This window comes from Acartia tonsa, chromosome 2, assembly GCF_053477335.1.
Source record: "Acartia tonsa isolate MP-2025a chromosome 2, ASM5347733v1, whole genome shotgun sequence".
NCBI lineage: Eukaryota > Metazoa > Arthropoda > Copepoda > Calanoida > Acartiidae > Acartia > Acartia tonsa.
Window position 1 is genome coordinate 23263225 of NC_137261.1, and position 59464 is coordinate 23322688.

A 59464-nucleotide genomic window follows, 5' to 3' on the forward strand; every position below is an offset into this window, starting at 1 on the left:
TAGACAGAAAAAGTCACAAATCCTTTTTCCTGTATGTTGTGTGATGACAGTCAAAGTAAATTACATACTGGATGCTCGAAACAGCAAGAATTTTTTTTTTTTTTTAATCTTATAATCTACAAAAAAATTTATCGTACCATTAAAACCAAAGATATAAAGAACTATGTAAAAAATAAAAAAAATCACTTGTCCTTTCACCTACAGATATGAAAATCTCTTAGAAATATGGAAAACTTTGGGGTATAGTCTCTTTTGTGGCAACGCCTCTTAAGGGGCATTTCGTCGTATTTTCATAGTAGCTTTTAATATGTTATTCTAGGTTAAGTTAGGTCAGGTGATTTCCCCGCAGGGTTATGCAATTGGCACCGCAGGAGCTATAAATAGGTGAAAATACGACGAAATGCACCTTAAGAGGCAATGTCACAAAAGGGACTATACCCAAAATTTAAAAGATACAAAAATAGCCAAAAACATCCTGAAAAGCAGTCCGACCTCCATGAATTTTTAATAGTTAATTATACTCCATAATGATGGGAATGTTAACATTAAGTTTTAGCCTTCTATCTTTAATTGCAGTTGAAAAAATTACATTTCCCCCTTAGCATTATGTACTGACAGCCATAGTGAATTATAGAGAAGCTAAAAAGTTATATCAACATATCCTACCCTCTTTAAATGTCACTTTAGAACTCTGTTAATTTTTGATTAAGTGGTGTTTCCAATGATTTATAAGGGCGGTGCGTGAAGCGCACCTAAAAATATTTACTCCCCCTTTGAATTAAAATCAATTAAAGACAACAAGAGTGGCGTATTTTATCAAGTTAGGAATATAGAGTTTAGTTAGTTATAAGGGTTTTTAATGAAAATTGCCATAAAAAAACATGTCTTTTTGTAAGGGTATGTACACAAAAAAAATAATATGACATCATATATAGTTATTTATTTAGACAGACATACAGTGTTGAGAAAAAGTCTTAGATAAATATCAACGCTGTTTCTCTTTTATATAAAATAACTTTTTGATTAAATATTTGTTGTTTACACATGTTTTTATAGAAATAAAAACAAAATATACAATGTGATAAAAAGCAGAAACCATTTGGAAGGGCGCAAAGCGCAAATTTTTTTCTTCAAATATGCAGGGAGAGAGGGGTTTTTGGGCTATTCATTACACTAGTCCCCAATATTTCATATAAAATTTTCTTATTCATTGGCTCATCAACTTTGGGGACTTTAATGGAATTTTGATTGGTTGGTTAATTAAGTCGAGTTTCCATACATTTCATCCACTAATTGTAATCTATATAAAGGGTAATATTTTGTGTATCATCATTGGGGATGGTAAAATTTCTTTGGTAAAAAGTTTATATTATACAAAATAAAATACTTCCTATTACCTGGTTTGTTATGTTCAGTGAAAAAAGATTATAACCTAATTTCTACACTAATTTAAAAATTTGGTAAGGTTAAATGAATAGTAACTGTCTGTTTGGCGCGAAGCGCCAAAAATTTTTTTTTGGAGTATTTCTTGATCTTTTTTTTGGAAACTGGGATAGTTTTGCTTTTTGTAGGGTAGGGGGCAAAAAGGGGCATTTTTGTTGACCAGGGGGGGGCAAAATGGGGCATTTTTCAACATTTAGGGGGGGGGGGCAGGGGGGGCGTTGGCTAGGGGGGGGGCAGGGGGGGGCGTTTTGGTCGCTAGGGGGGGGCGATTGCCCCAAATGCCCCCTTCGGTTCGCACGCCACTGCCATAAAAACAGAGCTGTGAAACGGTAGGACAACATAAACACTTGTAGATTGTAGGCGCATATAAATTTGAAGGAGTTAATAATAGAGATGCTTCGCATCCAATATTGTATCTTGTTGTTAAAGGAATCAGATGAATAGGATGATTATATCATACAAAAATGGTAAAAAGTAAAAAAAATCATCAGTTTTTAAATGGACATACGGACATTCTGGTAACGATTATAGAATTGTTACGTTTTCTAAATCTGACTACAACAGGAATCACCATGCCAAGTTTGAAATTTAAAGGACAATTCTAACATGCCTAAAAGACGGACGGACGGACCGACCATTATCATAGAAACTCTCCGTTTAAAAATTGTGCGTAGTTTCTCTGGTTGTTTCTAACGCATTTATTTTTTCTATCAAACTAGATTTTTTCAAGGGTAAGACAAAAGATAATACAATAATCCTAGTTTCAATATTCATTCCTGGAATTACACCATGGAAGGTGGTGAATACTAGGGGGGAAATCAGGTATGTAGATTTTTGGGGAAAAAATCGTTCATTTCCCCTCCCTCCCTGATATTTTTATACGCCTTGTATACTATGAACCTATACAAAAATAGAAATTTAAAACAAGTTTTTTTTTAAATTTATAGCAATACTCTTTTATCTCTTAATCGGTAAGGGACTTTGAATTTTTAGGATAAAATTAAGCGAGTTATATTAATACTAGAGGCCTCGCCCCTAGCCTCTAGGGGCTTTGCCCCAAGAGGTGCTAAAAAAAATTTTTGGCGAAATTCGTAAAAGGACCAAGGAAATCTTAAGGAAAAAAAATGTAGGGGATTTTGCTTTTAGGGGGATTTGGTTTGTCCCACCCCCCAAGAAAATAGCCTAAAACCACCACAGGACCAGTAGGTATATTCCCTGAAGAGTAGAATCCGATCGGTTCAGTGGTTACCGAGATCTTAAGGGACGGACAGACGGACAGACAGACATCGTTCTACTTTGTATTATAGATATTCTTCTCCTATATAACCAAGGTATGGCCGTACGTCCTTAATACTTGTATCTGTTAATTTGTGTTTGTCTCTGTTAATTCAAATCCTATAGTAAATCCATTAAAAAGTCTTTAAATTCAGCACCTTATCAATCAATTACTACGACTGTTGCGTAGTTATAATTGTGCATCCGCTCAGTTTTAGTATCACAAGATATAATTAGGGTTGTCCGTCCGTTCGAGTACGTTAACAAAGATAAGATTTGCTCAGAGGCTGTAAATTTCTAGCTTAAATCCTTACTATGTGGATGAAAGTAAAAAGAAGATAGGAAAGGGGTTAAATAACTGTATGTCCCCACCCCGTAAAATCTGTGCCAACATTCAATTGGGTCATTGAATATCAGCCAATAGCGTCCTGAATATGAACCCAGCCAAATACCTAAAAAAGAGCAGAAAACAATTTGCTAGCAGACGAGATGGGTAGTTGCCTTGATTATACATATATACTTAATACATTTATTGTATGGGGCATATTTGACCATGTAATAACATTAGCGGCCAGATGGTTCCATTTTTTATACTGCTGCTGTGTCCGATGCGTGACAAGACAAGGGCCGGGCCGTGCAATTAAAGAGTTAGAAGGACGTTTGACCGCGTAATCATCCATGTCATTAGCAAGATTTGATTCTGAGCAGCAGCAAAACAAGACTTAAACTGTTTTTAACCTATTTTTGAATGGGGGGTCAAAAATATACTAGGACACCTATAGAATCAGACTGCAGAGCCCAAATTTGAATTAAGTCCCCAGTAAACTTTTTTGGGGGGATTTAAAAATTAATTTTTAGTGTTGCTGTAATCATTTTGACCGAAGCAAACGCTTTTTTTTACTTCGGGTAATATTGTGGCTTACAGAACATTTTTAAATAATTCACTTTATATTGATACAATAAAAAAACATTACTCTGTTCATTGGAAATAATTTTTTTTTCCAAAACAATTAATTTCATTGAAAAATCTAACATTTACAATAAAACAAATAATTCTGAAATCTAACCAATAAGAAGCCTTGTTTTATATAATTCTTTACAATTCAAAAAAAGAGTGTTTTCACAAAGTGACTTATTTCCAATGTAGTTAAATATTTTTTATTTAAATAAAATGAAAAGAATGAAAACCGTACACATAAAAGATACATACTTTTTAAAATTATTTTAAAAGATAAGTTTGAATAATCTTATTTAATAACACATTTGTATATGTGACAAAAATAAATTTGTTGTATTGCATAAACATTTGTTGTCATTTAACCCTTTACAGCCATTTTTTATGTTTTTAAAATAAGTGAGAGAACACAAACATGTTAATGTTAATTCGTTGATATATTATAAAGAATTAACTTTTTAGTGAATTTTTGTAGTAAAATCATAAGGCCTAATTTTACTCTATACCAGAATACAATATTTATGAAGCAAAACACTCTAAAAGCTACGAATTTTACCCAAATAAAAAAAAGACCTTTTGCTCGGATCAATATGATCACGGCAACAGTAAAAATTAATATTTAAATCCCCCCAAAAAAGTTTATTGGGGACTTAATTCAAATTTAGGCTCTGCAGTCTCATTCTACTGGTGTCATAGCATATTTTTTATATACGTTTTAAAAATAGGTTAAAAACAGTTTAGATATATTCCGTCATCTAGAGGTTATCCAGGTTATCATCCTATCAAGCCTATTAATACATCGACAAACATTTTTAATGCCATTCTAATAATGACGTTGTGGCTACAAACTTGTTGTAATACAATAACATCACATACATTTGACATTAAAATCCAGGGATCTCAAGGGATAAGACAATGGATGATGAAATAATATAGAATTAATAATATCCCTAATGATGATAAACTAGATTACAATATTACAATTATTTGGTGTAGATAGTTTGTAACTAACACATCAAAATTCAATAAAAGTACCCAAAGTTTTTGAGCTAACGATTACGATAGCGTTATTTTAAAACTATAGGTACCAGTTGTTTAACAGTGTAGTATCCCCTTCCTCCCTGATATTACATAAAGCAGAATTGTACATATTTTCATGTATACACCTTTAATCATTATATAAAGGTCAACTTTTGTATACAGCCCTTCTTTGTCACTATATCAAAATATTTATAGTGCTTAGTTTTTTTTGGCGTTTTCCTTCAAAATTCATGTTTACTACAAGAATACCCCTCCCCCCCAACTTAGTTTCCTTTTTTATTACTTTGAGTCAGGTTAGGATAGGTTATATTGGGTACTTTGTTGGTTCCTAAGGCAGGGCACAGAAGGTGTAAGTCCTTAGAGGATAGGGTTTTCCCTACTGCACAGGTATTTATAAATATTAGGGGGGGGGGGGGTTTGTTGCTTGAGAGGCACTTTTGGGTAAAACACCGTTTTTATGGTGTCAACATTCCTCCTCCTACTTTGACGTATGGAAAAATCTACAGGCAACTTTGATTGTTAATGAGTTTTATTCAGTGGCGTGCACAAAGTGGGTGGGGTAAATAATAGGGGAAGGTTGGCCTCCCAATTACAAGGTTTATTGGAGGTTTATTTAAATTTCAAAAAATTGATTCATAAAATGTCTTAGTAATGGTAAAAATGGATTAAAATGAATTGCATTAAAATCCAAAAATGAAAGCCAAAAAAGATATTTATCTGTTTAGTTTGGTTTACAAACTGTTTTATATAATGTATATTTAATCTTAGCCTAAAGGCAGAAAAAAATATGACGAAGAAATGTTGACCCGTAAACTATTAATGTTTTAAAACTATTAATCAAAATTTTAAGAACCCACCTCTGTACAGAAAAGTAGATAAATAAACCATTTAATAAATTTACAATATCTAAGGCTGAAATATATATTTCCACCCGTAAGTAATAAGATGATTAACTGATTATATGTCTCATAGACGTCCAAGGGGGGAGGGTAATGGGGTGATTACCCCCCTAAATGAATTTGGAAAATTTTGGATTTTCAATTTTTACCCCCTCCCCCCCCCCCCCAAATAAAAAAATGCCTCTATAAATAAATTTTTATTTTCAAAATTTTACCCTCCCCCCCCCCAAATAAAAAAGCTTGGACGTCCCTGATATGTCTATCTGTCTGTCCCATCTATCTAGCTAACCACAGGACCTATTTTGTATCGAAGTATCATGTTCTTCATTAGCAGGTTTTTGGCTAGGTTTTTTATCATAATAAATGTTCTAAATTAAATTTTTGTCTGCCTTGTAGGTGGGTGTTTTATACTGTTAACAATAAATATAGTAGATATAGATCTCTACTCAGTAAATAAGACCAATAAGAACACAGTAAAGGAACAATTCGGCCATATTATTGGTTACACCACATATAAGTCAGCTATGTAAATAATTACATGTCTTAGGATAAAGCCAGCTTTCGCGAAATTATACTGTCTAAAAACAAAATAAGTTCGTCTGCAAGAAACTCCTTTAGTTTGATATTCCATCTAGGATTATACATCTATTCTGTTAACGTATATTTATTATGGATTCTTAATCTATAAAAAATGTTTATAGGTTTGTGCGTGTGTGTAATCGTAAACATTTTTTTAAAATATATGTGTGTTTTTGTGTGTATGAGTTTGCTTTTTAATACGCCGTAAGTCGTTCTCAATCTTTCTCTCACTTTCTCTATCACCTCTCTCTCTCTATCTCTCTCTTTCTCTTTCTGATTTGAACCATGGGGGAAAGCAACTCTAAAACAACTTTGTGTTTTAACTGCTATCAGGGATGTAATAATAATAATTAATCTACAAACTTTTCTCCCCTCCAATATTTACAAGCAAAAAGGGCTAATATACATATATACACAAAACTTGAAGGAAAGTTAATCTATTTTCCATTAGCATATCCCTGCATTTCTGAGTGCTCTTGGCTTAGCTTATCATACCTTTTCTTACACTATATAGAGATACATAGGCGGAGTAGTATAGTAGTACAAGGCAGGGAGGGAGGGAAAGTGTTTCCACTTTTTTACCAAATTATCACGTGGCTAATTTCTCAATAATTTAATGCACATATAGAGATACTTGGGATAGAGGGGGAAAAGGGGGTCGACCTTCCAAATAAAATTCTAGTTATATAAAAAGAAAAGGCTTCATAGAAATGGAGAACCAAATCAGTTCAGCAGCAGGATCTTTTTTGGACAAACAGATAATCAATCAGAGAAAGATATATTGTTAGTTTTACATAAGGGTTTAACAATTTGTAAAATATTATTCTATAACTCTGTTTTAAATTGGTAAATCAAATTACCAAAGCAAAATGATTAATTACTGACTAAATTAAACTCTTTATTTACTTTTCAATAATCATAAAAAATCAATATTACAAAAAATATCTTATCTTACTACATCAATGTAAGAAGAATGTAATATCTAGTTTACAAGAGAAAAGACAGCTTTGAAATTGAAGAAAAACTTAAATTAATTCTCCTTTCTAAACAAAACAAAAAACTTATGACCCAAAAAAAATCAAGGAACTAATATATTAGCTATAATGTAGGCATAACTAAGAAAGACTTGAAATCCCTCTACACAGAAATTAACAACACACACACACACAGAGACAACCCAGCAACTCAGTTGCCACACAGCGCACAACCACCGTAGTCGTTCGTGCGGCCATCTTAGTGTGTGCTTAAACAACCAGTCAAGAGCAGTGTGTCCGTGTGTATAGAGGTTCTGCAGATTTCTTGTATATTATAACTACCCAACAAGAAATGGCGCCGCCCTAAAATTAACCCCAAAAAAGTTAATTACACCGACACAGGCTCTGAAAAAAAATATAAAAAGTGAATTTTTCATAATATATATATTTTTGATATTTTATACACAAAAATAATAGTGAACTGTGGTTTTTGATAAAAAAAAAAGAAATTAATAAGATAAATGCAAGATTTGAAGAATTGTATATTGATACATACAAGCTGTGAAATCATATTTTGAGTGAAATTTTAAAAATTGAAAATGCAAATTTTGGGAAGTCTTGGCTCAAACGTCCACTCCAGCTGGGGTCATGGGTAGGTCATTTTTATAGTAGCGCAGCTACCCTATGTTTACTTTTATAATCAGTCTGTACGTCTAGACATACTTGTAGAAAACATAAAAATTATGCAAGGTGCTCTGTAATTGTATAAAAAGGGAGATGGAAAAGCTTAGATTTAAAACCTAAACTAGCCTAATCTCATCCTGAGATCTAAATTAAGCTTCCCTCTAAGAGAACATAACCATATCAGTGGTGAGCAAGATTTTAATATTAGAGTGCAACATTAGAAGGGGAAGGGGTTAAATAACTGTGTGTCCCCAACCCAAGGACCCAGTGCCGACTTTCAATTAAGTCTTTAAAAATCAACCAATTGCGTCGGGAATATTGACACAGCTACAATAGAGCAAAAAAACAATTTGCTAATAGACGAAAAAGGAATACTAGATTCAGTATGTTATCTGGATTATTTATCTATACTTCTACATTTATTCCTAAGAATACAAATAATGAAATGCATTGTTAACAAAATAAACTCATATGAAGATTTAAAAATAAAACACAACAAAGTAGTCCACTAAGTCTAAAATATAATTCTTTATACTAGGCATCAAAACCGTCATAAAAAAAGATATAATGAGCTTGTTTAATGGTTGTAACTAATTACTATTATTCTATCATTTATATAATACTTTTCACAATTAATTATGAAAAAAAAGATTTTGCAGTATGGCTTTGAAACCGATTAATATCCACTGGATTAGAACCAGTTCTCAGATATACTAAAAAATCAAGTATAGCATCGTATTAAAGATAATTATCTACGAATATTAAAATAAAAAATCATTAAATTGATACTAGTTTTGTTATCCCGGCCCTTTCGCCCATCAGGGTCAACAAAACTGGTTTTAATTCTATATTTTTTTATTTTTATAGCCGAGGAAAGCTGTCTGTAATACGATGCGATAAATAACTATCATAGTTTGAATAATTCAGTTAACTGTAAAGCTTTGAAAGTTTTGGTTTTGGAGTAGCAAAAAGGCAACCTTTTTTGACCTTCAACTCAATAACTCCAAACAAAGAATGAAGCCTAAAAAACGAAGCATGTTTTTTAGGGGTAATTGCATATTAAATATAATTTTGTTGGCTTACCAGGCCTTCTATAAAAGCGTGGCTACTCTCTAACTTTCTCCTCCTTTAACTTTCTTATTTATACATATGTGTTTTTAATCATATATTTTACATTACAAAACATTAATAACTTTCTTTCTCGTATTCATTCGAATCCGGTGGTTAGGAACCGGTTCTCATCCATACGAAAAAACTATGTCTAGCATCGTATTATATCCAGTTTTCTACGAATATAGAAATGTACAATCATAAAAATAAAACTAGTTTTTTTAGCCGGGCTAAAAAACTAGTTTTAATCTTATAATTGTACATTCTATATCCGCGGAAAGCCGTTTATAATACGATACGAGAAATAACTATTCTCGTATTCATTCGAATCCGGTGGATTATAACTATTTTATCACTTTTTCTTTCTCTCTCTCTTTCTCTCTCTCTCTCTCTCTCTCTCTCTCTCTCTCTCTCTCTCTCTCTCTCTCTCTCTCTCTCTCTCTCTTTCTTTTCCTTTTCTCCCTCTCTCTCTCTCTTTATCCTTCCATCCTTCCATCTACCTCTTTTTCTTTATATCTTTCTCTATTTATCTATCTAAATATATCTATCTCCCTCTTTCTCTCCTTTTTTTATCACACATAAATTTTCTTATCTTATTATCTGTGGATAAAACGCCTCTTGTTTCTATAGTCAGATCGCTTATGTAAATTTCTATATTTTCCAAATAAGCTATACAGTTACACATTACACAAGTCATTATCTCAAATTTATCTAATTTTTTCCCTGCTTAATTGACTTTTTGTATAAGTTTGAAAATCAGGTTTAGTTGGAAATGACTTTCTTTCTAATTTTTATTTATAAAAATATTAGTTAACGAGGATTAAAACATTCACAAATAGCGGAGCAACTTAAGAACAGCCAAGAAAATGTAAGGATAAAGTGAGTATAACATGCAGACAGACGGACATAAGAAATTGAAACTTTGCGAAAAGTTTCAGTCGTCTGTTTTGAATGGCAGCCGAGAAAATCACGTTTTTGTCGAAATGCCGTCGGTTATAGACGGACATTTCTAATTCTAAAGTAGCTTTTTTTATCTAAAAAGATGGATAACTTTAAAATAAACCATTACTTTGTTTAAGGACAGCTGTGAAACGCCTGTGTTTATTTTTTTTCGTGTGTACGGCAGGGTTGCAGCTGTCTATTATTTTTTATATATTAAAGGTGCCGTCTGTGTCTTAAACGTAGATAACATTTTTTGCAGCTTAATACAACTGCGGCTGTCGAGCCCTGATAAAAAAGCATTCGAGAGGGCAAGTTCATAAATTTTGATCATTTCGCAATCTGATGAAACGAATTTGTAGATAGTGTTATACAGTACATAGAAAGTTCTAGAAAAATAGTCAACTTTAGGAAAGTTGAAAAAATAATTTTGTTGCCTAATATTGTGCAATATTTATATAGAAAGGCCTAGACGTTTATACGACATGACTTATTTTATATGAGAGTTATATTAGAGCGAATTCAATCTACAATCAAATTCTGATTGAGTTACTTTGGTTAAAAAAAATTAGAATAATTTTTAGTAAAAAATAGCTTTAATTATAAAAACCCTGTACATTTTTTCCTTATATGTCTTTATTCAAGTACCTAATTACTTATGAACAATAATATGATAATTATGATGACTATGGAGACAGTTGTTCTTGTTTTTTTAATTTGCCTGTTTTAAAAAGTCATGATGAAAAATTGTTTTGATTTGACTTATTTGGCCAAAGTCAAGAGAGTTGTCTCAAATCATTTCAACAGGGATCTAAGGATCATAAATGATGATAATCAAAATTGCCCCTTCTGTATATAAAATTATAGGTTGAAAAGTTTGGACACTACTAGTTTGAAAACAACAACTCAAAATTCAAGCAAAGTACTCAAAGTGTTTTAGTCAACAAAAAAGATAACTTGATTATAAAGCTTTAGGTACCAGAGTAATTTACAGTCCAATGTCTCATTTTAGCAACTAAGGTTCTCTTTAACTTACTTTTTATAAAAAAAAATTCTTTATCTATTTTTACTTCAAGATATATGTTTTTTTTTTTTAAATAATAAGATAAATTCCAGTATTGTAGGCTCAGAGAGGCCAAAGGCCAGGGCCAACTAAACTGGCACTATTTTATTTTATTTTGTGATTTCTTTTATTATTCTTGGAAAATTGTCTATAATACAATACCATACAAGATTATCAGTATAAACTAGAAACGATAAATCGGTTTCGAAGCTATAATATAATAGTTTATTCTTGTTTATTTAATTTTATTTTTGAGCCAATGATAAACACTTTTATGGCCTCAGAAATAAGTGAAACAAACCCACGCAATATTTCAACAATATAATATATACCTTATAGAAGTTTTCAAGTTTGAAAGAAGTAAAACCCAGGGGCTGTGATCCAGGAATAAGGTATAACCAACAAGCGAATTAATTATTTAAGCCTATTTCACCATAGTTGCTTAAAACCTGTTTTTAGGAAGATTCAATTGTTAGCATCAAAATACTATGAATCAAAATACTATGGTAAACGATATATTATTACATGGATATTGCACAAAATAATTATGTACTCTAATTAAATTATACTCTCAGCTGGCTAAAATTTCAATACCCTACATCTTTATCCTGTACCCCATCCTTTCCCCTCCTACCGGATGACTAATAAATGAGTACTATATAATCAGAGAGAGAGTTAACAATGGGCTGTTAGTCCCTAAGAATGTTAATTAAATCAGTCCCCAAAGATTTATGTCAATGTTTTTCTATTTGTTGGTTTATCCCTTTTGAAACATAAGTGTAACGGGTAATTGGTGTACCGTTATTAAGGATGTAAATCAATTTATCGGCCATTGTCTTATCCATTTAGATCCATGTATAAAAGCACCCTAAAGTGGCAAATAATATTCTCCTGTCAATTTATCCACATATACTATATCCATTATTAGAGTGGTGGAATAATGATTATAGGTCAACGGAATTTGAGTTTCCATTGTGTACATAGTTTAATCATCTTATCTCAATGTTCACTACTAGGTAAAAAAGCTTCAAACTTCAAAAAAAAATCAAAATTTGAAAAATTAAAAGTTTGAAGCTTTTTTAGCTAGTAGCAAATACTGAGATAGGATGAGGAAACTATGTACACTAACAGAAACTCAAATTCAGTTGACCGAATTATAATATGTAAAGTTGTCATTGGTTGTTGAAGGGAATCTTTTATATTAGATGTGATTTAGAAATATACTATCTAAATCAGACAATAGGAACAAAAATAGGAATAATCACTCCATATTAATGATTATGGAAAATTTCAGATTTTGTTACAAAAGGGTAGTAATTTTGTTATTTCGTTTGCTATAAATGGTCACATTTATTTGGATAAAGCTTTCCTTGGGTATATATATATCGTGTAAAAATTTCTTCCCACATATAATGTGAAGCATATGACATTACATATTCGTCATTTATATTAATAGAACCAATTCTATATAAGTATAAATAAACAAAAAGGTTTTAAGATAGACAGATTAAAAGTCCAGATTAACCATCTAGATATACTACGTCTATTCAAATTATAGTTAAAACTAGAATCTTTATTTTTAAAGGACTGTCCTTAAGAAAAATCTAATTATGGAAACTTTTAACTTTATTCCTTAAACTATTTCTGTTTTATTTTAAGCGAATTTTTTATGACAGCATGGCATACAAAACCCTTTGAAAAATGTAACCTCTAACTATTAGGTTTTCTTACGGGGTGCATATAGCAATGTGAGAGGCAAAAATACGAGAGAGAACTACATAGGTTACCACTAAAAAGTAGGGTTAACTTATCAGTAGGAGGTCAGAATTTTGATCATGATTCTTTCAAAATAAAATCTTCTTAATTTTTTTCTGGTAGTGGACAGTCCTTTATTATTTTTACTTAAACTTTTGTCTGCTATTATTGATTTTTTTTGTTTACAAAGAATGCACAAGATTTATAAAATGCCGTGATCTACCTCGATTTCTTGATGGTGAAATACAAATTTTGCCCCCCAACGACAGCTGAAAAAGGCAATTTAATAAAGGTTGCGTTATTTTGCCCCCCAAATCAATTTTTGAATTTATTTGCTTGTTGGTTATACCTTATTCCTGGCTGTGATCCAGCGAATTAATTCCATTGGAAATTGCTCAAAATTTGGATATTTTTTAGGCGTAATATTAGCGTAAAACTTGTTTTATGATGTAACCATAGGATAGTGGGTATAAATGGGGAAAAAGAAGGAAGTGAGAAATGGAATGTGTAGAAATTTTCACATAAATAGTAATTATATTAGTAAAATATATATTAAATCAGTAAAAAAATTAAAGAGATAAAAAAGAACAGTACAACAGTTAAACCGAAACGCTTCGCTTCTAAAAACTTGGGTTCGAACAAAAAAAAATAAAAAAAATATTTAATTTGTAATAGTTCAAGTTCCCTACACAAAGAAATGTTTTCTCACAGCCATCACATGAATATGAATTTATATCTTCATTGTATATTTGCATGCAATCCTATGCAGTCCAGTCAGGGACATGTATTCGCAAGAAAAATAATATTTTGGGGCTCATTTAAGGGAAAATCCTGTTTGTTCCATTAATTTTTTAATTGTTTTAATTTCTTTAAGGGTTTATTTAACCTTCTTTCCTTAAAATAGATTAGAAAAAAACTTGTTCAGAAATAGTATGTAGCTTACCTGAAAGATAAAACTTTGGTTGAAATGTTTAGACACTGTTAATTTGTTCAACCCAATCATTATTTAATTTTCTAAACCCACGAATGATAGAACGTGTGTATATAACTTTTAAGAACCTGCCTAAATTACAGTCTAATGACCCCTCCCTCCCTGAGTATATCTGTACCTCCATGGGTACTACTTTTTAGTTCTGTGAATTTTGTTTTTGATATGAATTGTCTTTTACCCTTGGGTGCATGGGAAATAAAAAAAACTTTCTTTGGTAGAAAAAATAACAAGAATAAGATTAATGAATAGCGAAGCTTCATTAATTGGCCGTTATAAGAGGAAGACTCCCAATTCTAACAATTTAATTGTATTTTTAAAGTCAAAGAAAAATATACATCACTTCATTAGTCATTAATCTCATCATATTATAGACAGCTTTCCGCGGATATTGAAATGAAAAATTATAAGATTAAAGCCAGATTTGTTAGCCCCGAGGGACAGTTGTCATTCGTGGAAAATTGTTTTTAATATGATTCTATACATGATTTTTATTGGTTCTAATCCACCGGATATTAATTGGTTTTGAATGAAAACCAGAAAACATGTTCTAATGTTTAATATAAACAAACATTGCTCATTTAACTAATTTATTTTTAGTTATTTAGTTTGTAAAATTTTAATATCTGATAATAAAAGAAAAGTACAGTCAATTTTTAAATTAAAACACAGCTTTCCAATAGAGCTCCGAAACTGATTTTTAGAAGAAATTATTATACTAACCCCGTTTTGTTAACTTCGCAGAAACTGTCTGTAATATTTTGCGATAAACATTTTTTTAACAATTTTGATTCTTTGAAGTTTTGCTTAAAACTTACATAGTCTTGTCTTTTTAAATAAAAAATCGCACTAAAATAATAAAAATTTAGATAATATTTGCTTGCCAACGGTAATTATTCATCTTAAAGTTATTGTATTATTGTATTAAAATTAAAGAATTAAGAAGTACACGACAAGTTTTATTCATTTTAAAAATATTACATAATTTGTTAAGTAATAATTTAGTGAGATTTTTTACAAATTAAGTTCAAAAGTTAATTTGTATTAAAAAAACAAGGATAAAAACAGTAAACAGTAGCGAAGCACAAAAACAGATTTTAAGACATCATAACAACGAACATGGCATGTCAGGAAAATGTAAAAATATGTTTTTTTTTCCGCCAAACGAACGGTTATTTTTAATTTTAGTGTTGCTTCGCTACTAATTGTCTAGTAAAAGAATTGGAAGTCATTAATTCTAATAAATAATTGAATTTCTCTTTGAAATATGTAACCAAATAGTTTCTTTGATGTCTCATTATATTTCCGTCAAATTGTATAAAAGCACAGCTATATTTTGGTGAAGTTGTTCTATATTTATCTCTTGTTCACTTCTGCAGTTTGCATACAATGGTTATTAGTCTTTGTTTTCCTTCTCCTCTATATGAGCATAGCTACTCTATGTATAGTGTATGTCCATATATTTTGCATGTTTGTTTCTTCTTACAGACCGTCATATAATCAATCATATTATAGACGCTTTGAAAATAGTTTAATTTGTATATTTTGCTACCCTTGTCGAAGACGTATCATACTTGTTATTTTAACTGTCATAAAAATTAGTTAACAGGCCACTATAAAGCTAGGCAATGTCATAATTCATTCAACTTGAAAAATGAAACTTGTTATAGCCCAGGGCTCGGTACCCGTAAATTAGCTGCTAAAGAATCATCGTTTTACATCTGAATATATATTATAAAAACAAGAAAGATTTTGCCTGTCTGTTAAGTTTCAGCTATAAAAGGAAGGGTTTCAGCCACAATTGACATATAATAAATGTGCATAACTTAAAATTTTAATTAGCGGCTTAGTTGCGGCTGCAAACCCCTTTTTTTAATTAAAGCCTTTATAGCCTAAGGGGTTATAAAAATTCTTATAAGTTCATGGATTTTTTAAATTCATATTTTCGTGTAGTATAATAAAAAGGAAATATAAAAAATCTTTTCGAATTAATAGTTTTGAAATCCCCTTTCTTTGAAACTGCAATTTAATTTTAGTGAAATCCAAGTAGTTTTGGCTAAAAGTAAAACAAAACTAAATTAAGAACTAAAAATCAATATTTGCACAAAAATGTTTTCTAATTTTGAAATCCTTTAGGAGCAAATATTTTGTTTAATTAAATGAGTTGACTTGTGGTAAAAATTACCTCCACTTTATTTTTACATCTATTACATTTTATTAAACTTTGGGTACCTGTATAATGTGTAGTTCAATGTTTTTCCTCCATGGATAAATCCCTTCCTGTAATTTTTTATTTTTAATATTAATACTTTTGCTATTAGAATAAATTTACTTCCTAATATACAAAGTAGTAAGCTTTTTTTGTTTGTAGCGAAGAATCTCACTAACCGCGGAACTGATATGTTTTTTTTCTTTACAGGGAAGCTTTTTAGAGGTCCTAAGATGGTTTTAGGTTATTTCATTTTTATAAATAAGTTTGGGTATGGTTTTAGGCTATTTTTCTGCCCTTCCATATCCCCTCGAATTTAGAGCCCCCAGATCCTAGGAGCGCAACCACTAGTATCTATTAATGGAATGGTTTTACTAAAATGAATATCTTAATCCTTGTTGCGCATTTATAAAATTGTATAAGTCACGCGCCAATGACAAATATGCATATCAAATATAACAAGGACAATTATGACTATACAAAGCGCAGCAATAACAAGCTAACATTTCGGAATGAAAAAGAAAATTAGATTTGTGTACAGTAAAAATACATTACATTTAAATTACAATTTTATAAACGTCATACTGGCCTACCATTGGTCAATTAATCTGGCCTATTATTGGTAATTTAGTCTGTGTGTTTGCCTACATTGGTCATATGTACTATATGAAGTCATTTTTTTATAGGTACTATAGATAGCTTCACAAATCTAATCTATTTATGTTATGAATTTACTAATTTTATAAATTTGTTGTGAAAGATCATATCAATTTCCTTAATTATCTTTTAATGAGTTATTATTAGAGTAGCTCTACTCCTCTAAAACATCGTTTTTGCCTTTTAATGATAATTGTATATGTAATTATAACTGTTGAATAATCATCAATTCATTACTATTAACATTCTATTAACTGTTAGTGTTTTAAATATAATGTTATTATATTTATTTAGATAGATAATTAAATATTAGATATAACTTTTAGGTTCTTTTCCTATATGCCTAAATCAAAATTTTAAAATTGATCAGCAATTGCTTTTACCTTTTAAGAAGCAATGCTACTTTACATGTTGGACGTTCTGTTCTGTTGTAATTTGGTTGGTTATGACTTATATACTTATATTTACACTCGTGTGTGCAAATACCCCTTTTTAGGGGGGGGGGGGGAGTCTATACTAGAATTAAAATACCGATCACCGCTCTATCTTCACCATAAATTTACACACACCTTTAAAATTATCTACAAAAGTTTAATGTTAGGCACGATTTTTTCTATTATGTTCATATCAAATTGATATATTGTATTTTTTTCAGGACAACATTATCCCCCTTGTTAACACCACCGCCACCGCCTGTGCTCACAACAACAACAACAACATCAATATCTCCGGGAGACTTTGCACATAATCTACACGCCACTGGCTCAGGAAAGATCCTTAAAATAAACTTACCTAATTATTGGCAAATTGATTTAACCCCTTTGATTTTAGTTAACAAACTTAGGTTAGGTTATTTTGGATTGGTAAAAGCTTGAACGTGTAAACTTTCGTAATTATTTTTTTAAAATTTTTGTGGGGGGGGGGGGTTGTATCAACCCACCAAGAGTTAGACTTTGGATAACTTGATTAGGGATTACATGCCTTTCAGTGAGTTACCTTTCCTTTAAAACTTAATTTAAGTATCGAACTTTGAATATCAAATTATTTCGGATAACTAATTAAGGATTGACCTCAGATGAGAGTACAGTGTCTCCAACTCTTGTACGGCTGTGCAACCTCTGGCCGTACATCCACTCAAAACCGGTTCCCAACCTGCCAGAAATTTGTCAGAGAGTACCAACTACGCTCTTTATTGATCACAGAGACATCTTTCAAGACAGGAAATTTATTCATCAAATTGAAACAATTAATATGCTGCTATTAATTTTGCTCTTTTATGATTTTACTAAACAGAAAGATTAGAAAAACAGGTTTATACATCCAGCTTAATTTTCGCGTTTAGGAAAATTTATTTGCATCTGACTTATTGGTGGCCAATACCAGCTGAAACCAACAACTCAATTAATTCGAAAAAAATAGTTGGCAAATTTGGGCCGATGTGCAATTGCCGAACATTCCCAGTTTTGCCTCAACCCTAAATGTATGCTGTAATGTTAAATTACCAACTTTTAAGTCTATGTTTACTTAATGTCTGCCTATCTAAGTGCTTGACAAAAGCAAAAACTTAGAATTTTCAAGAACTTTTTAAAAGAACAATAACTGGAGAACTTTTGGAGAACTCACATTCCTATAGATGAAAATCAGGTAGCTTCCAGGAAGGGAGGGGACATTTGGCTGTTTTTTACACTAGCCCCCCAAAATGTTATAATTATGTTTTCTTATGCGTTAGCTTCACAACTTTGAAGAATCTTATTAAATTTTGATTGTTTTTTTATTAAGATAAGTGTCCAATCGTTTCAACAACTAAGTGTAATCTACGGAAGGGTTAATTTTGTGCATTGGTGATGTAAATCAATTTATCGGCCATTGTCTTATATATTAAGATCACTAGGTAGCTTACCTGTCAAACGTTTAGGCTGACATTATATCAATATTATGTAAAATTATTACAAATTATAAAACATCTTTCATTATTCTATGCATAAAAATTACAGCATAATAATTCATTATTAGAGTCATTATACTTCAAAAATGATTATAATATTGATGTAAATTGAGATCCAAAATTACGCCCCATACATATTTACCTTATAAAATAGTCAAAATATTACTTTAAATTATATCTAATGTTATATATTTAAATGCACAAGGTGCAAAAATACCTAAAAATGCTTTGCTCATGATAAATGTACAAGGTTTAAAATGTGTACATATAAGTTGACATTTAAAATGATTTTAACGCTTTTTTTAGTTGATTTATTATTACAGTATGATATTCATCTTGTCAGGACTTAAACTTTACTGTTGTGCTACCATTATTTTTTTTATAAAACTTGCCCCCTTTAGAATAAATCTTTGGGTGGTGCACTTCCTACATTTTATGACTTTAGTCAGTGGTGTATCAATGGGGTATGGGTTGGATGGTGGTAGAGGGAGGGGTTGAGAGGTCACAAGGAGTTACTCCAAATACCAACATAATAAAGAAGTTAAAATGGTAGTAACAAATCCAATTTAATAGGCTTACCAATCAGAGTGGTATGTCTTGGCCTCTAATATGCAAAAGTTTATTTAACTAATTAAAGCGTTGCATGCAAGTTTAGTTGATAATTACCAAATAATCAGTAAAAACTTGAGACACTGCAATTTTGTACACACCAATCACGATTTGATATGTCTCCATTAAAGGAAGCCTGCAACAAATACCACGCTTTAACTGCTGAAAGACTGCCACAAGTAGACCAAATACCCCAAATTTGAAGCCTTCAGCTTCTATAACAAAAAAGTTCTAGGCATTTCAAAATGACACTTTATGTACAATGAATATTTTGAAATAATTGCAATGCTCATGTTGAAAACTTTGAAATTAAACTACGTGGCCTAGAAACAAAATTATAAGCTTATTTTTGTCATAAATTTAGGTTCCTAGTAACTAATTATATTTTTACAATAAAAATACCCATTTTCACAGTCAAAATCATTAAAAAAAATTAGGTTTTACTTGAGTTGTACCGAATGTACTGTAGCCAATCAGAAGGCTGAATCAGCTTAACAACCAATCACAGCTAAGCTTGTATTAGTTTACCCCTTTGTTTCCGCTATGATTTTCGTTTAAAAATGCAATTTAAATCGAATTTTTTTCATAGATTTTGACTATGAAATGTGTTGTTTTTATTGTAAAAATGTAATCAGTTACATGCAATCTAAGTTTCTGACAAAGATAAGGTTATAATTTTGTGTCTAGGCGACGTAATTTAATATTGTTTTTTTCTTTTATGAGCATTGGAAATCTTTCAAAAATTCCATTGTACATAAAATGCTATTTTGAAATGCCTAGAACTTTTTTGTTATTGAAGCTAAAGGCTTTAAATTTGGGGTATTGGGTCTTCTTGTGGCAGTCTTTCAGCAGTTAAAGCGTGTTATTTTTCTTGCAGGCGTCCTTTAATGAATCAAAGTGTGAGAATCATTATAATATCCCCTCCCTCCCTGGTCCCCACTATATTAAAAACACCATGGTAGGCCCTTACAGATATACGTCTTGGTAACCTTTTGCAATGTTTATTCCCGTTAAGAATAAAAACGCTACGATCTAGAGTCATGTTTGGATTTTTAAATAAAATTCCCGTTGAGGGATAGGGCATCTCAAGAAAATTTATCTTTCTTTTCCAAAGTATCAGGTTGAGTAATCAAAACGAACCCAATGAAGGTGTATTAACTTTTATTTTTATAGCTAGCCGGTGCTTTTAGTACGTAGTAGATGTAAAATTTTCCATAGAATTCAGATATGCAATCGGTTTTTTTTTGTAGACCTCTTATTTTTAAAGTAATTTCAGTTAAAAAAAAATTAAGTCGATTTTAAGGTACTAAAACGAAACAAAAACAAGGATGACAACATCCATAAAAGCGACGCACTGAAACGGTAGGACAAACGGACATTAACACTTGTATAGTGTCTGAACTGAATAATCAGAATATAAAAGTATAAGAGTCGAAGCAAAAGTGTAAGTAAATTTTTTGCAAAACTGCTTGATACAGGATAATGTTTATGGACATACTTACATTTTTAGGACTTGATTATAGAGTTGCTTCGCTTAAAAAATTGTTCTTTGTTGTCCCAGGAACCAATATACCAAAAATCAGATCAAACGGATAATTAGATCACATAAAAATTTGTTGTTAAAAAAGTAGAAAAATCAACATGTTTAAAATGGACGTAAGGACATTCTGGTAATGATTATAGAGTTGCTACGCTTTCTAAATCGTACCTAACTACTACAGGAATCACCATGCAAAGTTTGAAATCGATAGGACAATTCTAACATGCCTAAATTAACGAATAAAAGCTATCTATCTCAGACGGACGGACGTACGGACGGACGGACGTACGGACATACGGACCGACCCTAAAAAGGAAGAAAATGGCCATTATGAACAAAAATAGTAAGATCTTTAATTTGACACCTTACTTTTTGAATTCTGTAAGGTAATTATTGAAAAAATCGATTTTTTTAAACCCACGAGAATAAAAACTTTGAACTCAATTATATAATTACAGAGGCATAAGCAATAGGTGTTTTATATACTTATAGAATAAGAAAAATATTACAAATCCATTCGAAGCTAAATTGAAATAAAAAGTTTACAAAATAGTAAATAAACTACAAAAAAAGGAATTATATGAAAATATTATATTATATCATACAGGCAACCATCTTATTTTTTGTTTTGAGAATAAAAATGGGAAGGGGGTAAAGAGGGGATGAAGAAAATGTTGCCTGTACAAAATAACATGTTAGGCCATTTTTTTTATTTTTTATTTTTTTACTTTTTTTCAATTTTGCTTACAATGGATTCGTAATATTTTTCTGATTCTAAAGTTATATATGAACCCATATTTTTTATGTCTGTGTAATGATATAATTAAGTTCAAAGTTTTTATTCTCGTAGGTTTTTAAAACTTAAATTACTTAAAAAATAAGAGGTCTACAAAAAACGATTGCATATCTGAATTCTATGGAAAATTTCACATCTACTACGTACTAAAAGCACCGGCTAGCTATGAAAATAAAAGTTAATACACCTTCTTTTAAAAAATTAAATTGATTATAAGGTGGGTAGTTACTTATTGTTTGTTTAGTACTTCAGGTTAGGTTATATTGGGTAATGGCCTATGGGTAGTCTCGCATGGCTAGAACCCTCCACATGGTTTAGTCATAGTAATTAATCCACCCCACCTTACTTTAAATTTATTTCAAAATAAGGGGGGAGTTATTGCTCAACAAGGCACTTTGAAGGAACCACCAATCTTTGTTATTCAAACATAGGAAATAATATCAAACCTAATGGTGTTTTGTTGACTTGATAAAACTTCATTCAATATTCAGAGATCGAAAGGAATAAGACAATAGCCGATAAATTGATTTACATTCCAATTGATGATAGACAACATTACCCTTTTTTTAGATTACAATTAGTGGTTGACACTTAACTTAATTAAATAAAAATTAAATTAAGTCCCCAAGTTGTAAAGCTAACGAACAAGAAAACTTTATTATAAAACTTAACAATTAACGTTATCATGAATATTTTTAATGCATTACACAAAGAATTTTTATAATTTATTTTTACATTTTTCATGAAAATATCAATACACTCTTAATAGCACACCTACCTTACAACTAGGTTGTTACTACGATCAGTTCGTTTTTCGGAATTTTTTTTTTTAAATTGGGTTTTAGATGGGCGTCTGAATTATTTTTGTATATTTAAAAAAACTTAATTCTCATTGAAAAAAATCACTAACCGATTGACTTTTTATGGTTGCTTTTGACAGCGTTGAACAGCTTTTTATGTTACACCATATTTGAATTAAAAAGTGTTTGAGTTTGTTGCCCATGGCCATTGTTGTTCTTGTTAGACAAAGAATATTTTTATATGGTAAAATGAAAATTTGAATATTCAGAACCAATTTTCAATTTATTAGGCTTGGGGAAAAATATTCATATTTTGATAAAATTTTAATTGTTTGTTTGTGTATTTTCAATAGCAAGGATAACAGCATCCAAAAAGGAGAACATAACGAATTATATATAAAAAACATCTACAATTATAGAATAACAGCACTTTTAATATTTGAATAACATAATAAATAAAATACAGAATAATCCCTCTTCCTAAAAATTATTTGAAATATATGACTTTTAAAGTGAATTAGTTTTTCCTAGGAATCACTATGCAAATATCGTATAAATAGCCAAAAAAATAACCCTTATCCCCCTCAAGTTGAATATTTTTCCCTCTCAAAATAAAATAAATAATCTATATAGTACTTTTGCATGCTTTTTAACGTCTTTAATATGAGGAATTATTATATTATATTAATGCAAAAATATATTGCCTGACTTTTAATCATAAAATTTTGGTCAACATATCTTGTTCTAAAAAGGTTTTGGACGTTTTTATACATCTACTTAGTTAAGAATAAGTAGGGATACGAAAAGAATCTTAATTAATTAACATAATGCCTGTATGTCTGTCTGTATCAAAGGATATCGCGAATCACTGAACCGATATGGTTCTCCTTTACAAAGAAGCTTCTCAAGGTCCTGGAAAGTTTTATAACTATTTCAGGAGAGGGTACCAACACCCTCAAAAGATTTTAATTACTTTGTCATTTTTTTAATGTTTAGAGCCTTTAACGCTAACATGAGCAACGGCTGAATTCTATGAAGATATTTTGTAGCTTCTTGAAAAGTTAAAACCAATTTGGATCTCCTATTTCAGTATCTTTAGCGCTAGACTAAAAAAAAATACTATTTTATGTAGTACGATATTTTGTGTGCTGTTTTGTAGCAACTTCCCAATTTAAATTTCAGGTTTTTTGAGGCTTTTTATGATTGACATTTAATTTGGCATGGTGTGTTGCTTTATGCCTGTTTTTAAAAGTGCATCTTCTTTTTAATACGGCTAGAGTGGATGAAACTTTTAATTTGACGATGTGTTGAACAGGACAAAAATGCTTTATAAGCGTAGTTACTCTATGTATATTAAATAATTTACTTCTTCAGTATTATAGCTAAAATTTTAAATAATACGTCGGATTATGCATATGATATACCATTCTAAATGTAAATTTAATATTATACATACTTATATGATATTCAGACTTTAGTATTATAAACCCGTTGACTAAATTTTTTAACGAATTTTTTTTGTATTTTGTACAAAGAATTTAAATCTATTCTTATTAAGTAATCAGTTTGAGATAAGAATTCTTTAGAAGCTTTTTGCATATTATTTGGAGGTAGAAATAACGTGGATATTATGACAATGTCTTGACAAGGGTAAAGCTTTTTGAAAAGCCGTCATATGTAATTATAAAAATTTAGTATATAGTATTAAATGCTAACGTGTAACTCGTTTATTTGCCAGTAGGTTCATATAAGAGGGGAGGGGATGGGGTAAAGTTGGTGGAAGGGGAGAACCGTTATTTTAGCCTGCTGCAAGTTTTAATTTATTAGAGAACATGAAAAACTGGTGTTAGATACAAGTAATAATATATTCATGGTTATTCTGTACGTTTTTTACATCCATGTATATAAATTCAAAAAGATGAATATATAAATACTCCAGTTCGGAATACAGAGTTGGACCTTTCAAGAATGGTGTAACCGGACCAGGTACGTACATATATGTTTATAGCGCAGCTACTCTTTATTTACTTTTTACATTTTTCATCTGTATGTCTATAGTTTTGTAATTTTTATAATTGTTTTGATTATAAAAATCCCGCAATCCCATGACAACTTCCATAAATTCACAAAAATTGTCAAAATTGAAATCATACCAAACTATGTATTACGTCCCACATGTATAATACAAAGTAAAATGATGTCTGCCTTTCCTTCTTTCTGTCAAGCTGTTTACCTGAGGCTTAAGATATCGGTAACCGCTAAAGAAATATATTATTTTTGATAACGACATAAATTTCAACGTCCCCCGCCCCAAAAAAAAAATCTCAAATTTTATTTCATTTTGAATTCAAATCTATTTGAAGCCGATCGTAGAAATGTTACTTAAGTAATTCATCATTAAAATAATTTTAATTTAGATTGAAGAAAACTTCTAGTAGATTTTCCTATGACTGCGTGAAATTATAGAGCAGTATTTATTACATGCTCCAATTGTACTTGTCTAATTCTAATAATTTGTTAGAGTCTAGAAGTTTTAAATTTCTTGGATTTTATTACGCATTTCGAGATTGTCAAACTTTTTAGATAATATCCACAAAATCATTATTTACTGTACATTTTATATTTTGAAATTATTTACACTAAGACTTGATTATATAGTCTATAGATAAAGTAAAGGAGGAGCGAAGCTTTACAGAATATTATTTACGTGATAAAATGATTGATAATCTTCGTATTTAACGTTGACTTTTAAATAATTCAAATGATGAATTGACAAAACTGCAGCCGTGAAGATTAGAGCATCCTACCAGCATTGGGACCTGCTGCTAATTGCAATAATTTTATGCAAGTTACTAGCGGCTACGCCCCTAGAGGCCTCTAGTGGCACTTTTTATGTTTTTTTTATATATTTAAAATATGTCTATGTTGCGTTTGACGTTTATGTGTGCGTTGAACTCTCTTTTAAAATCGAGAACGTAAAAAAAAATTTTGATTTTTTTATTTCTTGGGAGGGTGGTGGTACCCTCCCCCAAAATAGTTAAAAACCTTCCCGGGACATATGAGAATCTACCCTGTTAAGGAGAACCCGATCGGTTCAGCGGTTAGCGAAATCCTTCGGTACACACGGACAAACAAACAGGCAAACATCCTGTTACTTTAGTATAAGGATAGCTAGGCGCGTAAAAATCTGCAATTACTGATTCTTTGGTAAAAGCTAGTAATGTTTATGTTAGTTCAAGTTTTTATTTCATTTGATTCGCAAATAAGACAATAATCAGCTAGGGGACCAGCCTTTATGCCTTTCATGACAAACAGTCAGCCGCTCTACTTAATTTTGACATTCTGCAGCTGCAGATAAGCTTTAAAATTAGCGACTGTCGAGCATTACACTTTTAAATATTGCGAAGCTAAATGATTACAAAAAAAATTTAAATTTCTAAGCAAATGTTTACACCTACGTTTGATTTTACAAGACAGAGTACAAGCAAATTTTTATATGATGCAATCTTATTCAGGGTTGTAAAGGGATAAGTGTTTGTAACAGTATAAATCTTTTTTATTCCTGATAACACACCTATTATTGCAGCTTTACTAACTAATTATTTTATTTGTTTTGGATTAAATATGGTTAGAAAATTTTATTATGATTCTTGAACAAAAAGTCTCATTTTATTTCTCTTCTTTTCTAAAATGTTTGATGATATGCGGGGATCTAAAGGGATAAGACAATGGCTGATAAATAGATGTACATTCCCTATAACGATATACAAAATTACCCCTTTTTTAGATTACAATTACTGGTTGAAATGTGTTGACACTCTAACCTACTAAACCAACCAATCAAAATTCAGTCCCCATAGTTGTTTAGCCAACGAATAAGAAATCGTTGATATAAAACTTTGAGGACTAGTGAATTACCAGCCCATTGTCCCACCCCTCCCTGGATGATATGGTTGATTAGCTTAATTCCTTTCACTTACCTCATTACTTGTAAACATCAGATTATTTCTTTAGAAATTAAAGAAAAGTACTTTCTTTGGGGATAACATGATGAAACGTTTGTTTGAATGTAACTAAAGTCATTGTGGTCTAGACTAATCTCTGTAATTTTCCATTTACTAGTGGCTTCGCCCCTATCATCTAAGGGCTTCTCTTTACGAGTAGATAAGGGTAAACCCCCACATTTTAAGCAGTCTGTAGTCCACAATATCCCATATTATAAGTAAGCTTTTTGTTTGAGAAATAGTATCTCGCTACCACTGAACCGATATGGTTCCGTTTTACAGTGTAGCTTTTTATAGGTTCTATAAGCTTTATAGCTATTTTGGGGGTGGTTACCCCCATCCCCTCAAAAAAAATCGACCCTATGTACTATTTAGTTGAAAAAAAGCAACATCATATATCCTCATTTTCTATTTTTTTTCTCATTTTTGGGGATGGGTAATGGTATTCTATCCTTAGAAAAATACTTAAAAACCATATCAGGACCAGTAGTTATAATCCCTCAAAAGCACATCCTAATCGGTTAAGTAGTTACTGATCGGGTTTTAGCTTTAGACAGACGGTTAGACACAATTCTTCTTTGTATTATAAATAGCATGTTTGTCCATCTGTCTGTAAGAACCACGGCAAGACAGCTGCAGCTAGGAATAAATTTAAGTCATTCCGCATTTGTATAAATGTGCTGCCAACTGCAATAAATATGCTGTCGATCCCTAGAAAAAGAACTAAGATAAATGACAAGAAATTGAGCTAAAAAACAACATCCTGACAAATGAGATATAGATAGATAGGGAAACAAGAAAAACAACAATAAAAACTAGACTAAAGTCATCTTCAAATTTTCCTTCACTATTACTATTTTTTCGCTTCAAGGATAAGGAGAAAAATAAATTTTCTGGAATTATAAGCGATTTTTTAACACAAAGATGATAACATTTATGAAAGCGAATATATATAGAGGAATACTCATGCAAAGTCTTAAATCGATAGGACAATTATAAATTAACAAAAAGAGCTAACCGATAGGGACGTAAGGACGGGAGGACCTACCCTAATTATAGAAAATAATTTTTCATGCTAAAAGTATGATAGGTTAGGGTAAAGGTTAGAAGGTTAGAAGTGCCCCGTAGTGTAATATGGTTAGGAAATAATTTACTTAATACCTAAACCAAAACATCATGAAAGATTGTTGTTTTATTTTTGGATATTTTTGCGCTCTAACACACGCCCGAAGTAGCAACAGATTCCTTTTTATTGCTTGACAGTTTGCCTGTTTTTTATACCCCTTTTTGCTCCATTTATAGACCCATGTGTCTGTACTCATAGAATAATATTTCAAAAAAATAAATAGCCTAAAACCATCCCGGAAATGTCAGTTCAGTGGTTGGCGAGATCTTAACAGCCAAAAAAAACCTTACTATTTTATATAAGAGAATAAAAACTAGTTAGTTCGCTCCTAGCCATTTGGGGCATCAAACCTTAATTAATTGTGCTGTCATTATATCCTTTAAAAATTAACATTACATGGCTCTATTTAATAAGAGAAGTTTGATAAAAGTTTGATAAAAGAAGTTTTAATAAAATACCCTGATATGTTTGTTTTATACACTTTTTGCTTCGGAAACAAAAAGACATTATTCTGAAGATTGTCCTTCTTGATTTTTTTTTCAATCCAAAATCAAATAAAACAGTATTGTTCACTAAGACAAACATACAATTACAGAATACAAAAATACATTTATTATTTTTTTACTAGTGGTTACGCCCCTATCATCTCGGGTCTCTGTATTAAAATAGCTTAAAACCATCCCAGTACTTAAATATTAAAATATAATAGCCTAAAACAATCTGAGGACCTATGTTTAGCCTCCATAAAAAAGAGAACCCAAATCGTCTTAGTTGTTATTGAAATCTTAGACTTCAAAAAAAAATTCCTTACTACTTTATATTTTAAACTAGCGGCTTCGCCAGCCAAGAAAATAATTATAATCCTTCCCGGGACCTATGAGAAGCTACCATGTAAAGGGGAAACAGATCGTTTCAGCGGTTAGTGAGATCCTTTACTGCAAACAAACAGACGGACATCGTTCTACTTTGTATTATAGATTTTTTTATTTCAGGAGAACGGGTGGTTGGGATTAATCAAGAGCTTACTTTCAGCGGCAGATCTTTCAGGTTTGTTAATCCTTACAGACAGAAAGACAGACAGGGTGAGGAGAGTTAAAAGAAAAGTTGGTAAGGGCCTTGAGATTATCCAATCTACAGCCAGTGTAGAAACAAATATATTTCAGGGAGGGAGGGGATATTGGATGTAAATGTTCAGGGTCTTTGAAACAACCCCAATGATGGTTAACAAAATTATCCATCTATAGAATAGTTGTTTAAAAAGTTTGGATTTCATGCTGCTAGTTTGAACCAGCCAATCAAGATATAATAATAATGCCCAAAACTTTATATCCAACAATGACAGAACGTGTTTATAAATCTTTAGGTACCATTGAAATTTTCAGTCCTAAATATGTCCACTCACTCCCTTGAATTGCTCAGATAAGTTATAATTAATTAAACTAAGTATTATTTAAGCATGTTGAAGAAAAAAATGCCGGTGAATTTCATTGTTTACTTTAGAGTACAGACAAATAAACAAGACATAGATAGCCGGAAACTTTTATTTGCACAACATTTGTCGTTATGTTTGGGAAATGTTTAATCATTTTTCCCAGTTGCAACCCGAGTTCACTGGTTTTGGAAAGTTGATCTAAAGAACATAACAAGAAGACAAGTACAATTATTTCCATAACAAGCATAGCACTAATATGCAAAAAAATATACTGTGATAGCATCGAGAAATTTTTCTTTTATAAATTTTAAGAGGGTTTGATTTTTAACAATTTTAACATCTGTCATTAAACAAGAAAAGTTATGGTCATATTTACAACAGCAGTCGACAAGAGATTGTCAGTCGAACATAAGGAAATATTCCTAGATTAAAAATATGAGAATTTAACTACATACGCTATCGTTTGACAGGGTCGGTAAACAGAGAGAGTGGGGACAATGGACTGTTTATTGCACTAGTCTCCAAAGTTTTATGATAACGTCTTCCAATTCGTTGGCTTAACAACTTTGGGGACTTTTACTGAATTTTGATTGCTTGGTTTTTAAAATGGAGTGTTTAAACGTTTCAACGACAAATATCAATCTACAAAATGGGAAATTAGGTATGTAAAAATTTGGGATGTACATAAATTTATCGGCAATTGTCTTATCCCCTTATATCCCTGTTAGGTATAGATTAGCTGCGCTACTACTAATTATTATTTAGTTTAATGGGAGTTCTGGGAGGTGTGTTGTTCATCCTGTTGGTCATTGCTTTCATCACTTGCATCAGACATAGAAAAAGAGTTAGGGTAAGTATTATTTACTGATTTGTGTTTTTTTCCTTTACAGGACGATTGAGAATGATAACCTTAGTTATTGAAATATATATATGGCCTGTACAAAGATGTTAGTTTGATAAAGTAGTCTTGGGTTGAGATGGATCAATAGCTTTTAAAACTTTTATATAACATTAATTGGAAAATAGTTTGCTTAATTTTTCTTTAATTTAGCTACCTAATTGTATATCTCCCAATTTATGTTTATATCACTAATTAGGCATAGACATTTTTTTAACATAACTTTTGAATAAATTTATTCTGAAAAGTTAAAAGTACTATCAACTGTACACAAAAAAAATCTATACCTATGACTATTTAGCACTATGACCATTTCTTTTTCAATTTCTTTGAATCATTTTAAAACACATCACTTATAATTTGCACATTTTTTGCGGTGATCCATAGTTGACTTAAATTTTATGTACATATTGATATCTTACTTTTTGATAAAGATAAGATACTTCCCTCTCCCTCCTTTGTCTTTCCTTTTAAAACTTGTATCTTTTCTCAGTCTATTGGGTCTCGCTGACCATCTTTGTAATTTTAGGTTAGGTTAGGTAAAGTTGGGTAAGTATGAGACTTATTACAAGGTTCGATAAGGCCATCTGTAATGGCTTATGTGCAAAAAGGGGTAGAATTCCAATTGGACTTACTATTATTAGTAAGATGTTTTGTACGTGACTTTGACATTCTCATTAGAACAAAATGTTTGGAATATCAAAACAAACTAAACAAAACCCTAATGTTTACTATTGTGCATATTTTGTGTACATGAAGAAATTGTAGAAAAATCTAGAAATTACTCAATAACAAAGTACGTACTAGGTTACTATTCTATTCCTTCTTTGACTTTTTAGAAAATGGATCATTAAATAAGTTAAAAATGTAAAACTATCATAAAATTCTTGGTTGCATTTTCATCATATAGATGTTAGACAAATCAAATTTTATTTGTAATTGATAAAGCCAGTGGCGTACACGGCGATTCACCAGGGGGGTGGGGGTTAATCCATTAGCGGGTGAAGAAAAGTGAAGACAGACGTTGCCAAGTTTAATTTAACGGGTGGGGAGAGTGCTAATGTCTGAGATGGGTTTTTGAAAGATGAATGCCGCGTTATTTTCAATTCGCAAAATTTATACAGAGTATACAACTATTTATTTTGTTGGTACAGCTTTCATAGAAAAAAAAAATTATAATCAATCAATTTTTGCTGCATATTAATTAATGCATCTTTTTAACGCCCGGTTCCAGAAAATGCTGAAAAAAACCAGTTCTCAGTTTCAGGATTGCATCATTCTCAGTATGAATCCCCCCTCTACTACCCTGGTTTTCATTTCCCCCTGGAGCAGGCAGATTTGCTTACTTCCGTTTGTCAGTATAGCTCAACAAAATTTGAAAACCAAGAAAAACGAGGTGATTTTAAAATACCCCTCCTAACTTTTTTGTTTATGAAGTAAAGTTTTTTTCGTGAAATTTAAAGTTTATTGGCAACTACATTCATTTGTGAATTCAATTTATTCAAATTATTATTTTTTATATGATTTTTTTTACGTTCTATATTGGCCCAGCTCGGCCCAAGTAAAGATACCCGCCATTTTTATTGCCCGGCTCGGCGCGAGTAAAGATACCCGTCCACATATAATAACAAAATTTTAAAACTTCTAGGAAACGGGCTTTTTTAACTGAAAAGGGTGGCACCTATAGCCAAAACACTAAATGTGATATAAATCGTTTTGTATCTTACTTGTAGCTCTATCAATTACATGAGGTTATGTAGTTTTCAATTGGGGATCATATCGTAGTATTAGCTACTCTACAACTCACTTTGGACGTTAAAAAATTACATTTTTAATTTTTTGGGCCAAATAACCGGGTATTTAGGACAAAACCAGGCTTGAATGCCGGGGGAAAGCACAAAAAAACGCCAAAAACGGTTACCTATGCCGAACGGTTTCTTTACTCGTGCCGAACCAGGTTTTATTTCAACTTTCCTGTGCACGCCACTAGAGCAAAACAAAAAAAATGGAATTCCGTTTTTACCATAACAAAGCTTCCCTGAAATTTTCAGCTCGATCGGTCCATAAAAGTGGCGCTCGGCACTAATGGGTTAAGTTGAATACTCTATCGTCTTCGTTCAATCAATCAAAATCTAAAAAATGTCGATAAAACGCGGCATTCATCTTTCAAAAACCCATCTCTGGAAATAATGACTTGATCTTTTATCAACGGTTCCTATTAATTGGTGATTAAAAAATAGAAATCAAATATGTTTTGTAATATTGTAAATTTTATTTTCACTGCAGCTCCATAAATACAGTTTTGGTTTGTTCAAAATGACTAAAACTATAACAAAATTTATTTAGCATACCTGCCCAAGATACTTTTTTTTAAAGCAATATTTGTTGTTGAATTGTAGCGCCCCTATGAGTAAAGATGACTTTGAAATGAGAGAAACAGAAACCCAGAAGGAAAATTGTCATTATTCTTTTTTATTATTTTGTCCCCCACTCCCCAAAAAATATCAGAGACTCTTCGTAAAATAAAATATATATCGCTAACATATAGTGCTAGCTAATTATGAGGGCAAAATTTAGTAATTAAAGATAAAATTGTATTATGTAATGTTATGACATATTTTTTCAATATCTGCGAAAAACTGTCTATTATACAATGCAACTTTTATTGTTCGGATGTTTTTTTGCTAGGTTGGATTAAAATATGATTACATGAAATGAAAAGGAAAATGTTGAAAGCAAATTTTTAAGAATCATGATTCCATCACACTATTAACGCAGTTGTAGAAAAAACAGTAAAATGATAAAAATTGCTCAAAAAAAATTTTTGGATAATTTTCAGAGAAAAAAAATTTAGTTTTAAAAATTATTATGTTCAGTACACAAATACTGTATAATGATTTGCAATTCTTATCTGGTCAATAATTAGAATTCTTTACATCTTATGGAAATGATTTTCCTTGTTAGAACGTACTTAATCTCTATTCTTAGAAAAAGATATAATTAGGCAATTAACAAAATTACAGTAGCTATTCTCAGAAACATCTTCTCGTAAACAAGGATGACAGCCAACAACGACGTCCAAGAGATGGGGGGGGGGGGGATAAAGTGGTTCTTGTCCACATTCTATATAACTCACATTGTCCGTTTGTCAATGAATGATTTATTTCTTCTTATGAATGTTGTCATCCTTGTTTTCTCATTATTTAATTATTTAATTTTAATTTAAATATTGAGCTAAAATATTTTTTATTGAAACAAGGAAAAGAAGTATCGATAACATTAACAAATTTTATGCTTCAAGAAATATAGATTTTTATTTTTGAAAACTTCCTCTTTATTGACAAACAATTATGCTATTAACAAGATGGATCTGAAGGGATAAGACAATGGGTGATAAATTGATGTAAAACTCTAATTAGAAATAATGTCTAAATGTAATCAAAATTAAATTAATAGACGAAAAAGTTTGAACAATCAAATTAAGATTTTAACATTTTTAAGGGATCGAATATTTATAAAATTTTGGGAATCATAAATAATTACATAAGAAGGTCACCTCTCGGCCCTGGTAAACAAGGAGAACTGTGTTCATAAGAAGGTGCAGCATTATTATGTCAAAATACAGGCGTCTGTCCTGCATGCACAGTGATTACAAGCGGGGTGTTAGCCTTAAGGGGAGGTTAAATGTCTAAGGCAAAACTACTTTTTTAAAAATCTATAATAATCCTCCAATAAACGAGTGTCGTCATAATGTAAATTTTTCTTTTTAAGTAAAAAGCAACTAGAGAATTTTAAAAAAAATATATAGGGTTCTTTTTTATATACCTTTTTGTATATCTCATTAAAAAATCTTTACTTTTTTATTTAAAATCAAAAAGGCAAAATATAGTCTTTTGAAATTTAAGACTTATCTTGAATTAAAATTGCATGAGATTGTTTGGCATAATATCAGGATGAGATTGTTTGGCATAATATCAGGATGAGATTGTTTGGCATAATATCAGGATGAGATTGTTTGGCATAATATCAGGATGAGATTGTTTGGCATAATATCAGGATGAGATTGTTTGGCATAATATCAGGATGAGATTGTTTGGCATAATATCAGGATGAGATTGTTTGGCATAATATCAGGGAGGAAGGGATCAGTAGACGATAAATTATGTTATTGCCCAAAGTTTTATAAACACATTTTCACGTTTTAGCATAAAAGCTTTGAAGACTTTTATTCTTTTATCTTGAATTGTTGAAACAAACGGAACAAACGTGCAGTGTCTAAACTTTTTAACGAATAGTTTTAATCTACAGAAGGGTTTGTTTGATGTCACTTATAATTTACAGTATTTACAGTGATAGAGGGAAAAAATGGGCGATTAATTTATCCCCCTCCCCGTTTGACACGTGAGTGCCTTTCAGAGTTTAATTACAACTGGCGGCGAAGCTACTAACATCTAGGGGCTCTGTATTCGACGGGGCTAGAAAAATAATTCCAAGATTTAAATCTGAAAATGAAATAGTTCAAAACCATCATAGGATCTAAATGAAGATTACCTGAAATAGAGAACCCAATTGGTTCAGTAATAAGCAAAAACTTAAGCTTCAGACAAAAAAAGCTTTCTTTTTTATAAATAGGATTATTGTTTGTGATAAAGGGATAAAGATTAATTTTAGCGCACTTGTCCTCTCCTTCCCTGAGTGCTACAAAGCAAATTCAAATTTGGAATCAAATTATATTCAAAATATCAAAGCTACGTATACAGGTTTACTAATTATGTAAAACATTAACATGGCTTACTTCTCGGCTCTATCTTATTCTTATTCAATAAAACTTACTTTAAGTTATTAAGTTTGATTTACCCAGGAATAAAATATAGCCATTAAGCGAAATAAATCTAAAATAATATTTGGGGGGCAGATAAAAAGGCTGTCAATTTTACAATGTGTTGCCCCCCAATGACAGCTAAAAATCACTTATAGGAAAATTTCTTAATAAATCAATTAATTATTTGTTTTGTTATATAATGATTAGATTCCCTTTGTATGCGTTAATTCATCTACCTTAATTTAAATTGTTGATATTTGATAAAAACAGCATTAGCATTTACAAATGCATTGGCCCACAAAGATACACAAAGCTAAGTAGAAGCTGTTTTTGGGCAAAGTCAATTATCTTCAAATAGGCCCTTAAGTTAATCCCCCCCCCCCCCCTAACACAAAAAATGAATTAAAGTAAGATAAAAATACTGTCAAACTTAATTAATGTTGACATGTTAATACAAAGTTTACTAGAATGAAGTTGATAATATCCATTCAGCTTTGACAGGGCCATTTAATTTCATGACCTTTGTCACAAAGTATAGCAATTGTACATGGTTAAAGGCTCTACCAAAAACGAATGTAATTTCCTTGATTTAAAATTAGCATTATTTTAAAGAAAAAACTATTATTGAAAAGGGGGTTGGAAAATTCTGTAGCTTAAATCAAAGAAAAATGGCAATTGGCATTTACGGCTTTCTTTTAGCAAAACTTAAGAAGGGAGGGGTAGTTAAAAGAACTAATTTTTCTATAAATTATTTATGTGGGGGGTGTGTATGTACTAAGAGAAGTACATCCAATCTCTTGTTTTCTTTATGGGTTTGATACACCCCCCATAATCAGCCCCTACTCTAAATATTAAAAATCTAAACAACTAAGTGTAGTTTAAAACATTTATGAAAAAGTAATCTTAAATCGTGGTTTAAGAATTTAAAGATACAATGTAGAAATCACGATATATTTCATTAAATGAAATAATTTGATTTAGTTAGAATTAGAATTGTATAAAGATGATAGGTATGCCAATATTATCCAACGAGACATATAGACAAATGTATAAGATAGAATTACCTTAAAAAGTTGAATTTAAAGAATAAAAGTTTTTTAGTAGAACATCTACTCTACATCTAGTTTCTAATTTAAAATTAAGAAAATATAGCTAAATTGAATAACCTGTAAATGAATTACAAAAACTTGAAAGTTGACTGGCATAAGAACAAACGTTCGGACATAGATTCAATTCACTACAAATTTCAAAAAGTATAAATAGCCTTTATAAAATAAAAGTTGTAGCTTTTGTACTGTAGATAAGCTATCAAAGTTTTCATTGAAATGAGCTTTTGTTCAAACCTGATTAAAATCTCAGTTGTAAGCCAATGAGATGTTAGTATAATTCTACCAAAATATGATTTTTGCTACAGCCTTAAATTACATATTTTTATTCATAAATAGGGCTAAACAACAGTTTCTATGTTATAAAATAATGTATTATACAGTTATGATGACTAAGGTACCGTAAACGGCTATTTAAATAGTTGCATAATTTTTTCAGGGCAGGTTTTTAGCTATTTGGATAGAGGATACACCCCCCCCCCTGTATCTCTTGAGGCGATGCTCTAGGGTCTTTAAATAAGAATAGCAATCAGTAGACACCAGATTTTATACAACATAAATTTTACTTGATTATAATCATACCCTAGTTATATAATAGCTATGCTATTTCAAATTAAGTCATTATTGTGAAAAAAAACTGTTTAAGCCTTGGAAGTAAAATTTCTAAAAAACATTAGACATTTTATTATTTGATTGGTTTAATAAAATTAGGTGCGTTTATTCTAAAGAAGTATTTTTTTTAAATTTGGAAATTTTTACTTCTGAATAAACAGATTCAGTTCTCTATTTTAGGTAAGCTTCACTTCGGTCATGCGTTTAGACTAACTCAGTTATTGGATTGGGCTATTTTTCTTCGAGTTCAGAGCCCCTAGATACTAGAGACATGTCCGCTGTAATGACAAACCTTCCCTTAATTTTTCTTATTTGGTTTATAATAAGCTTATGAATCAATATAACTTTCTAATTTGTTTTTTTAAACACAAATGACTTGAAATTAAATGATCTGTTCATCGATAATGTATAGTATATTTTCAAAAGCTACAACATTCCTTTACTTTTGCCTGTGGTACTTTAGTTTACTGTTCTTTTTCCATTAAAATATTGTTAGCTCTTTTTGCTGCGCTACTGTGGGACATGAAGACAAAATCATCCTTGCTTTTATGAAACCCATAAAATCCCTCTGTTGTTAAGAACTTTAAACAAGGCTAATAATTCTAATTATAAATCCGCCTTGCCCTTATTTTTTTTCTTGACTACGCCCTTGTCATGTTTTGCAAACTATAGGCACTTGAAAGCATAAACAGGTAAAAGTATAAAAAAAAATGAACAGACAAAGGGAACAATCACACTTGCTTTATATTATTTTTTAATTAAATATGATTTCGAGAACATTCCTTCTTCAGGGAGTGAGGGGATATAAAATTGTCAATTATAATGGTGCCCAATTTTTTTATTTCGAAGATTTTTTTGAGTACCTACTTATTATTAAATCTTAAATTTTTGATTCAAACTGTAGTGTTCAAACTATTCAAACTAATAATTGTAATTTATAAAAGGGGTAATTATATTTATCATCATTAGTATTGTTCTTGTACATCAATTCATCACCTATTGTCTTGTCCCTTAATATCACTGACCTAAGAATACATATCTATGTTCTAAGCATTTACAATTGAATTGAATTCGCTCCTTAACAGAGATCTCTACTTAATACGAACCATAAATCAACTCATAATTTAAAAGCTGACAGCTAAAAAACATTACTTTTTGCCAATCATAAAGGCAAATAAATATTTTCCCAAAACCTAAAATTTAGTTTTCTAAATATCTATGCCCAAACTTTCCATAAGCTAGAGAATCAGTACAAAGCTATCTATCAATGTACTTTAACACTTCTTAACTTGACTTGAAGAGTGGCTTCTCTAATAAGAATTGAACTAAATTTCAAATAAAACTGTAAGATGGGGGTTAATTCAAGTTCTAGCTTTGTACAGTACTTTTTAAACATATCATTTTTTCCTTAATTTGGAGTGGCGTGTACAAAGATACCTAATATAATACGTGGTTTTAAAAGGGGTAGGACAGGCCTTCCCTATTTTAATTCTAAGAGAGTGTTGAGACTCAGGAAGGGAGGGAACATTGGACTGTTTATAACACTATTCCCAAAAGTTTTATAGTAACGTTTTCTTATTCGTTGGCTGAACAACTTTGGGGACTTGTATTGCATTTTGATTGGGTGGTTCATTAGGTTGAGTGTCCAAACGATTCAACCACTAATTGTAATCCACAGAAGGGTATTTTTTGTATTATCATTGGGGATGTACATCAATTTATTGGCCATTGTCTTATCCCTGGTTGAGACTCCAATAGATCCCCCTCCAGAATGCCCGCACGCACATGTACATATATGAAAGTACCACTCCCTTATTTATGATTTCTTCTTTGTTTCTAATAAACTTAAAAGCATAGAGTAATAATTTAATTTTGAATGGTCACGGCTTTATGGTACTGAACTATTTATAATTTATTTTTATGTATAATGTAATAATAATTGAGAAAGTAAGTTTAATATGTCAAAATTAGTGCTTTTAATTTTTTTTTTAATTTCAGCCCCCCCTCCCAAAAAAAAAAGTTGGAAGTAGTGCATCTATTGTATGATGCATTAACAACGAAAATCATTACAATTTGACAGAACAGAAAATTAAAAGTCTGAATTCATTTCAAATGTAGAAAGTTAGTAATCTATTTATGTAAATCTAATATGCAATTTAGTAATGGAACTACGACGGTTACTTTTTACTCTCTCCAACACGTAGGCTTTGGGCTTTTTAGCACCTAGAAACAAATTTTTAAGTTGCTACAACAATTTTTTGAGGCCCCTATAGACGTTTTGCGCACTTAGATCAGGTTTTTTATGAACAATTTTTATCATTTTGATGAGGGGACAACGATTTACAAATATAACTTTTTGCATTGTTGTTAAATTCTTGAAGTCTAACAATTTTCTGAATATTCCAATCCATTTATTTAGAAATAATTTCAATCAGCAAAATAAAACTATAACTTATTGATGTTGTGTTGAGTTTTTAACTGTAATGATGTATTTTTTATTAATTTTATATTTATACTAGCGGCTTCACCCCTAGCCTCTAGGGGCTGTGCCCCAAGAGGTGATTTTCTTTAAAAAATAAGTACCTCTGGTGCTGCAACCAACACATTAAAAAAATGGGGGGAATTTTTTATTTGGGGGGGGGGGTGTTGGTGATGTCCAACGCCTCAAGAAATTAGCCTAAAAGACCAGTAGACAGGACCAGTAGGTATATTTCCTGAAGAGTAGAATCCGATTGGTTCAGTGTCTATCGAGATCTTAAGGGATAGACAGACGGACGGACAGACATCATTCTACTTTGTATTATAGATACTCAAAGATTGTCTTTCAAAAAAAAAATTCAATGTAGTATTTACTAATTATTTGTAAAAAAAAAAAATTTCTTAAAAATCTATACATATAAAGTCATTAAGCAATTCATTGCTACATCATTATTTTTCTGCTTTCTTCAACAAAATTATATAAAGAAAGTGTCTTAACTTTGTAAATTTTTATTAAGAATACCTAGTCGGTGTTTTTAGTAAGTAGTAGATGTAAAATGGTCCATAGAATTTAAATATGCAATCTATATTACTCAACAGAATTTAAAAAGTAAGGTGTCAAATTAAAGATCTTACTATTTTTAATCATAATGGCAATTTTTTTCTTTTTTGTTGCGTTATGGTACCTTAAAACCGACTTAATTTAAAAAAAAACTTAAATTATTTAAAAAAATAAGAGGTCAACAAAAAAAACCACTTGCATATTTAAATTCTATGGACCATTTTACATCTACTATTTACTAAAAACGCCGAGTAGCTACTTTAAATAAAAATCAAAAAAGTTAAGACACCTTCTTTCAAACTTTTATTTAGACTTTTTTTAATATTGTTTGACCTATACGTTAAAGAGAAAAGGTTTTGAAATCGCTTTATTTAAGCTTATCGGTTCCAATCATAATTCTTTAAGGAAAGGTTTTATTTATATGGTAGTAATCAATTTAGATAGATAAAATTATAGATTAAAATATCATTGTTGACGTCAACGTCTAAACTATAAATATTCTGTCGTTTTCTATGTTATAATACAAAGTAGAATGATGTCTGTCCGTCCGTCCGTCTGAAGCTTAAGATCTCGGTAACCACTGAACCGATCGGATTCTACTCTTAATAATAGGTTATAAGCTTCTTTCTTAGGGGTGGGACAAACCGAACCCCCAAAAAACAAAAATCCCCTAACCCCTTTTTTTTGCTAGACATCAAGGCGTCAGCCTGTAGCAGAGCCTATTTTTTTGCTAGGCATCAAGGTTTCAGCCTGTAGCAGAGCCTATTTTTTAAAAACAAATTCTATATAGGGGGGTTGACTTCCCCTTACCTCATAGGGTGAAGCCCCTAGAGGCTATGGGCGCTATTTTTTTGGGGAGTGGGACACCCCCAACCCTCAAAAAACAAAAAAATCCTCCAACCCCCTTTTTTTTTGCTAGGCATCAAGGCGTCAGCCTGTAGCAGAGCCTATTCTTTAAAAACAATTTCTATATATGGGGGTTGACTTCCCCTTACCTCATAGGGCGAAGCCCCTAGAGGCTAGGGCGAAGCCGCCAGTATGACATAAAGTAAATGATTAAGGCTGGCATTGTCGCTACATTCTTATGTTTATTCTATAATAAGTACACTAAGCTTTAACAGAAAAATTTTTCAATAGTTAGAGTATATTTCACATTCTAAAATCTCTTTCCTTATGATAAAGTATATAAGAATCTGTGTGTTTGTGATGTCTGTATGTACAGAAGGATCTCGCTAACCGTTGAATTGATATGATTCTCCTTTACAATGTAGCTTCTCATAGGTCCTGGGAAGGTTCATAACTATTTATTTTGGTGAAGGGTACCACCAGGGGTGCCGAATTTTTTTTCTTTTTAAAACTACGATTGAAAATGGGGGATGGTCGACGTCCCCCCCCCCCTCCCCCTTCAAGGTCCCCTAGAGGCATCTAGGGTCGTATCCGTTAGTCTTATATAAATGTTAAGTTACATAAAAAAAAACGTACTGTATAAAACATTTATCAAAGCCTGGCCTAGTTTAATTACTAAAATTTTAGTAGCGATGCAACTATACATTTCAAATGTCCTTCTGAAACATTTTTGCTTATATCTAAGATATATGCATAATTTCTGTTAAGATTCCTATGACATTATTCACGTCTGTAAGAAAGAAAACTTGTGCTTCGCTAATTATGAATGTTTTCATCCTTGTTGGTCTTTTGTTAAGGTTTTCATAAATAATTATTTTATGTAAACATAAACAAGCCAAGGCTTACATATTAATTTTTCTTTCTGTTAGCTTCACCCCTAGCCTAACTATGGGACGCGTCTCATTTGCGGTAGAAGGGTGAAGAAAAGACTCCAAAGGGGGGGAGACTTCTAGAACCTAAACATGAATAATACTTAGCTTCCTTGAAATGGTTGATCATACAGCTCAACAGTTTCAAAATTTACTGCATTTGTATAGGTAGCCAGAAATTGACTTCTTGCTTTATTTCTACGGGTTTATTGCATATGCGAAAGACCTAGCTTAAAAAATTATCTTTTTTAATGGAAAATAAAAAGAGTTCTTTTTCATTTAGAAAGATTAAGATTTTTTCGTGTAAACTTGACATAACACTATCAAAAATCTTCCAACATTTGCTGTCAAAAACCTCAGTGATCTAAAGGTATAATACAATGACTGAAAAATTGATTACATCTTCAATATGATACACATAATTACTCCTTCTGTAGATTACAATTAGTGATTGAAACGTTTGAATCAACCAACCACTAAAAAATCAATAAAAGTCCCCAAAGATGTTAAGCCAACGAACAAGAGAACAATATTATCAGACTTTGGGGACTAGTGTAACAAACAGCCCAATGTCCCCTTCCTCCTGCAAAACTCTACCTTTGCGTGATATCATTAAATTTAAATTTTTAACCTTTTCATAAAATCACAACACTTACGACAAGATTATTGAAAGGGTTTATTCAACCGATGAATTTTAAAATGCCTTGCCTTTGATCATTCGGAATCGTTGGTTATTACTGTACTACTTGTAAATATATTTTAATTGTTCTAACATTATAATTTTAGTTATCATAATTTGGCATTATTATTTCTAATTTAATAAAAGAAATTAAAAGTTAGCTTTTTGTAGGATTCGATCACAGAAACATTTTTTTGTTGAGGTGCAATATCCCTGAGTAAGCGTGGGTGAAATCTTTTAAAACTGTAATAATAAGTCATAGCAACAACAATTACAAGTATGGCTAGATCCATAAACTGCAAAGCTTAGCTTTTATATTATTTCTATGTTTTATAGACATTTCATTTATGGCCGATTCGTTTTTAAAACTTAGACATTTTTTTATTCCCTCTAACATTTCTAACATTTTTATCTAACCCCCCCTCCCCCCCCCCCCCCCCGCCTCCTCCTTAGCATCTAGGGGCTCACTGCTCAAAGAAGGAGGGATGGAACAGAAAAATAGCCTGAAACCGTTCCAAGACTTTAATTTTGAAATAACATAACCTAAAACTATACAAGGATCTATGTAAAGCTTCCCTGTGATTAGCGACAAAACATCCTCCGACATACTTTATACAAAAGACGAATTTTTGTGTAATTCAAAAATTATTAATAACAGGCATTAATCCACAACAAACGGACAAAAACAAATACAGAGAAGCTGCGCTTTCTACTAATATACGATCCGCCACTCACGCTAGTCAATTTTTACGGCATGTGGCCCTTAGTGATAGCTACCAGGGACAGAGGATAATTTTGACAGTGAATGTAAAAAAAATACGCTTAAATAAATTAATACAAGATTAAATTTTTTAATTCATTTATTTGAGGATATAGAAATAATTAAAATAAATCTTGACCAAAATATAAAAAAATAGATTTATATTGAGAGAAGGATGAAGATTAATTTATTTTCTCGTATTCATTTGAATCCGGTGGATAGGAACCGGTTCTCATGAATACGCAAAAACTATGTCTAGCATCGTATTATATCCAGTTTTCTACGAATATAGAAATGTACAATCATATAATACTATACGAGAAATAACTATTCTCGTATTCATTCGAATCCGGTGGATAGGAACCGGTTCTCATCAATACGAAAAAAACTATGTCTAGCATCGTATTATATCCAGCTTTCTACGAATATAGAATGTACAATCATAAGATTAAAACCAGTTTTTTTAGCCGGTGCCTTCGGCACCTCATGGCTAAAAAAACTAGTTTTAATCTCATAATTGTACTTTCTATATCCGCGGAAAGCTGTTTATAATACGATGCGTGAAATAACTATTCCATTATCATCTCCCTTCCATTATCAATAAATAAATTATGATTTTAAGTCTATATAAAAAGCAGATAGAAATTATAATTGTATTTTGCTATATTGTATATTTCTTAGCATTGAACAGCCTTTTTCTATAAACCTTAATAGCTTTTAACACACACACACATCCCCACTTCTCCTACTACTTTTTCTAGTCGTTGATCGTCCATTTTCCATGAACCGTACCTGCACATAGCTTTCATTTTCTCATTCGCTGACACACAAATACATCAGCTTTCACCTTGCGATACTTATATTATAAGAAATTTCATTTTAAAAATATCATGAAAAAGATTTAACGATATTTTTCTTAAAATAAAAACCAAGTAGACTTACACCTAAAACTTTTGTTAACGTCTCATTATTTTTCATTCAGGTTTTTCTAATAAAAAAATATTTTATCAAGCTGTAAAATGCTACATCAATTTATGGAAAAGCTAATGTTATAAAGGACTTACATAAATGTCTTTTGAGTCAAAGTCATATTCAAATTAAAAACAAAATAATCTGTAAGACAATGATAATTCTCGTAGTTTTGTTTTATATAATTGCTTTTAATAACACCTTCGAACAGATTCAAAGACAAACTATGCCTTTAAAAAAGATTTACTCTTTATATAATATCTGTGTTTATGACAGTATATACTAAAATAGACATAATTTTGTTAAAATTACTGGTATAAAACAATACTGCCAAAAACACACTAATTTTAATTTTGTTAGTTATAAAAGTGCCATGCACCCCCTAACTGCTATTTTGAAAATAATATTAATTAAGAAAGCATAAAATTTCTTTTGTGGTATTAACTTTTATGATTCTTAAATAAAAACTTTTAACATATGGTGTTTTATAGTTTTAATTACTTTAAAGAAAATAAATCTATCATAAACGTCTTTTTTGTTTCGTTTCTTTTCCTTTGAGTATTGAATAATACAATTTGAAAATTTAAACTTTAAAGCAATAAAAGTAAAATATGGCAGGCGAAAAAATTCCACCTTATTTTTACTTCCCAGGTAACTATATTCTTTTATATTTTGTAATTTTACTCAAATTCTAGACAATACAAAAATCGAAATTTACATTTGAAATCTAAGCTTAATTGAATTACAAAACAACATCTACTGCACATTTCCAAAAAAAAAATTTTTACCTAACTTTATATAATATCTGGTTTATATCAAAGTTCAGTGGTGAAAATGGAAAGTGATTTTTTTCTTTTTTCATGCAACACAGATTTAGTTGTGGTAGTTACAAATGGAAGTTACTGCTTTGTACTCCATTTCATTTCACCCGGAATTTGTTGAGGGTAGCTTTTTATAGTGCCTACAAAAATGATGTCATACTGGCCTACCATTGGTCAATTAAAATGTATACTGGCGTGAAATTAGTAATTAAGTCTGTTTATTGGCCTATCATTGGTCATTTGTATTGTATGACGTTATTTTTTATTGACACTATAAAGCGCTTCTTGTTGGGGATTTTATTGTTATGCTTGCCCTGCTTGGAACTATACTTATGATGTAATGATCTTTCCAGTATGGCTTTGAAATCGATTATTTTCCGCTGGATTAGAGCCGGTTCTAATTCATACTGAAAAATCATGCACAGCATCGTATTACAGATAATTTTCTACAAATATTAAAATGAAAAATCTTACCAGTTTCGTTGATTTTTCATTTTAATATTCGCGGAAAGCAGTCTATAATACGATGCGATAAATAAGATTAAGATTACCAAATAATTCACTGGATAAATTATGTTTGAAAGATAGATAAAGTTTAAAGCATTTTTTTCGTGAAAAGTCACTTTAGATATGAAAGTTGTTGCTTACTTACAAAATTAACTCTGGCAAGCAAAGGGACGTTTGGAGAATCTCTAGTTGAACAATAGCTGCGCTTCTAAAGTCTATAACATTTGTACATAGTACTAAAGTTTCTGTATGACAATCAGACTTAGTATTTTGTTATCTAGAAGTGTCTTGTCATCAAAATAGAAGGGAGACAATTGATTACTACTGGGTTTCCTTTTCCACCCATATAATGCAAGTTTTTGTAAAAATAAATTGATAGTAAAATAAATTTCAGTCAATTTTAGTAAAGTAAAATTAACAAATTATGAAATTATTTATGCTATTGATAATGTAAAATTCTTCGCTTAACTTTTATAAGTATATTTTTTTTTAATTGAAGATAAAACATTTAAAGCTTGAATGTCAAAAGTTTTCTATTATGGTAGGCTTTTAAGAAAATTCCTTTAATATTATATTTTTAGATACTGTATTCGAAAGATATATGTAAATCTTAGTTTCTAAAATTTACTGGCCTTTTTTATTCTTAGCCTATTAGGGTATTGAATTAGTCAAAATTCCAATTTGAAAGTCATTTTCCCACTGTGCCTCTGAAAAAACTACGCTTCCTCTCCGTTGCCATTTAAAATCTAGTAGAATCATCCTAGAGATCTTCTTCAGTAGGAAGAAAAACAGAAATTAAGGAATATGTAAGTTTACATTGGGGATGTACATCAATTTAACGGCCATTGTCTTATCCTTTTTGATCCCTGTATTCTTCTAAAGATATATTCCTAGGAAAAGATAAACATCTTTTTATCTGAAGTTTATCTTAAAATGCTCAGCCTTATTTTTTCGTCATGCACCTTGAACTTAATTCAGTTTATTCCGTATAAAAAAAAAACAATAATAAATCATTCTAAAATAATTATTTTAAGACATTTTAGTTTGAAAAAAAATTAAACATAAACAACCATAAATCAAAACTAAAGTAGTAGAATTTGCATTTTTGTAAATAGTAAAGTTTTTTCTCGTATTCATTCGAATCCGATGGATAGAAACCGGTTCTCATCCATACGAAAAAACTATGTCTAGCATCGTATTATATCCTGCTTTCTACGAATATAAAAATGTACAATCATAAGATTAAAACCAGTTTTTTTTAGCCGGTGCCTTCGGCACCTCGGGGCTAAAAAAAAACTGGTTTTAATCTTATAATTGTACATTCTATATACGCGGAAAGCTGTTTATAATACGATACGAGAAATAACTATTCTTGTTATTAGGTTGATACATGAAGACTAAACAAAGTCAAGCCTTAACCATGTCGACTTACAATTTTAATAGTATTTTTCGACTATATGGCATCTAACACTTTTTATGTAGTTAGTTATGCTCCTAGATTCAGGGCTTTGTATGCGATGAAATAGCTTAAAACCATCCCAGGACTAAAATCTGGAAATAAAACAGGACCCATGTGAAGATTACCTAAATTAGATAACCCTATAAGTTCAGTAGTTATTGAGTTCTTAGGCTTTAGACAAAAACGCTTACTACTTTATATAATAGGATAATACCAAATTTTCCTCAAACTTTCATTAACTGTTTAGTATAACGCTAATCTCATAGTTGCAATGTATAATTATTACAGTCTTACCCTTATTTTACCTTTTGGTAAAAGTGAAATATTGCCAATTATACACCTAATATTGAAATTGACAAAATAAACCCACTTTTGTCAAAAACACAGTGACTATACTTTTGTTAGTTGTAGAGATGGTAGCATCCCATTTCAAATTATTTTTTAACTTTTTCCGTCTTATTGTTTCTTACTTTGCTTGAAAGTGTATTTATGTAACAATGTTAGGGTTGATTAATCATTTTAAGTAGCTACTTTAACACAGGATGTTCTAAAGTTCAGTTTGTTGTATTTTAAAATGTCTTGCACTAAATTAGATGATTGGGTATTTCTTAAGATATTAAGAACGGAATGTCAAATTACCTCTGTAGGACCTTTTAAGTCCAATTATTTAAAGATATTTTTTTTTATAAAATTAAATTGTCGCCTAATACTTTGATTTAATATTAAAAACTTCTTTCAAAATCCACGTTATTTTTATAATTCTCAGTAAAAAGTATATCATCGATATACCAAAACAAACGTTCTTTAAAAATAAACTTGGTTTCTTTTAAGAAGGTGGTTAAAATGGTGGGTCTAAACAAATTTTTCTCGGAAAATGGCCGATTTTTTATGTGGCTAATTTCCCCTGGTCCATCGACTTTCTTTATTTTCCTGCATAGTATGCATAGGATGGCTGCTACCTCAGGGATCTAAAGGGATAAGACAATGGCCGATTAATTAATTTACATCCCCCAAAGATGATAGAAAAAATTATATCTTCTGTAGATTACAATTACTGGTTGAAACGTTTAGTCTCTCAATTTTATTAACCAACCAATCAAATTCCATTAAAGTCCCCAAAGTTGTTGAGTCAATGAATTAGAAAACGTTATAATAAGACTTTAGGGACTAGTGTAATAAACAGCCCATTGCCCCCTCCCTTCCTGCTGCCACCTCCTGCTTTCTACTGGAACCAAAACTCGGTGATCAGTGAAGCGAGAAAATAATCCTACTGGCGATGGTTACGATGACCAAAGTAATTACAATTACAAGTATGAAAGTTGTAGTAAAGCTATTAGTAAAAACAAAAATTAACTCTTTTGTTTTTTCTCCAAAAATTAAATGTCTGCAGTTGCCTTTGTATGACTTATTCATTCAAGCTTGCTTATTGCTTTTTATCATAACCCAAAGATACATTTTCAATAAGAATCAGATTAAGAGAATGTAATGTCTAAATTTTCTTGTTTTACGTACGGACTTTCTGGAAATAATTATAGAGTTGCTAAGCTTCCTAAGTCGTACCTAAGTGTTATAGGAATCAGCATGCAAAGTTTGTAATCTATAGGACAATTCAAACATGCTTAAATTAACGAATAAGGCTATCCGTTCTGGAAGGACGTGCCGATCCTAATTATAGAAAAGCTTAACTTTTAAAAATACAAATTTTATTAAGCTTAAAGAATACCAAACCTTACTAGACATACTTTGAATTGTACAAACAGACAGTAAAAATTTCTCAAGGCACTAAATATTTTGAAAAAGAATTTTGATGTAACCACAATTTTCTCTTGTTAGAATTATTCTGACTAAAATACTTATGTTAAAAGCAAGGGCTCGGCAGCCGTAACCAAATTCAGTAGCAGCCTTGTTTTAGAAAAACAGAACCACTGCACAGCAATAAACCTAACATTCAAATCGGCCATTAAAACCTAATACAATCCGCTGCCATCAATTTTGACAGACTTCAACAAACAGCTATACAATTAAGCGTCTGCCGAGCCCTGTTTTCTCTCATTTAAATAATTATACTTAATGTTAACAATTTTACATGTACTGTAAAGCAATTTTTGCCAGTCTTGGAAGATTTTTTTGCTTTCAAAATCTTTTCAAGCTACAAAAGACAGAATATAAATTTTCCATGGGGTTTCATCTCTTATATCTTCTTACTATAAAAATTTGTCTAGAGGCTTCGCAATTAGGGGCTTAATCCTTCCGATGACCATTACTAAGACTCTCAAAAAATGTGAAACGATTGGTTCTGCCATTTACTAGATCTTTCAGGACATATTATACACACAATCTTTTACTTTACAGAAAAAGATGAAAAATTGTTGCGAGGTTTGGCGATATTAAGTTGTCATTATAATTTGTTCAGGAATTGGACAATGGACATTAATTTATCCCCCTCCAGAGTCTATGTCCAAATTAAGTCTTTGGTAATTGGGAAATTTTAGATAAATTCTGGTTATAAAATTTAAAAATATTTAACTTATGATAAAGCAATTTACTTTTCTATTATGTCTAGCTGGACATTTTGCTTTATAATTGTTTTGTACGAAATGAACTTAATATCTAAAACGTCATCATACTGTTTATGGGCATAAGTAGTTAAAATACACTTATTTACAACAAAAAAAAATTTAATAGTTATTTCTCGCATCGTATTATAAACGGCTTTCCGCGGATATAGAATGTACAATTATGAGATTAAAACTAGTTTTTTTAGCCATGAGGTGACGAAGTCACCGGCTAAAAAAACTAGTTTTAATCTTATGATTGTACATTTCTATATTCGTAGAAAGCTGGATATAATACGATGCTAGACATAGTTTTTTCGTATGGATGAGAACCGGTTCCTATCCACCGGATTCGAATGAATACGAGAAAAAAAACTTCTTTGTCTCCCAGCTCAATTTTAAGTAATTACATGGTTGTTTAATATAAGTTTATGTTTGTTCTTTCTGATTATAAAATGTTATAATTGCATATGAATTACAGAATAAATACTAGGGACCTTTAGGGATAGGACTATTGACAAGAAAATTATCTTTATCCCCAATTATGATATACAAAATTAACCCTGTATATTAAGATCATTTGTTGAAAACAAAATTTCAACTAACCAAACAATATTGATTATGTGTAACCAAAGTTTTTAAGCCACAAATGATAGGAATTGTAAACAAAACTTTGGGTACCCATATATATTTTATAGTCCAATGTTCTCTCCCTCCCTGGTAGATACAAAAGTTCTAGACAGTAGATTCAAAATTGTTTCTAATCAGCTTGTGAATCTACTACCTACATTAGACAATCAAAATATCAATCTTGTAGTCTACTTTTATACTCTTTAAGTACATACTAGCAGTCGTACCCTCCCCCAAAAAACTTTACAAAGACCTATAAGAAGCTACACTGTAAAGTAGCAATACATCGGTTAGCAAGATCCTTTGGTACACAGATAGACACACAGAGATCCTGTTACTTAATTATAAGGATGTTCTGTACCTGTAGGCAATCATTCTCGATATAACCTTTCCAAAGTCTATACAAAAACAAAATGACAAAAAAGCAATATAGCAAGAAATAAAAAAATAATATAAATTTCTTTTTCAGACCGAAGCTGACGGAGAACTTGATTTGGACGTGATCAGCTCAAGAATTCGAAGGATCCATCAGGTACATATAAATTTATTTCTAAAGTTTTATGCCCTTCATCAGGCGCATCTCTCTTTTTGACTGTTAAGTCCAGAGAATACGGACACCTTGTTCCTCCATGAATTCCTTTTTTTGGCAAGTGCTTCAGCTTCTCCCCATGTTAATTCCAAATTAAAGAGGTCCTTTTCAGTGCTCCGCCTCCAGGTCATTTTTGGTTGTCCCCGTTTACGTTTACCAGTGGTGGGGTTTCATTTTAAGCACTTTTTTGGAAACCTATTTTGTTCCATTCTGAGCACATGTCCTAGCCACCTTAGTCTTTTATATTTCACTTCTGCTTCAATACTATTGCACTTGGTCTTTTAGCATACAGCTCAATGTTTGATATTTTGTTTGGCCAGAATATTTTGCAAATTCTTCTTAGGCAGCTATTGTGAAATGCATTAAGTTGATTTGTTTCAGTTTTCACAGTTCTCCAGCATTCAGCTCCATAAAGAAGAACTGATTTCACATTACTGTTGTAAAGTCTGATTTTTGTTTTCAGAGCAAGTTTCTTTGAATTCCAAACGTTGAAAGCAACCCTAGCCTTATCAATCCTGGTCTTAATATCAGCTTTTGAGCCATTTTCGCTGCTGATAACACTCCCCAGATAGGTGAATTTGTTGCTTTGTTTCAATTGTTCACCATTTATTGTTATATTTTGATCAGGGTTTGTAGGTATATTCATTATTTTGGTCTTCTTGACATTAACTTGACATTAACTTGTCCTGCATATTTGACTAGTCTATCTGTTTTAGCTTGTAGATGCTTGATTGTTTCTGAAATCAGTGCCAGGTCATCAGCAAAGTCCAGATCCTCTAGGTGCCCTAGTATGCCCAGCTGGATACCACGTTTTTGTCCTCTGTGGTTTTCTTCATCACCCAGTCAATGACCAATATAAATAGAATAGGTGATAAAATGCATCCCTGTCTAACTCCAGTGCTTATTCTAAAGAAATCATATGTCTTATTGTTTCCAACTGAAACACAGGCTTGGAAGTTGTCATAGAATTTAGTTATCATAATTATCATCTTTTCAGGTTTACCATAACTTCTTAGTATTTTCCAGAGTGTTTGTCTGTGTATGGAGTCAAAGGCCTTAGAGAAATCAACAAAATTTACATGGAGTGGCTTGTTAAATTCAACACATTGTTCAATAACCGTCCTAAGGGTGAAAATTTGGTCAACACAGCCCCTTCCAGTACGGAATCCAGCTTGTTCTTCTCTTAGTTTGTCAATTTTCTCATCAATTCTGTTTAAAATAATTTTACTTAGGACCTTGCTTGGGATAGAAAGCAGCATAATTCCTCTCCAATTATCACAATTGTTCAAATCTCCCTTCTTAGGAAGTTTTATGATTATACCTTTAGACCAGTCCGTTGGTATCTTTTCTTGCCTCCAAATTTTATCAAAGAGATCAGTTAGAGTCCTAGCAGAAAGATCTATGTCTGCCTTAAGCATTTCGGCAGTTATTAAGTCAGGTCCAGGTGCTTTGTCATTCTTTAGACTATGTATAGCAGCTTTAACTTCTTGAATAGTTGGTGGTCGTGTGTCTATGTCTATTTCATGTCCTGGTTCTGGTTCAGCAGTAATTTCTGGTTCAGGTCTGTTCAACACTTCTTCAAAATGCGATTTCCACCTTTCAGCAACTTCTTTTTCTGTAGTGAGTAATTTACCATCTTTAGCCTTGATAGTCTCACCAATCTTTTTGTTACATTTTCCACTTAGTTGCCTGGTTATGTTGTATACTGTTTTCATGTTACCAAAGTCAGCTGCTCTTTGGGCCTTTTCAGCCAGATTGTCAATGTAATCTCTCTTGTCTTTCCTTGTGCACTTTTTGACCTCTTTATCTTTAGCAGTATATTCAGCTCTTATATTCAGTTTTATGCCCTTAGGACCTCTAAAACATTGGTCTTCAAAAAGTTTGTCTGTGTGTGATTTCTGATGATTTCTAGACTTAGGGTTTGTATATTGAATACAAAAGGACAGTTTTTTTATTGTAATAATTATTTTCTCATGTATATCCTAATGATGTTAGTGGAATTAATAAATACCATACCATACTATCACATCATGAACAGTTTTCTGTGGATAGTGTAATGAAAAATATAGGATCAATTTCTGTAAAGGCTAGAATTAATTTTATGATTTTGAACAATACGAAAATTTTTAAGTATGGCCTGGAACAGGTTCTAATCCAGAGGAGTTCAATTAGACTTAAACTCATACTTGTTTAGGCACGTGCTGGTCACCACCTGCTAAGTGTGCTAGGTTCTCTGCCAGAGACACCCCCTGCACCACCTCCTGATTACGACACAGTGCTCAAGCAAAGGGAGAAAGAGGAATTAGACCTGCCTTCTTATCTCGAGGTAACTTTATCATACAAGGTATCCTACAAATGTCATAGATCAAGTATATTTTGAATAAAAAGGTTTTGAAGCGCTTATTATTATTGATGTTTCTAATTAGAACAGACCCCGCCCCCCCCCCCCTTATCTTTGAAATATATTCGAATTTAGGGAGGATATTTTTTCTACATGCCTAACCCTGCGGTGATACCCTTCCCTTCCCTGTAGAAGGTCAATTTGTTTCAAAACATGAGTACTGTGCTCAAGCATTAATTTGTATTCAATTTCTTATATTTATTGTCTTCTTAATTTTAGGCAATTCGAGAGAGTGAAGAATTGCATCAAGCAACCTGTTATCCAGACATCACAACATCAACAACAGTCAGTCAACAACCAGCAACATCATACAATCACAACAGCACACCAGCAGCCAGTCGGTCAGTCTTGGCTGTATCAGCTGATTTACCTTCCTACAACACCCAAACAGCTGATTTACCTGCGTATAGTGCACAAACAGCTGATCTGCCCGCCTATGGCGCGCAATTAGCTGATGTTCATGTCCACAGAGGCAAGATAGAGGATCAGGGTCATGGGGAAAATGATGAAATGATTCAAAAAGGGAAGGATATAAATTCTTCCAAGGCTTAATATTGTTTGCTTGTCTGAAAGTTTTATTTTGTTTTCGAATTTGATGACATATTTAAGTGTCAATTATAAATTATGAAGTAAAATATTCCATGTAAATTATTATTGAGATATATTATATACCTAACATTCCAAACCATTTTGCCTCTAATTCAAGGACAGATTTATAAAATTCTTCAATATTCTTAATTAAAGAAAATGTAATATAAACTATATAAATCAAAATAATATTTTTAATTCTGTATATATTTTTCTGTAATGTGAGAAAAAGTCATTAATTAGAATGAAATTTTAGATAATCAGACGCTATGCGTCTATTAATTTTATATTAAGTATGTATGTAAGTTTGTTTTATGGTTGAAATTGAATTTAAATGTATCTTCTTCTACACTCTTAACTCTACCTTTATAGTTTAAGTTGGTTTTTAAAATATGGACGTCTAAGGTATTTTTGGAGAGTAAACAACGAAGTGCTTTGAACCATGTATCGAATCGCCTTAAATTTTGGGGGCAAAATCTAAAATTCCAAAAAAGTTGGGGGTGCCTTCAGAACCTCAAAATTTGTTTGGGGGCGAGTTATCTCTTTATCCCCCCCACTTTCGACTTCCCTGTTCTTAGTGTTATAACAGCAAATTAAATTCGTTTTTTTTATGAGTTATTTGTTATGTTGTACTGATGAATGAAACTATTTTAAAAACTTTCATAATCCTATGTCTATTCTATGTTTGTAAATATAGAATTACTCTGTGATATCTAACATGTATGTAATCATGTACAATTCTTCAAATAAACAAATATCTACTTGACTTTTTTTTTTAAATACCTAGTAAATCTACTCTATATATTTTAGAATGTGCTTTATAAAGGAGATAGTTATATACTTATATAGTGTACTTCCAGAGGCACCTCTATTTGTTCTAACCCCCCCCCCAAAAAAAAAAATATATATTTCCTTTTTAAATCTAAAATAGAAAAAAAATTGGTTATCGAATTAACTCTATGGGGCACTTGAGGAGGGGCGTAGCAATATTCAGAAAAATACTCAATTTGTGTTATTAGTTGGCTCTATAAAGAGCCATTTTGTATCGTTGGTCTGTAAGCTTAAGCACGTTCTCCGCGGATCCTCCTGGCAAGTTGGATGTCTTTGGGCATGATGGTAACCCTCTTGGCGTGGATGGCGCACAGGTTGGTGTCCTCAAAGAGACCTACCAGGTATGCCTCGCTAGCCTCCTGCAGAGCCATCACAGCGCTTGACTGGAACCTGAGGTCAGTCTTGAAGTCCTGGGCAATTTCCCTGACCAGGCGCTGGAAGGGAAGCTTGCGGATCAGAAGCTCAGTGGATTTCTGGTAACGTCTGATCTCACGGAGAGCAACGGTGCCGGGCCTGTATCTGTGGGGCTTCTTAACTCCACCGGTGGCAGGGGCTGATTTCCTGGCAGCCTTAGTGGCCAGTTGTTTGCGCGGAGCTTTTCCTCCGGTAGATTTACGGGCAGTTTGCTTGGTACGAGCCATTGTAGATTCTGTAAAGATTATCTAAAAACTAAATTAATATTTTCTTAAGTTTTATTTTTATAGTTGGTTTCATTACAGTATTTAGGGGGGTGGGATCACAAAATTAAGCCTATCATCATCATCAGGCGCATCTCTCTTTTTGACTGTTGAGTCCAGAGAATACGGACACCTTGTTCCTCCATGAATTTCTTTTTTTGGCAAGTGCTTCAGCTTCTCCCCATGTTAATTCCAAACCAAAGAGGTCCTTTTCAGTGCTTCGCCTCCAGGTCATTTTTGGTTGTCCCCGTTTACGTTTACCAGTGGTTGGGTTCCATTTTAAGCACTTTTTTGGAAACCTATTTTGTTCCATTCTGAGCACATGTCCTAGCCACCTTAGTCTTTTATATTTCACTTCTGCTTCAATACTATTGCACTTCGTCTTAGCATGCAGCTCAATGTTTGATATTTTGTTTGGCCAGAATATTTTGCAAATTCTTCTTAGGCAGCTATTGTGAAATGCATTAAGTTGATTTGTTTCAGTTTTCACAGTTCTCCAGCATTCAGCTCCATAAAGAAGAACTGATTTCACATTACTGTTGTAAAGTCTGATTTTTGTTTTCAGAGCAAGTTTCTTTGAATTCCAAACATTGTGTAGACTGTTCAAAGCAACCCTAGCCTTATCAATCCTGGTCTTAATATCAGCTTTTGAGCCATTTTCGCTGCTGATAACACTCCCCAGATAGGTGAATTTGTTGCTTTGTTTCAATTGTTCACCATTTATTGTTATATTTTGATCAGGGTTTGTAGGTATATTCATAATTTCGGTCTTCTTGACATTGACAAAGAGCCCGACTTGTCCTGCATATTTGACTAGTCTATCTGTTTTAGCTTGTAGATGTTTGATTGTTTCTGAAATCAGTGCCAGGTCATCAGCAAAGTCCAGATCCTCTAGGTGTCCTAGTATGCCCAGCTGGAGACCACGTTTTTTGTCCTCTGTGGTTTTCTTCATCACCCAGTCAATGACCAATATAAATAGAATAGGTGATAAAATGCATCCCTGTCTAACTCCAGTGCTTATTCTAAAGAAATCAGATGTCTTATTGTTTCCAACTGAAACACAGGCTTGGAAGTTGTCATAGAATTTAGTTATCATAATTATCATCTTTTCAGGTATACCATAACTTCTTAGTATTTTCCAAAGTGTTTGTCTGTGTATGGAGTCAAAGGCCTTAGAGAAATCAACAAAATTTACATGGAGTGGCTTGTTAAATTCAACACATTGTTCAATAACCGTCCTAAGGGTGAAAATTTGGTCAACACAGCCCTTTCCAGCACGGAATCCAGCTTGTTCTTCTCTTAGTTTATTATCAATTTTCTCATCAATTCTGTTTAAAATAACTTTACATAGGACCTTGCTTGGGATAGAAAGCAGCATAATTCCTCTCCAATTATCACAATTGTTCAAATCTCCCTTCTTAGGTAGTTTTATGATTATACCTTTAGACCAGTCCGTTGGTATCTTTTCTTGCCTCCAAATTTTATCAAAGAGATCAGTTAGAGTCCTAGCAGAAAGATCTATGTCTGCCTTAAGCATTTCGGCAGTTATCAAGTCAGGTCCTGGTGCTTTGTCATTCTTTAGACTATGTATAGCAGCTTTAACTTCTTGAATAGTTGGTGGTCGTGTGTCTATGTCTATTTCATGTCCTGGTTCTGGTTCAGCAGTAATTTATGGTTCAGGTCTGTTCAACACTTCTTCAAAATGTGATTTCCACCTTTCAGCAACTTCTTTTTCTGTAGTGAGTAATTTACCATCTTTAGCCCTGATAGTTTCACCACTCTTTTTGCTATATTTGCCACTTAATTGCTTGGTTATGTTGTATACTGTTTTCATGTTACCAAAGTCAGCTGCTCTTTGGGCCTTTTCAGCCAGATAGTCAATGTAATCTCTCTTGTCTTTCCTTGTGCACTTTTTGACTTCTTTGTCTTTAGCAGTATATTCAGCTTTTAAATTGCTCATGTCAGCCAAATGTTGAGCATTATGGATTTTGTTTTTGAGCGTCTTTCTCTCTTCTATTTTGATCCATGTTTCTTCAGAGATCCAGTCCTTTTTCTCTGGTTTCTTTTGTCCTAGGATTTCCTTAGCAGTAGATTGAAAGTTTTCTTTAATTGAAGTCCATGTGATCTCAGTCTCGTCATTTAGGTCCTCTAAGACTTGAAATCTATTTCTGAGTTTTAAGACAAATTCATTCTTTATCACAGGGTCCTTTAATCTTGAAGAATCATATTGTCTACCAATCTCACTCTTTTTATCATGGCCAGTACGCTTCAGCTTTAATTTAATCTTACTGACAACTAGTTCATGGTCACTAAATATGTCGGCTCCTCTGTAACTCCTACAGTCTTGCATTGACTTGACCCATTTTCTATTGATCATAATGTGGTCAATCATGTTTCTTGTTTGTCCATCAGGCGTTGTCCAGGTATATTTGTGAATGTTTTTGTGTTGGAATAGTGTACCTCCTACAACCATATCATTATTTAAACAGAATTCAATTAAAAGTTCTCCATTTTCATTTCTTGTACCTATACCAAAGTGTCCCATTGCGTTCTCCACTCCAGTCCTGTCAGTTCCTACTTTAGCATTCATATCTCCAAGAACTAGGCACATGTCATGTTTGGGTACTGAGTTTCTGATTGATTGCAGTTGATCATAAAACTCTTGTTTTACTTCTCCATCTTTGTAATTTGTTGGGGCGTAGCATTGGATAATAGTCAACTTGCAATGCCTTGATTGGAATCTAGCCTTAATTATTCTGTCTGATATAGGTTTCCAGTCTATTAGTGAATTGACATGTCGTTTTTGAATAATTATAGCAACACCATACATATGTTGGCTTTCATGACCAGAATAAAGTATTAGGTGGCCATCTTTGGTTGTAGTTTGTCCTTGTCCTGTCCATCTACATTCCGCAATTCCAAGTATTCCAATATTGTAACTTGTCATTTCTTTAACTACTTGGGCTGTTTTAGTTGACTCATACATTGTTCTAACATTCCAGGTTCCTATCTTACAGCTTTGCTTAGAACTTATTGGTCCTGTCATCAAGTTGATAGCTTCCTTTCGGATTTGACCATCATCTTTCATATTCTCAGTAAACTGAGCATCAGTTCCAACAGTTCTTGTTTCAATTAAGCCTATACCTATGTAATAAAAAAGGGGAGGAGTATATTAGAATTGCACTTGAGGAAAGGGGAAGAGCATTAATAAGAGAGAAATATGTAAAAAAGGGCACGAAGCAGCAAATATGCTTGGGTAGAAAGGGATTTAAAATTAAAGCGGTAACAGAACAAAGCTACACAGGCAAATAAAAATGTTCTAAAATGTATAATAAAGCTACCTATTATTTAACATAGGGTTAGCAATCCTTCTAATGTTTGGGCCGGATTCGGATTTTAACAAAAATCTGCCCACCAGAAAAATGGATTAATCCGAGGATTGCAGATTATTGTTTTTTTTTCAGATTGCATTTTCATATGTGGATTGCGAATTCTAGCAATATTTTTAGAGCTCTTTTTATTAATAAAAAATTCTAGTCCCTACAACGGCATTTTTTAACTCTTACATAACCTAACCTAAAATAAGAATGAAAAGCTACTGTGAAATACAATACAAAAAAACATCATTTTACTTTTAGTTCAGAAACAATAAAATAGGTACTTTTTTGGTTTTTATCAGCCACATTTTAATTAATATTTTTTTAAGTGCTAAAAAAGTCATAAAAATTAACAATCCGAATCCGCAATTTGAATTGCAATTCCGAAATTGAATTGCGGATTCGGATTCTGGGTTCAAAAATTGGTAGGATTGCGGATTGGGATTGCCAACCCTAATTTAACATTTAATTCTCATACAATTTTAGAGAAACATATTTTTTTGGAATGGATGTAAAAAATCTTTTTATAACAATTAGATGTTTATTGTATAAATATGTCCCATTATGTCTAATATGCTAAAATATTTAATACTAGCGGCTTCGCCCCTAGCCTCTAGGGGCTTTGCCCCAAGAGGTGTTAAAAAAAAAATTATGGCGAAAATCGTAAAGGACCATGGAAATCTCCTTCAAAAAAAAAAAAAAAATGGGGGGGGGATTTTTTGGTTTTTGGGGGGGTTGGGGGTGTCCCACCCCCCAAGAAAATAGCTTAAAACCACCACAGGACCAATAGGTAGATACCCTGAAGAGTAGAATCCGATCGCTTCAGTGGTTACCGAGATCTTAAGGGACAGACAGACAGACGGACAGACAGACATCGTTCTACTTTGTATTATAGATAATTTTAGAAAAGAAGGTGTATCAACTTTTTTTTTATATAGCTAGCCGGTTCTTTTAGTAAGTAGTAGATGTACAATTTTTCATAGAATTCAGATATGCAATCGGTTTTTTTGTAGACCTCTTATTTTTTAAGTAATTTAAGTTTTTTAAAAAAATAATTAAGTCTGTTTTAAGGTACTAAAACGCAACAAAATAAAAGAAGAAAATGGCCAGTAAGAACAAAAATAGTAAGATCTTTAATTTGACACCTTACTTTTAAAATTCTGTTGAGTAATTATTGAAAAAATCTATTTTTTTAACCTCGGTTTAATAAAAACTTTAGACCTAAATATTTTCTCAAACAGACATAAAATCATGGGTTCATATATACCTTTAGAATCAGAAAAATATTACGAATCCATTGTAAGCAAAATTGAAAAAAAGTAAAAAAAATAAAAAAAATATACAAATGGCCATTTATATTTTTTGTTCAGGCAACACTATCATCCTACCCCCTTTTTACCCCCTCTTTACCCCCTTCCCATTTTTATAATTAAATTAAAGAATTAAGACGTTGCCTGTACAATATAATATGATATTTTCATATAATTCCTTTTATTGTAGTTTATATACTATATTGTAAACTTTTTTTTTCAATTTTGCTTACAA

General features: G+C 31.7%; 2 protein-coding genes across 2 annotated transcripts; one reads left to right on the forward strand and one right to left on the reverse strand.

The window, feature by feature from the left end:
- Positions 1-7383: 7383 nt before the first annotated feature.
- Positions 7384-53797, forward strand: LOC145306846 (uncharacterized). The gene is made up of 9 exons (XM_080149170.1): positions 7384-7818; positions 17227-17334; positions 17642-17788; positions 24198-24247; positions 28384-28438; positions 29589-29673; positions 49926-49988; positions 52240-52371; positions 52666-53797. The coding sequence occupies exons 1-9, from the start codon at positions 7766-7768 to the stop codon at positions 52996-52998; spliced, it is 1026 nt and encodes a 341-aa protein (XP_080005296.1). The 5' UTR covers positions 7384-7765; the 3' UTR covers positions 52999-53797.
- A 196-nt stretch (positions 53798-53993) lies between these two features.
- LOC145312754 (histone H3) lies at positions 53994-54562 on the reverse strand. Its single transcript, XM_080151999.1, has one exon. It carries the CDS (start codon positions 54504-54506, stop codon positions 54096-54098), a length of 411 nt encoding a protein of 136 aa, XP_080008125.1. The 5' UTR covers positions 54507-54562; the 3' UTR covers positions 53994-54095.
- Positions 54563-59464: the final 4902 nt, after the last annotated feature.

Bases quoted from the DNA above. Each gene is read 5' to 3' on its own strand.
- LOC145306846 (XM_080149170.1), top strand. From the start codon at position 7,766: ATGCAAATTTTGGGAAGTCTTGGCTCAAACGTCCACTCCAGCTGGGGT. The intron at 17,789-24,197 runs CAGGAAATTTAT...ATATAAATACTC, and splicing joins CACAGAGACATCTTTCAAGA to CAGTTCGGAATACAGAGTTG. The intron at 49,989-52,239 runs GTACATATAAAT...ATACTTGTTTAG, and splicing joins GAATTCGAAGGATCCATCAG to GCACGTGCTGGTCACCACCT.
- LOC145312754 (XM_080151999.1), bottom strand. From the start codon at position 54,506: ATGGCTCGTACCAAGCAAACTGCCCGTAAATCTACCGGAGGAAAAGCT.